At 38.3% G+C, this 72,089-nt stretch overlaps 4 pseudogenes; 2 read left to right on the top strand and 2 right to left on the bottom strand.

The window, feature by feature from the left end:
* Positions 1-1,939: 1,939 nt before the first annotated feature.
* On the bottom strand, positions 1,940-30,967 carry LOC132027591 (glutathione S-transferase P-like; annotated as a pseudogene).
* Positions 30,968-36,270: 5,303 nt separating this feature from the next.
* LOC132028886 (U2 spliceosomal RNA) lies at positions 36,271-36,428 on the top strand (annotated as a pseudogene).
* Positions 36,429-40,055: 3,627 nt separating this feature from the next.
* On the top strand, positions 40,056-41,263 carry LOC132027972 (large ribosomal subunit protein uL4-like; annotated as a pseudogene).
* Positions 41,264-51,547: 10,284 nt separating this feature from the next.
* LOC132028916 (U4 spliceosomal RNA) lies at positions 51,548-51,615 on the bottom strand (annotated as a pseudogene).
* Positions 51,616-72,089: the final 20,474 nt, after the last annotated feature.

Raw genomic sequence — 72,089 nt, forward strand, 5'->3', positions numbered from 1 at the left:
CCTATAAAGTATGTTTTCTCCCAGAAGTTAACTACGATGATAAAGAAAATGTTCATTAATATGTCTTGATGGTTACTTAGGCACTGGCATTTCGCTCTCGGTCATTTGAAGACTGAAATGACCTACAGATCCAAGGGAAGGAAGCGTAAGTCCCTCATTACTCATGCCCTCTTTGGAGCAGACATTATCTATTCCCTGTTCCTTGTTGCTCAACAATCACCATTATACAGCCTACAGTTTGTTTCTACAAATACCTTGTCTGAGGGTTTTCTCTGCATGATCAGAAGGAAGGTAATAGAGAATGGATGCCCTCAGCAGCAGCCCTCAACCAGTAAGAATGGGGGTTCTACATCATCTCTCAGATGCCAATAGAATATTGAGCCCCAGTGGTTCACAGTGGTCACTTGCTCACTAATATACACTTTTTGAGAACACTCCCCCTTCTTTTGTCTTCACTTTTCTACTGAGACTTCTTGAGACCTTCCAAATAAACTACTTGCACTTGAATCTGCTTCTGCTGGGGAACCCAACCTAAAATACTCATTCATTCTTTATATAAGAAAATGTATTTAGTATATTCTAGGGACTAAGAAGTGTGACCAGCAATAGGAATCAAATATAAATCCTAAGGAAAAATAAGTGAATATTTTCAAGCAGGGAGCTATGGTATGCACTTCTGCAAATTCCTATCATAACAGTTCGCCTTCTATAATCAGCTTTGCTTGTCATTGTTCATCCTTTTCTTCAGTCAAGACCAGGCAGTGATTACCTGGTATTCTGGCAATTTTTTTTCTTTATCAAGTCATGTTTGGTTTCGTCATCTCTCTCAGCACTTTTAACACTTCAACCTACTCATTCGATTTGAACATCTTCATTCTTATTTCCTCTCCTGACTTTACAACATTCTATTGGCTATTCTTTATGACACAGCAAAATATCACATCACTGTAGCCAATAAGACTATATCCCTGTTCTCATTTCCAAAATCTTAGATTGTAACTCACTTGGGTATGTTCCCCAATGGGATGAAAGCAATTTCCCAATATGCAGCCATCTTTAAATGTCTCATCCTAGTTCCAGTAAATCATTCCAATGACAAACCACTTACAAATATACTTTTACATTTAATCCACAAGTAGTTCCAAGACAGGAATCATTATATGTATTTCATAGATTAGAAAACTATGACTTTCTGTCTTGAAGGTTTTAATATTTCCACATATTCTACTGTACTCACCCCCACAATCATATACAAAGAATTTAAATACATTTTTCACTTGTTCTTTGTAATCATTCATGAGAACCTATAAAATGGTCAATGCTCAAATGAGCCTTCTGGCATTTCAAGAATCATAAGCTTATATTTTATTCTCACTGACCAGTTGTTAAGATAATCTTCAAATAATTTCATTAGTAATGAGCTATATTCCTTGTGTGTCATCATTTATTAATGATGTGTTGTCTCTGAATTCAGGAAATAGTTCTAAAACAAAATAACTAGGGGGCACCTGGGTGGCTCAGATGGTTAAGCATCTGCCTTCTGCTCAGGCCATGATCCTGGGATCGAGTCCAGTATGGGGCTCCATGCCCAGTGGGGAGCCTGCTTCTTCCTGTGCCTCTCTCTCTCTCTCTCATGAATAAATAAATAAATACTTTAAAAAAATACATCTAGGAAATTTTCCAATGGCACATATACCAGTTAACATCTCAATTTTCCGCCACTAGAATTTCCTTTAAAATGTTTGAGCTCTTGGTCCTGGCAAGGCCACCTCCTCCATCAGTCAGTTCATGTGTGTCACACCGGTATCTAGGGAAATGGTTAGGTAGTAATTTTTCCTTGAGAAAACTATGCTTTTATTTATTATTGCTATTTTATTTTCTCTCTTGGAAATTTTACCAGTTGGCAGGCAGTCCCCACTGCTGAGGGAGCCACAAGCTCTCACTGCTTCTGGTTGCCATTGATGGGGAGGTTCAGGGCCTCAGGAAGACCTTGAGCTTGGGCCAGGAGCTAAGGTATGCCAAGCAGGCAGAGAGCAGGGGAAAGGAATTGGGGGTGGGATGGGGGACAAAGTGTGGAATCCAGGGCCTGGTGAATCAGCAGCAAGTCCCACAGGTTGTAGTATCTGCAAGGAGATCTGGTTGCCCGTGATAAAGGCCTGCCTACCCTGGTTCTGGGACAGCAGCATCTCAGAAGGCTTCAGGTGCCCTGGTAGTGACTGCACGTACTCCTCCTTGCCTGCCTCATAATTGGTGTAGATGAGAATGATGTATTTGCAGCAGAAGTTCTCCACACCATCATTCCCCACACCCACCAGAGCTGCCTCCCCGGCAGTCCTTCCCATCCAGCCCCTGGGAGCGGCCCAGGTGCCTCAGAATGGCACTGGATTGATACAGGGCAAAGTCTCCATCCGGGAGCTTGGGAAGCTGCCCATATACCCAGGGGGTCTTGAGTGAGTCCTGCAGCCAGGTTTCCATGGTCACCACCTTCTCTTTCCAGCTCCGCCCCTGGTCTGCGGCAGCCTACGCAGGGCCTGGCCGCACTCTCCAGCAAAAAGTAGACAATGGCACGAGGCGTCATGGTTGCAGTACAGGTGACTGGGCGGGTGTCGGGGCGACGGTGGTGGTGGGAGAGGTTCCCGCAAAGGCTCTGCTCTTAGACTGCGTTTTTGCAGGCTGTTCACTTTTGGAGAACCCCCAAAATAGTACATACTTTCATCTTTCTGCTTGAATGGGTGTTCCTCACTGGAAAGGAAAAAGACGTGGGCACGTGCTGAGCCTGTCAGGTGTAGGACATCCAACACATTCCAAGGAGAGCATGTTATGTGACATCTTGTCTCGGTTCCAGATCTTCTCCCTTTTAAGTGGTGTATGCAGGTCAGAATGATCACTTGGAAATATTCCAGTTCCAACCACCTGTTTACACGGACCCGTGGATTTTGTTTCCGCAGTATGAAGACTTGGAGGCAGGTTTGGAAAAGCAAATGGCCGAAGTTAAAACTTAGGAGGGGAATGGAAGGAACATAAAAGCATTAAAGTCTTTCTCTTCATCATTTTGTTCCTACAAATCCGAAAGGTCCTCAGATAATAAAGAGCTGGATTTATTTGTTCTTTCATTTGGTGTTCAAAATGACTGGAAGGGGGAGCATCTGTCTGTGTCAGTGGTTCCATACTGAAAGAAGAGGCTTCCTTTAGAAATGATCACTCAGAACGATTCAGAAAAGAATGGGATATTTTTAGTAAGTCATTTTCTCAAAAAACCTCCGTGGGACTGCTGGAGGAGCAAATCTGAATTTATTCTCAGAGGATATAGTTAAATATTCTGACCGAAATAAGGACTATGCCATTTGAAACTACATATAAAAACAAGATCAAGGGATAAAATAAGAGCACATATTTGTGCTTTACAAATAAAAACCACCCAGAGGAAGATCAGGAATGAACAGTAAATATGAGACGTAGGGGAAAATGGACAGCTGGCTTCTGCATACTGTCACCAACCTTCCCAAGGAAGAGTCTCTGTTATTGCTATCTGAATAGAAACATGACCTTTATATTTTTATTACCAAACTTAGAGGAAAGACTAGTTAGGAAATAGACATTATAGCCCATCATCAATTTTTCCTTTCTTCATGTACCATTGTAGCAAGTTGCCAAGATATTTTGAAGGTGCATTTTAAAGGTTTTTCTTAGGGGCATAGGGTTATTTAAGATAATGGCCACTGTTGTTTTCATGAAGTAGAGTACCCTCCATAAAACCAAGAGGTATCCACACAAGTAAATGCTATTTTAATGTGAAATAAACTGAGGAAATGAGAAGATAGTGAGATATTCTAAAAATCATTTTTCAGAGGAGAGACATGTCTATAGGTAACAGTAACTACTTCTTATGCCCCTAGAACTCTGATAAAATGCTAAGACCAATGGGATAATTTTGGAAGTTAATAAATCTCCAATTACAAAAAATAGCATATATAACTTGGAAAAGGTAAACAAAAATCTTTTAAAGAATTTACAATTCAGTAATAGTCACCATTCCTATTTTGAAGAATTTTTAGGTTTGTTTCCAGCATATTTTTTAAAACTGAGATATAGTTAACATGTAACATCATATTAGTTTCAGGTGTATAATATAATGGTTTGATATTTGTATATATTGTGAAATGATTGCCACATTAAGTCTAGTTGAGTCACATGGTTGCAGAAATTTTGTTCCAGGTAAGGAGAAGCTTTAAGATCTATTCTCTCAGCAATTTTCAAATATGCAATACAGCATTATTAACTTTAGTCACCATTATGTATATTATGTCCCCAGAACTTATTTATTTTATACCTGGACATTGGTGCGTTTTGAACTCCTTCACCCTTTTTGCCTACCTTCCTACCCCTGCCTCTGAGAACCACCAGTTTTTCTTTCTATCTTTTGTTTTGTTTTTCTGTTTTTAGATTCTACATTAATGTGAGGTCATATTTGCCTTGCTCTGTTTAACTTCTTTCACTTAGCAGAATTCCCTCAAGGCCCGTTCATGTTGTCACAAATGGCAAGATTTCCGTTTTCTTTACGGCTGAATGATATTCCATTGTGTATATATGCCACCTTTTCTTTATTCATTTATCCACTGATGGACACTTAGGTTGCTTCCAAGTGCTGGCTGTTGGCAATAATGCTGCAAAGAGTATGGGGGGCATATACATTTTTACGTTAGTGTTCTCATTTTCTTTGAATAAATACCTAGAAGTGGAATTGCTGGATTGTAGAGTAGTTCTATTTTCAATTTTTTGAGAAACCCTCATATTATTTTCCATAGCCGCTGCACCAAAGTGTACTCCTACAAACAGTGTACAAGGCTTCCCTCTTCCTCCACATCCTCAACACTTGTTTTTACTTGTCTTTTGGATACTAGCCATTCTAACAGTATCTCAGTGTGGTTTTGATTCACATTTACCTGATCATGAGTAATGCTGAGCACTTTTTCCTGTGCGTGAGGTCCGCGTGTAGCTCTTCCTTGGGAAAATGTGTATTCACATCTTCTGTCCATTTTTTAAGGGATTGTTTGGTCTTTTTTGCACTTAACTTGTTGGAGTTCTTTATGTGTTTTGATTACGAACCCCGTATCAGGTAGATAATCTGCAAATGTTTTCTCCCATTTAGTAGGTTGCTTTTTCACTTCGTTGATGGTTTCCTTTGCCATGCAGAATCTTTTTCATTTGATGCAGTCCCACTTGTTTATTTTTGCTCCTGTTGCCTTTGTTTTTGGTATCAAAATCCAAAAAATCATCACCAAGACCAATGTAAAAAAGGCTAAAAAGCTGTGTTTTCTTCTAGGAATTATAGGTTTAGGTCTTATATTCAAGTCTTCAATCCATTTTAAGTTAATTTTTGTATATGGTATAAGAGAATGGTCCAGCTTTATTCTTTTGCATGTGGAAGTCTAGTTACCCCAACACCATTTATTAAATAGACTGCCCTTTCCCATTATGTATGTATTCTTGGCTCCTTTGTCACATATTAATTGCCTATATAATGCATGGGTTTATTTCTGGACTCCTACCTCATTCCACTGATCCATGTGTCTGTTTTCATGCCAATACCATGTTGTTGAAATTGCTTTTAGCTTTAAGATACAGTTTTAAGTCAAGAAACATGATGTCCCTGTCATTGTTCTTTCTCAAGAGTGCTTGGGCTATTTGGAACCTTTTGTGTTTCCGTACAAATTTTAGTATTGTTGGTTCTATTTCTATGAAAAGGGCCATTGGAATTTTAATAGCAACTGTACTGAATCTTAGATTGCTTTGAGTAATATGGATATTTTTAACAATATTAATTTCTCCAATCCATGAGAATGGAACGCCTTTCTATTTATTTGTGTCATCTTCAATTTATTTCATCAGTGTCTTACAGTTTTCAGTGTATAGGTCTTTTACCTCCTTGGTTAAAAGTACTTCAGTACTTTGTCTAATAAAAGTAGTGAGAGTGGCCATCCTTGTCTTTTTCCTGATCTTAGAGGAAAAGCTTTTACCTTTTCACCATTGAGTGCGATGTTAGCTATGGGTTTAATGTATATGACCTTTATTCTGTTGAGGAACATTTCTGGTATACCCACTTTGCTCAAAGTTTTTATCAAAAAGGGATGTTGAATTTTGTCAAATGCTTTTTCCTCTCTCTCTGCCTGCTTGTGATCTCTGTCTGTCAAATGAATAAATAAAATCTTAAAAAAAAAAAGGGGGGGGGTGTCACGGGGTGGCTCAGTGGGTTAGGCCTCTGCCTTCAGCTCGGGTTGTGATCCCAGGGTCTTGGGATCAAGCCCCGCATCGGGCTCTCTGCTCCGATGAGATGACCTGGACTCAGTTCCAGGGAGGTGACCATATGATTTTTATCCTTCATTTTGTTAATGTGGTGTATCACATTGACTGATTTATAGATGTTGAACCATTCTTGCATTCCTGGAATAAATCCCACTCGATCATGGTGGATGATCTTTTTAATGTATTATTGAATTCAGTTTGCTAATATTTTGTTGAGAATTTTTACAACTGTATTCATCAGAAATATTGGTCTGTAATTTTCTTTTCCTTCTTGTGGCATTCTTGCCTGATTCTGGTATCAGGTCAATGCCTGCTTCAAGACAAAAAAAAAAAAAAAAAAAAAGAAGGATTTAGAAGTGATTCTCCTCTTCTATTTTCTGTGAAGAGTTTGAAAAGAATTGGTATCCATTTTTCTTTAAATGTTTGGTAGAAATCACCAGTGAATCCATCTGGTTCTAGACTTTTATTTGTTAGGGGGCTTCTGATTATTGATTCAATCTCTTACTAGTAATCAGTGTACTCAGATTTTCTATTCATAATTCAGTTTTGGTAGGTTGTGTGTTTTTAGGAATTCATTTATTTGTCTAGGTAGTCCAAATTTTTGGAGTCTAATTTTTCATAGTACTCTCTTATGATTGTTTATATTTCTGTGTTATCAGTTACAATATCTCCTCTTTCAATTCTATTTTTATTTATTTGAGTCCTCTTTTGCTCTCAGTGAATCTGGCTAAATGTTTGTCAATTTGGGGGGCACCTGGGTGGCTCAGTGGGTTAAGCCACTGCCTTCGGCTCAGGTCATGATCTCAGGGTCCTGGGATCAAGTCCCGCATTGGGCTCTCTGCTCAGCAGGGAGTCTGCTTCCCTCTCTCTCTCTCTGCCTGCCTCTCTGCCTACTTGTGATTTCTCTCTTTGTCAAAAAAAAAAAAAAAAAGTTTGTCAATTTTGTTTATATTTTAAAAAACAGCTCAATTTCGTTGATCTTTTTTTTTTCCCTTTTAGTCTCCATGTGACTTATTTCAGCTCTGATCTTTGTTATTTCCTTCCCTTTGCCAACTTTCAGCTTCATTGTCCTTGAGCATTTTTTAGTATCATAATTGCAATCTTATTTAAGCATCGTTTGGTAACCTGCTTTTCACAATTTTGATACTAATGTTTTATCATACTTCTGTAAACTTTAATGACAGTGCAATATTCTATTGAACAGAGATACCATGTTTTTTTTAACCAATCTTTTATTGATTTTTTTCTAAGTTTTTGAATTTGAGATAGTATTGTGATAAGCCTATTTTTCCAGGAAGCCTTTGTAAATGTCTGATTTGTTTTAGATTAGCTTCCAGCATTGCAAATGCCAGTTAAAACACTATGAACAATTTGAAACATCTAAAAACGTAAAACTGAATTGCTTTCAGATATGTTTTCTAATTTACATCCCCACCAGCTGTGCATGTAAATTCACAAACTTTTCAAAGAGATCTAGGCCCACTCCACACTAATTCAAAATAAACTATTATAAGGGAAAAAGAATGACATTTGCCACTAAATGTTTTTTAATGCTTGATAATGCTTTCAAGTTTACTTCAAGTATATAATTATAGAATTTTATTTAAGTGATTCTGCTGTTATGTTTTCAAAGAAGATGAAATCCATTTTAGAAGATTTAGCAAAATTAATAAATATCAAATTTAATATTCAGTAGTTATGTTTACTTCACATTACATTAAATTACAAATATATCTAGAACATGTATATATGTCTTACAGAACTTAGAGAATACTATATTACTTATATCCATTTATAATTGTCATGTCTTTGCTTTCCCCATGTGTTCAAAACTACAATTTCCTTGGTATTGTTCTTTTTTTTTTTTTTTATTAAAGATTTTACTTATTTGAGAAAGAGAGAGAGAGAGTGCATGCAGAAGCAGGGAGAGGGTCAGAGAGAAGCAGACTCCCCCCCACTGACCAGGGAACCCTACATCAGCCTCAATACCAGTATTCTGGGATCATGACCTGAGCCAAAGGCAGACATTTAATTGACTGAGCTACCCAGGCACCCTTACCTGATACAATTCTTTTTTACTCTACAATCCCAAATTACATCATTCCTGTGGAGAAAATTCCCCCTGTTCGAATAATCTTCTATTATAGTCATTTCCACAAAGACTCTGTGGCAAATGTAAAGTCCTCTTGAATGCTTGAATGCTTGAATGAGAGAAATTTCATGATGCTATAACCCACCTCGTTGCTGTATTCACTTAATAGTTACTGGGTCCCTTCACGGTGGAGGTGCGGTAGACAAATACGGAACTACATTGATCTAGTGTGGAGGTGGACAAGTTGCTATAAAGTATGTCTTGGGAGCACAGGAGGCCCATTTGAGTTCACCTAGAGACAAGTTATTATTTGAGCTAAGACTCGGAGGTTGAGAAGTTGGTTAGAGAATATAGGGGAAACATTAGGGGCAGTAAAAATAACATATGCAAAGAAATACAGACATTTTTTTAAAAGCCCACCACATTGTAGGAGCTCTAGGTAATAAATCTTAGTGAGTAAAACAAGGGTTGAGCTTGGGAGGTTGAAAACAGACACAGAGGAGACCGAGTATGCAGGACCTACATCACAAACATTTGCTATTGTATTGTGAAGGGAGTTTGGATTTTATTCTGTAGATAATGGTAAACTATTGAAGCAATTTGCATGAAAAGTTTTTAATTATAATTATATAATAATTATAACTCTGGAGTCAATGTAATAAATATTTTGGAAGTAGAGAAAGTCTGTATGTGAGCACATGTGGGAAGTTACTATATGAGCACAGAAGAGACATTAGTGTTTGTGTTAAGGTAATGAAAATTGGAAGGGAAAATAAGGTAAAAAAAAAAATCTGTATTTTATGAGAAAGGTAGCAAAAGCAATAAGACTTAAGAATTGATTGAATTTGGAAGATGTTGTCCTAAAGCCAATTTTGTAAAAATTATCTCAGTGATGGATTATTCAGTAGGATCTCGTTAGCTCATTACAACTGAGGGAAAAGGTTAATTTGATTTGTTTCAAGTCTGAATTACAGAATGTTTGTAAGAGAAGATTTTTAATATACTTAAGCACAGAAAGTTTTTCAGTCACATTTTGGTGGTATTAAAAAAAAAAAAGAAGGGGAATTTTGGCAGAAGAAAAGATTCATATGAGAAATCCTTGCTCCCTCATACAATATTATTACCAAATTTAAGATGTTATATTAGTTTGCTAGGACTGCCATAACCATGGACTCAGTACCACAGACTGAGTAGTTTAAACAACAGAAATCTATTTCTCACAATTTTGGAGGCTAGAAGTTCAAGACCACGTTGTCAGCAGTGTTGATTTCCTCTGAAACCTCTTTGGCTTGTAGATGGCAGTTTTTTGCTGGTGTCTTCACATTGTCTTTCTTCTCTCTGTGTCTCCGACCTGATCTGTTCTTGTAAGGGTCCCAGCTATATTCTATTAGGGCTGACTTTAGTGGCCTAATTTCACCTTAATTATGTCTTGTAGATCCTGTCTCCAAATACAGTCACATTCTGATGAACTGAGTAGGATTTCAACATGGAAATTTCAGAGGGATTTCAGAAGCCATAATAGATATGGACTGGAGTAAAGATCTCAAAAGGTATTTTCATTTCCAGAGCGTTAAGTAAAAAGTTAAGAATGACTATCATAAGAAGAACATTACATAAATTAAGAAATTTTTAGCAAAACGGTTTTCTAAAATTGAATCAACTAAGTTCAATATCCATTCCCAGTTAATGAATGAGAGAATGTCTTCGTAATACTGACTAATGTGGTTTACTAGCGAGGCCTAGTAACAACAGTAAAGAAGTTGTGGAGATATGTCTTATATTCAACAACGTTTATCAAAATACTGGTCAAGTTCATCGTATAATTTATGTTTACTTGTGAGAAAATTGGAATATTATGTATGCAGCACTGGGAAACTAACCGGAGGGGTTTTCGTAGTTGTTCAGCTGACTTTACATCCAAAATTATAAGGAAGCACACTTTTTAAAAATCAAGATTTGTAACGACCAAAGCTGCTCACTAATCAGAGAATGTGTCTATATTGTGCTAAAGCAGCTGATACTGACATTAAATGAAACTTCACTTTGGAATTTAGGATCGAAGAGGGCTTGTGTCAGGTGTTAGGTTTTAATAGATCTGGGGGCCTGCTTAATTGCTGTTTTCTAAAAAAAATTTCTGTGTTGGAGCATAGCATACGATATACTAAGAAATTTTAGCAGCCTAAAATTTCATGAGATTTTTTTAATTCAAAAACCAAAATGTCAAACCATCTCTCTGGATACTTACATAAAATAGGTGATGAGACATTTTGAGCAGAGAACACGATCTAGTAATGTTTATCATAGCACCATGGGAAGCAAGAATTCCAGGTCCTACTCCCACCTGTTCATTTCCTGTCTGCAGCCTCAAATTTAACTACTTTGTAGTCCTCCCCCTCCCTTTGTAAGACAACTGTACAAAAAGGTAGCTATTTGTTTCACATTTTGCTAACATGGTGGGATGGGGTCAGAGGAGGGAATGGGTAGGGCATGTAGCATCTGATGAGAATTCTGAGACACTTAGAACTGTATCTCTTCATAAAATTTCATTACAGGCATGAAATCAGCAAGTATCCAGTTGCTAGACTGTGACAACAACAGCGAACAATAACAACAAAAAGACCTAGGGGAGGGTGTGGGACTGGAAAGTAGTATTTATTATATTCCTACTCTGAGTCAAATAGTGTATTAGATTATCTGTGTGCTCTGTATAATTTACTTTAGAGATATTAAGAAAAGAAGGCTCTGAGAGGTTAAATGATTTTCACAGTTTAATATGGACAGCCAACAATGGAATTGGTATTTTAAAATAAATCTGGACACCCAAGTCATGCTTACATCTCCCCAATGTGCCCAAGATGGCCAGGGTGGTCAGTTCTGCACAAAAGGGGTCAGAACAATCAAAGAGAGCCAAAGAAGTCATACTTGTTTGGATTAAACAACTCAATCTGCAAACTATTTCACTTTAACATAAGGTGGGAAATGGGATTTCCAAAGGAAAGAAGAAGAACAAGAACACAAAACTGAGTTTCAGCAAAGAGGGCAAGTGAGCGATTAAAAATAAATCTTTCATAATTTGCTCCTGCAGGCAAGAAGAATGTTTTTCAATCCTGCTTAACCCAAACTAATCTGAGTTATTTAAAGTATTATAACCAGTGGTGACAAAGCAGAAAGTTTATTATATCCTTCCACAGGCAATGACTTCTCCAAAGCAGGAAGCACGCGTAGAAGGGGACCACAGTATCCACGGTACAGTGAGCAGCTTTCTGTTACAGGGAGCCACATGTGCGCTGGGAGGGCTGCCCCCCCCCCCCAACCAGACCAGGCAGCTTGTTTTCCATTCCAGCTGGGAAGCAAGAATACTTTCAGTCCTGGTGCGCACTCAAGTCACAGGGCCAAAGAGAAATCTGCACCCCATCCAGGCCCGTGCTCACCAATGGGAGTTGATGTCTTTAGGCACACCAGTAGTTAACAGCAGAATCCCTGTTTAGAAAGCTCAAGATTTCTGAAATATATTCCTCCAAAATAAATGCATAGTTTCATTTGCAAAGTAGGACATCATTACCTAAAGATAACAGCATCTGCAGAAATACTTACTTAGCAACTAAATCACAAGGTCTTCCTTAGAGCTTCCTTTAGGCTAGAAATAGTCCCTGCTTAGCCAGCTGGCCTGGAAAACTAGTGACAAACATAAAAACCAAAAGAATTACGGAGCTCATCCTATGCCTTCATCTACGGCTCAGACAAGCATCTGTAGCACACTGTTTTTGAGATCGAGGGCTACAGAGTCAGTGGAAGGAGGAAATGTCTAGATTTTCTTCTGTTGTGCCATGTTTTCAGGCCCAGAAATGTCTATCTCTCCAGGTAATGAAATGTACAACTTTTTATGCAACTCTTGTGTAAATTTAAGGCTGGCGGGATTTGCAAAGACCGTGATAGCCATGACTTTTTCAGTGGACTCAGCCCTGTTGCCAGTGGGCCCAGGAAGACCACAGACGTTAGGATGTGTCAGGAGAACCGGTTATTAGAGACTCTGGATCCCTGGGAGCACTGATTAACACTGATTTACAGACAGCCTAAGAAGTCTTCAAGGACATCTTCATGTCCTGCTTTTAAAAACATGTTTCAGAAGCTTCTGTTGCTGCTGTCCTAATTTTGTTATGTTGTTTTCCGAATCTATTTGTGGAGAAAGAAAATACTTCCATATTAAGGCTATACTGATGATAAAGAAAAAAATAAGCTTAAGTCAGACTCATCCCTCTAATTTACATGCTGCATTTTAAATTCACACATGAGTCAGGGAAAGAGACAGCAATCCCTCGGTAAAGTATCTGTGAATGCATTATTTCTTCTTTCCTTTCCTAAACAAAGAGGCGGAAAGACTCTTCTAACAAAGCTTTCCTGAATCACCCATATCATCATATTTATTTTAGGATGGGCATGAAACTTTCTTTTTTTTTTTTTAAGATTTTATTTATTTATTTATTTATTTATTTATTCGACAGAGGAGAGAGGGAGAGCGAACGAGCACAAGCATGGGGAGAAGCAGAGGGACAGAGAGAAGGAGGCTCTCTGGAGCAGGGAGCTGGATGTGGGTTCCATCCCAGGACCCTGGGATCATGACCTGAGCCAAAGGCAGACGCTTAACGAACTGAGCCACCCAGGTGCCTCAGGCATGCAACTTTGTACATGTTCAAGAGAAAGTTGTAAAGACAAAAATCTGTCTCTGTGTGTGGCACGTTGCAGGATATCCTAAAGATAACTTTATTAACATAACAGTCATTGACCTCAGAGATTCCACCCCTAAGTCATTCCCGTCAACTACAGAGAGAGAGAAACGTCAGTGTACCATTCATTCTTTTATTTCCAAACAGTGCTTGGTTCCAGAAAATTATGAATCAGGCTAGATGAATGGTAGGCAATACCAGTTTCATTTTCCCTCACCCAAATATCTCTTAAATAGCGTCTCGGAAACTGGTTTTAAACAGTGTGCTTATAAATGTTCTGTATTTATTTGCAAAGTTGCCCTGGAACACTTCTCTGATCATGGCCATTTCTAGCAATTACCATTTTAAATTGTGTTTTAATGACTAAATGACTCCAGGAGCAAAGAAAAGGTCATATATAAAAATTTCACGGTGTGACACTTTGTGTGAACTGCACTGAAGGCAAAGGGTTGCAATAAATAAAATGGCTTTTGTTTCTAGCAAACTCACTCAAAGACACACATACATATCTACAAAAACTCAGAGACAGTTCCACATTTCCTGATGAACACTGGCCTTTCTTGAAACATACGCTTAGCCATGGAATCTAGAAAAAGATCTCTCTGTGTTTTATAAGCATCTTTATCAGAACAATGGCATGCAAGGAATGACAAATATCTCTACTGGGGATTTATGTTCCTTAAGAACTCAGAAAACACAGAATTTGCACCTGCTACAGGATAATATTGGGCTTGCAAAGCAAAACAAAGATTTCAGCACAAAGCTAGAGATATTTACACGGGTTGGGAGATTTGCTGAACTGAGTCATGAGAAAATGACAACGAAATAAGTGCTTATAAGGCACCCAAAGTCCCGAATATTAAGACACTATTTGAAACAAAGAATTTAGATTTGTGCCAGAAAACAATAGGAAAGATACTATGGATCAGATTTCAAAGGAAGGAGGGGTGGAACAGGCCCTGCCAGTTCTTACTATTCATTCTGCCCACATACACATCGTGAGCTCTTTTCTATTTTTAATTCCTGCAGAAAATGCCTCAGATTCTACACTCTAGTAGTTCTGCTATGAATAACATCGAGACCCTCAAGGATGACAAAGAGAACCTAAGAGGCTTTTTTCGGTCTTCATCTTTAGCATGCTATGTATGACATGGTCCATGCCGTCCCCAAATAATAACATAAGGCTTTCCACCTCCCCCGTGCACCTGAGGCCCACCTGTCAGCTTTATGACTTGAGAAAGAGGCATACAGGAATCCTCAGGGCTGCCAAGTGCAGCTCACAGAAGGTCAGTGTGTATATATATCCCTGCTTCCGTGCTCTTGCCATTTCCAAGAATAACACCTTGAATTTAAACAGTAGCTTTCCTCCAAGGAACACAGAAGGTTCTCACCTATCTGAGACCTACATAGGTAAATAGATCTACAAACAAAGGAAGCAAGGATTTGTTGATTCTATTTTAAATGAGAGAACCAAAACACAGTAAGTTAATAGGAAACCAAACAATGCCAGAGCACGCATGGTCTTCTAACCTAGATTTTTAATTCAAAATCCCATCTTCTGTGGCTAAATTATCATTATGCAAAACTTATCTCATGCAGGTGGTATTTGGTTATTTGGTTTTTTCCTTGGTTATTTGGAAAAACCTTCCCGATTTCAAGTTTGAAAGCAAATAATCTCCACTGAGATATAACTAGTCTAGTGTTTCCAACATTGTCACTCTAATATCACGTTTCTTAGTGTAAGACATAATATTTGGCAATTCAAAGATTATTTAAATGAGTTGCTATCCTCTACCTAGTAACTTTCAGTTTTTCATTTTCCAGTTTTCATGACTAAGGAGTCAACTTAAAGAAGATCTCAGATTTTCTTAAACCCTGAGCAAGTTATTACAGGCAGATAAAAAATACAGTCATATTCATGGTTAGTGTGTTATTCCACAGCTCAAAAAATACTACTTGACATGATTACTGAAGAACCAAAGCTGTCTTCAGACAGGCATGAAGGTGTCGAAATGGAAGCAAAAAGGGGAACAGGAGATGCTGTGCAGGAAAGAGAGTAGGGAGTGGGCCCAGCTGGCTCAGTCAGTAGAGCATGCGAGTCTTGATCTTGAAGCTGTGAGTTCAAGCCCCAGGTTGGGTGTAGTTTTTTACTTCGAAAAAAGGCGGGGGGCAGAAATATGGCCTTGTGGCTCCTAACAGCAAACATTAGAAGAGAGAGGAGAGACGGAGGTTTATGACGTAACATATGACATGGACAGAACGTATTACATTTGGGAATAGGCAAGAAAAGTTTATCTTAAAAGAAAAGGCCGTGACCTCTGTGTTTCAGATCCAAAGAGATCCTTTATAGGAAAACCCTATACAAAGACCAATTTAGTTTGTGATTACTGCAACAGGCATTGTGCTAAGTCTTTCCAGATTACCTCACTTGATTCTTACTAGTCTTGACGTAGGTCCTATTATGCCCAGTTTACAGCTGAGAAATTAGGTTAAGAGATGTCACCTGACTTGCCACAGGTCCCAAAGCTCTTAATTGATAGAGTCAGAATAAGAGCCTAGAGTGATCTACCTCCAAAGCTTTCTCTTAACCACTCTGCCCCCCTGACTCATTTTGAGGGGGGAAAAAATGATTAAGCCTTTGAGAAAAAAACCGACGAGGACTTTTTCTCAAGGATTTTCTCTCTCACACCAGTTCTTCTAATGCTTCTCTTTTTCTTTCGAACTAAAGTACTCCCCCATTTACTGAAGAAGGGTTGGGTCAGAGATGCGTTCACATATTATAGCTATTACTCATGTCTCGCAGGAACCTGAAGGGCAACTCTGTGTGTGTAATTGTCAGCAGAGGCGTAATTAAGAATTTCTAGTACCCGAGTGAGCTCCAAGATTTAGACTCCACCCCAGCCCACTTTTCTTTATACCAATTATAGAACCGAATATCACTGTATGCACACATACCAATCCCCGGTTAAGTCGAAACCACTCGCAGCAGACGCTAGCCGGCTCTGCACCCTACTTGATTTTGTCCCTGTTGGATTCAGCTGTTCCTGCCCTATCACTAGTGTCATTTGCCATCAGTGGAGAGAAATAGAACATTCCCCTCCGTCCGCAACTGGCCAACAGAGTAACTAGTTGCTAAAAATTAACTCTATTATTAACATCTCTAATAGTCTCTAAATCGCAAAGTCCAGCACACACAGCCAATCACAGCCTTGCTTTCTTCCCTACCTTAACTTCCCACTTCTCTTTTCTCACCCCATCCTGACAAGTGAAATTACATGGCCCACTTTCATGAGGCTGGGCCTCCGAAAGTGCTGTTCTTTCTTCCTGGGTGACTTCTCCTCTCGAGCCAGTGGGCAAATGCTCACCATCTTTCAAGATTCAGCTCAAAGTCTAGAAATCCTCCTGTTTTCCATACTGCCTTCCCCCTCTGGACTCTCCTGGATCTGGAGAATGCCTGTGTTTTAGTGCCTGTGGTACCACACACAGAAGTTTCATCTCCATCTCCCAGAGAATGTGTGAGTCCCAGCAAGCAGAGCCCAACACGTAGTAAACCTCTGGTCATGGCTGGACAGTCTGTGAGTGAATGAAGGAACAACCATTAAAAACCAAGGCTTTTCCTCAAGTGCCTTAGAATTTTAGTTCCGACTTGAAAGTGTATGCACGTACTCTGGGGTTGCTGACCTAATCCTTCTGCATGAATTTAAATAAAAGCTGTAAACATTGATACTTACTCAAGAGGAAAAAAGAACAACAAAACTCTCCTTGAGGTCAGTGGGACTGGAGAGCAGGTGAGCTCACAGCACCACAAAGAGGTGGAAGAGTAGGAAGGAAGTGAGTAAGAAGGGCAGCGACTAACTGGTTAGCTGGTATCACCACACATACCAGCGTTAGCTCTGATTGACATGAAGTCGCCTCAGTGGTAGGAACAGCCTTGATTCCTTGGCCGGCTTCCTCTTAGGTGGCAGCACTCAACTCTCTGGCCCTTGACAGGAGTAGTGAGACCTTCTGCTGAGTCATCTGTCATGCTTCTCTCTGGCATCATTCCTCCATGGAGAGTGCACTTCCTCTTCCTCTTTATCAACATTGTTTTCTTGATGAATTCCGCTGCTACTGTCCTGACAGTGTGTAAGTTCCCTTTGCCCTTAGAAAGTACATACTGTGGTGATGAACATTTTGTCTAAAGTATTTTCCCGTTACATTCTCTGATATAACCTCAAAATATTATCTTAAGAATAAAGAAAGGGGTGGGGCCCCTGGGTGGCTCAGTCAGCTGAGGGTCAGCCTTCGGCTCAGGTCATGATCCCAGGGTCCTGGGATCGAGCCCTGCATCAGGCTCTCTGCTCTGCCTGCCTGTCTGCCTACTTGTGATCTCTGTCAAATAAATAAAAATAAAAATATTTTTTAAAAAATAAATAAATAAAAATAAAAATCAAGATTTCAACATTTTATTATTCAACATTGAGCAGAACTTAGTGGGAGTAAAAATAGAGTAATAAAGAATTCTTTTTTTAAATTAACATATAATATATTATTTGTTTCAGGGGTACAGGTCTGTGATTCATCAGACTTACACAATTCACAGCATAGAGTAATAGAGAATTCTTACTAAGGATATTTCAATGATTTCTTGACCAACGGTAGCCTGGCACTCTACTGAATATCTGTAACAAAGTCAAAGAAATTTCCTAACTTCTAATTGTCCATCATCTACAGGAAATGCTCAGCTCATACTGCAAAGTAGTAAGAGAGAGAATAGAGATAATCTATGTAATGGGTATAAACCTCATCTTACAAAATAATATGTACAAGAAATGTATGTATTATTTTCTATAATTATGCTTAATTATTTTTTACACCAGGTACCCATCTTCCAAGATAGTGGAGAATTTGACCTTGGTAAATCTTAGTTCCTTCTATCCAGTCCTCTTACCTATGTCATTGGAATAGGGGAGGAAGGAGGGTAGAGCGCCTGCCTCTGGTTATTGTTCATTGTTTTCCCTGACAGTAGGACTCCCTGGGCCCTGGGGTGCTTGCCAACCTCTGTGTCCTGCAAGAGAAACAAGACATTTTTACAGGGCTTCAGATGGCTTCCTCTACCTAAGTTCCTCAGGCAACTGGTTTGGTGGTCTCCCAGCAGGGAGGCAGAATCACGAATTGTTTAAGAAGGCCAGCTTTGGCATCACATAGATTCAGATCCTGGGCTTGCCGTATCTCATGACCTCAGACCATTTTTTTCAATTTCCTAACCTTCAGATTCCCACGTGCAAAGTAAGGGTGTGCATGTTACATACCTCACAGAGCTGTGAGGGCAAACTGAGGTAATCAGAGTAAAGTGACCATGCCTGGCTCATGGTGAGTGTTCAGCGACAGTTAGCTGCTGTTGTGACCGGTGCTATGATTGTTGTTATTCTTCATACTGACACCATCATGCTCCGGGCACTGTCAGAACGAGGACGGACGTGGTCCTCTCTGCTCCAGACCCACAGATCTCTTTCTCCCCCTCCCTTCCCCAGGCTGGTGAAATCCTTCTCATCTGGGGAGAAGGCCTGTGTTCTCTCTGCTTTCTGCTGGATTCTCCTTCCGTGGTGGCATACCACTTTATCTTGTTATCTTTCCTAGGGTCATCTATTCAAATGTCCTCAATAGCTTGATGTGTGTGTTTTTTTGGTTGGGTTTGTTTTTGTTGTTGTTGTTATTGTTGTTGTCTTGGTGGGCAGAAGGGGGGTTTCCTGTCCAAAAACTATCCTGGGTAAAGAATAGGGAGGAGGAAAAGAGGCGGGACTACAGAAAGAAGAAAAGCATTAATTGGATCTCAAAATATTACTTAACTTCACTATTGCAAAGTAGTATGAAAGCACTAAAAAGGAAGAATTCAACTCCCCTGAGAAAAGCAGAGGAAAGCATAAGGGATCAAAACTCCCCCCGGGGCGCCCGGGTGGCTCAGGGTCCTGGGATCGAGTCCCGCATCGGGCTCTCTGCTCAGAGGGGAGCCTGCTTCTCTCTCTCTCTCTCTCTCTCTCTCTCTCTCTCTCTCCCCGCTTTTTATCTCTGTCAGACAAAAAAATAACTCCCCCCTAAAAATACTGCATGTTCCCTGTGGCAAAGAAGGGTAGAGAAGTTACATTCCTCCCCGTCCTGAAAGCTCTCTGAGGCATAGACAAATTTTATTTTGTTCTTCAGTGTGTCTCTTATCTTTCTGGGCACCTGACACAGCACAGGCATTTCATACATTTTTGTAGAACAAATTAAGTAAATTTCTGTAAAAAAAATAACATGCACAAAACCACAAGCCTGGAAGAAGTTGAGATGTTCAGAGGAGTAATGGGTATAGAGAACACTAGCTTTAGAAGGTCAGCAGTGGGCAGAGAGAGAGAAAGGGAGGGAGACAACACAAATAACAGAAATGAAACGTGTTATACATCTATCCAGGATGTAGTCATTGTTTTTACTAAAACTGTTAATTTTTTCCTGAAATGGAACTATTGACTTGATTGAGCAGAGGGATGACCAAATATCAGGTCTTAATACTGAGGCCATGGAGCAAGGCTAGGCACAAAAGAAAGAGTAGCTAGGTAGTCTGTGGTGGTCCAGGAAAGAAGATTGAGTTATTGGACAAAAGCACTGTTCCTCACTTGTAGAATTATACATCCACACCCGTACCACAACTTTGTGGAGAAGAGGGCTAAGTGAACGTCCCCATCCCTTAACACTGCGTTTGTCCGTCTATCTTCCTTTGACCGATGACCCAAGCATCAGGTTGAAGGTGTTCCTGCACTTAAGTGGCCCTCTGAACTCTGGGGATCCTCCCTGAGAAGAACACACCTTAGCAGCCTCTCTAGCCTAGGCTCCCAAACAAGAGAGCTATAGCAGGCCTGTATCCAACTTGTAGCCTGTAGCTCAGGGCCAAACTTGAGTCCAACCTTCCCCAACGGAGACTCCTGAAAATAAAAAATTGTTGTTCTGAGGCAGCTGTTGAATTTTAGAGTAGTAGGGTACTCTGGATTCTAAAACTTGAGATTTTTTTTTTAAAGTTGCTGGCCTTCTCCTCACACTGCTGTCTCTGCTGTTGACAATCCCTATAAGACCCCTAAGGTGCTACTTTCAAAGTTTACAAACAAGTCCTGCATTCTTGGGTGGAGTACTTGAGGAAGCCTGTTGCTTTGTTCCTAGGGAAACACAGAGGAGTACCCACTCCTTGTTTGGAAGAACACCCTGAACTCAATGAAAAAACTCCAAAGTTAGTGTTTCAGAATGGGAATTTAATGTTTAATGGTGTAAACTGGGGAATTTTTTTAAAAAAGAGCTTTGATGGGTGTTTTCTAGAAAATGTTTCTTTTGACAAAGTAGATTTGAGCCATACCCTATGTATGCATATATGCAGTCGTCTGTCCCATCTGAGGATCTAAAATGTGAAGCAAGGATAGAGAGGTGGTGAAGGGTTCTTAGTGGCCCGATTCCTGTTCTACTCCATTCTACTAAAAAGCTGGACTTGTGGGGCGCCTGGTGGCTCAGCGGGTTGGGCCGCTGCCTTCTGCTCGGATCATGATCTCAGGGTCCTGGGATTGAGTCCCGCATCGGGCTCTATGTTCAGCGGGGGGCCTGCTTCCCTTCCTCTCTCTCTGCCTGCTTCTCTGCCTACTGTGATCTCTGTCTGTCAAATAAATAAATAAAATCTTAAAAAAAAAAAAAAAGCTGGACTTGTTAAGGCCAACCCATGCCCACTCGGATGATTGCGTTCAACTAAGGCATCACTAAAGGCAGAAAACCGCCACTGAGCTATGATGTTACAAGTTTCTGAGGCAAGATCCTAGCTTTGTGGTAAGGTTTCCTTGAAGAGAGTGTATCTTCCCAGTGTCAGTCATCCTTGGTGAGTTCCAATATGATGCCAGAAATGAGGATTGGGGCCTTGGATTGGGGTGAATGACACCTTCACTTGAGGCCTCGGAATGTGGACAGGGCTGAGTCGTGCATAGGCTGGGACGTACCTGGTGAGCTGTCAGCCTGCCTGAAGCTGGACCAGTAAGAGATCTAAGGTCCTGTCTGCTCTCAGAGTAGCCACTTATGGAACAAAAGTGAGTAACCATTTTTTAAAAGATTTTATTTATTTATTTGAGAGAGAGAACATGAGAGGGGAGAAGTTCAGAGGGAGAAGCAGACTCCCCGTGGAGCTGGGAGCCCAATGTGGGACTCGATTCTGGGACTCCAGGATCATGACCTGAGCTGAAGGCAGCCACTCAACCAACTAAGCCACCCAGGTGCCCATGAGTTATCATTTTTGTTGCACTTTCCTTCCATGATGCTGCAACCTTTCATAAAGCCTAGTTATCATTTTAACCCAGTCTCCACTGTATCATGAGGAATTAGGGAGACATTTATCTCCTATTTCAGAGGGAGAACAGGCATCAGGCTTGTGTGGGACCAGAAAGGTTGGGGTGGTAGCTGTCAGTCTTGGAGGACAGGAGAGCTGAGCCATATGTTTAGTGGTCTCTCGAGCAGGGCAAACAGCAAAGACAGCAGCGTAATGAGGAGGCCACCTGCTTCTGAGCAGATGTGAGGCAGGACTTGGGAAAATCTCTCGCAAGTAAAGAAATCTTAATTCCAGTGATCAGGTTGGTAGGTGCTCAAGCTACAAGCACTAGGGAATTAAAAGAAAGCATGATCTTATCTTATAGTCACTAGCTAGTAAAATCTGGACCATTAGATTACAGCAGTCATTCATTTTATCACAAAATAATATCTTTCCAATTTCTAAAAAGCTTTTTCCTTAAAATGGAAAAGTAAGGCAATCCTGTAAGAAAAATGAAAAGTGCAATCCAAATTCTAAATTCTCAAAGATAAACATATTTCTTACATTAAAAAATTTCTGGCTTTGTAAATAAAAGCCGACTCGTATAGTAAATAAGCATTGAATTGACAGAGACATACGGAAAGAATGTAGATAAATGGGAGTTCTGTGGAGGCCATTAGTAAGAAGTTATTTAAATAAGATGTGTTTTTCAATGCCAAGAACATATTAATGAGAGAGAGGAAATCATATCTTTAGCTTTTTAAAGATGCATTTGGCTTCTCCCTTTAAAGATTACTCTCCTGAAATTAAAGCTAGTGCTTTGGGGAGAAAAAAAAAATGTGTACCTTCAAAAATATAGAACATTGTTTTTGGTTAATTATTTATAATGGTTTAAAACAGTTTGATTTCTGGAGCCAAGTTAATTTAAGAACCAGATTGAAAAAAAAAAAAAAAGAAAAGCTTTGTCTCCCTCTCCTTAAAAACAAGATTTGCCTGCTGCTTTTGAGTGACATTTAGGCTTTAATTGATAATATTTAATATTATTGAAAATACTTAAATTTAAGGATAGCTTTTTAACAAATGCTTGACATTTTACTTATTCCTAACATTTATAAAATAGAAAACCTAACAAAGCTGATTTTTTTTTTTTTGTATGTGCATAATCCTATTACACCGCTTGAATCCTTATGTGAGTTAAATAGCAGTTCCAGCATCACGCATGGCAAGGAGAGTGTATTCCCTTCTATGAAGTCTTTAAGATGAAAGGCATTGATCTGATACTCAGGCCAGTGTACTTTAACATATCTCCCTTGGGTGGATATTCTATATTCCGGACTATCTTCAATATTTTCAATAAGAGAATGATTCTGTAGTATATAAAATAAAATAAGAAAATTTGGGTGGCTCAGTGGGTTAAACCTCTGCCTTCGGCTCAGGCCGTGATCCTGGGGTCCTGGGATCGAACCCCGCATTAGGCTCACTGCTCTGCACCCCACCCCTGCCTGCCTCTCTGCCTACTTATAATCTCTGTCTGTCAAATAAATAAATAAATAATCTTTTTTAAAAATTCTGTAATTAATCTAATTTTCTGATACACATACCTGAGCTTCACAGGAAAGATAATACAGACTTTAAGAAAAAGTCAATTAATTTTTAAATGTGCTTTACATCATTCTGTAAGTACTCTGAGCTCTCAACATGCAAAATAGGACTGTTTTGGGTAAGAGGGCAAAAGGAGATACTTTTGCTTCTCATAAAATGGACAAACAACTGTTCATTTGAATTTTAAATCTTAAAGCTCTTACTATATTTTCTCCTGAGAGTCAGTATTACTTTCTTGCTTTCATTCACAATTATAGCCCGAGGCTCCTTCTTATTCATATTTACTCACTCTTTATTTGCAGAGCATAGGAATCTGTGCTGGGTTAGCACTGCACAGTTGTAGGGCCTGGTCCAAGCTCTAAGTGACAGAACACAGAGGACATAACTCCTTGAGAGAGCCAGTGCTCTTCTATTGAGAGCAACCTACATGTACTACAAAATGAAATTTACTGAAAATCTATTATTTGGTTTTCAGAAGCTGCATAAAGACTAAAGATACCTCCTAATACAGAATTTATTAAAACCTTCCTTTCTCGTTTCTTAAAAAATATATTGTTTCAAAGCACAGTGGTATCATTATAAATAGAAGCAGCTCGGGAAGAATATCAGCAAATGCCAGCAGAAAGGACTTTAGTGCATAAAAATGAAGTGTGTTAAAACTAGAGACTTTTCTATTATTAATGAAACGGAGTGCCATGAGGAAATGCAAGGAGACAAGAGTAATAGCAAAGTCATGAATTAAATAATAACTTAAAAGTGAGAGTTACTAGTTTCCGAGCACATGACATCTTCCTACTAAAGTTTATTAAGTGGGGAATCATGAAATAGTAAGTACTAAGGCTTCAAATAAATACATCTACTGTATGGAAAAATCACTTCAATATCAAGATGTCGGGGTGAGTGACAACAAGGACCTATTGCAGTTACTTGAACAGCTTCGACACCAAAAAAGTCTCATGCCTTCCTCTGCTCTGCCCGTTTATGGGCTTTCTGTGATATAGATCTTCCTTCAACCAAAACAAAAATCAAACCTGCAGTTTATCTTGTCTGAACTTGCAACACTAGAGATGAGTTTTGCAACTGTTATACGTTATAAAAATATTCTTGCAGAAAGGAAAGTCTCAGAATGTAGAGGAGGTTAATTCATACAAATCCATCACCACCAAAAACACCAGGAACCACACACAGATTTGGATAAAATCTCCACCAGGTCCTTGAACTACTCCCATGACAGTCACTCAGAAAAGCTCACAAGGAAGGTAAAGTAGTTCTTCCTATATCTTTGTAACAGAAAGGGAAAGTGCCTTTACCTTTAATGAAATTCATTTTCAGAGCCCATCAATCTTTGCTTAAGGACCTTGAGAAAAATGAAATGTGTCTTATTCATTAGAATTCCTCAGTGCCTAACTATCATGACATCTATTATTTAATTAGTTCTCATAAAAGCTTGTTGATTAGAAGAATAAATGAAATAAGTATAAATGTCTACGATATTTTTATCTCCATATCCCCTTATCTATAATGTATGATAAACACAGTAGCAAGCCTTCACTGAATGATCCACCAGAATTGTGAGTCAAGTGACCAAAAGCAACAGGGTATAATTTATCCCCTTTGAGTCTGTGCTTTTGAAGAAAATGAACACTACTCAATGCACCATAAGAATCAGAGAAAATAAAAGATCAGTACATTATATCCTCTTGGAGACCTTTAGTAATTCTTCCTGATAGTTTTGGACTGTGATCCTATGAAGCTTGACAGGGTTTTTGTAACTCAACTAATATATGTAGAATAGAATTCTTTGTTCGGGATGGGCAGTATCACCTTTAGATAAGTAATGGCTTGTAGGTTTTCTTGGTAACTTATCAGGAAACAAAAACAAAAAAAACAAAAACAAAAAACAAAAAAACACTGAGTGGCCTGGGATAGGCATAGTTAATGTTGGGATAAGATAATAAAAAATAATTAAGGGGCACCTGGGTGGCTCAGTGGGTTAAAGCCTCTGCCTTCAGCCCAGGTCATGATCCCAGGGTCCTGGGATGGAGCCCCACATCTGGCTCTCTGATCAGCGGGGAGTCTGCTTCCCTTCCTCTCTTTCTGCCTGCCTCTCTGCCTACTTGTGACCTCTGTCTGTCAAATAAATAAAGAAAATCTTTAAAAATAATAAATAATAAATAAATAAATAAATAACATGGCTCAGTGTCACTCACCAACTGATCCCTGCACATTCTGAGCCCATTTATTTTTAGAGGTATTCAAGTTTTACCTCTCTTCTTTTCACTGATTCCTTCAGTCCAAGTGTACTTCAACCTCTGGAACTACTTTTCAAGCTATCAGCTATCTTCAAACAGAAAACTGCTTTCTTGTGTGTGCACAACCTACCTGTCTTTCCCCACCTACCCCAACATGCACATACTCCCCAGGAAAAGCAGTAGTAATGATAATAAAAAATAATAAAATATTGAAAAGAAATAGATGAGACACTTAAAAGAATGTAATGTGGAGAAGTTTTATTTACAAAAAGATTATCCCAGAAGGAGTGGGTGGGGCATATATTGAAACCACAAAAGATTATCAGGAATCCCAGGGCTATTAGCGGCCAGTCAGCCACCACCATAGACTTAAAAGGATGAAGGAAGGAAGTCACTGGAAGACAAAAGAAGAGAAGAGTGTACCACAGAGCAGGCCACTGTGAGAAGACTACAGACTTTCCATGGAGGAACACGCCCAGCCTGAGAAAGCCTCAGAGGAAAAAGGCTGGGGAGTTGGAAACCATTGATGTAATGGAAACAAGGCAGCCCTGGTGTAAGAGAGAGAAGGGATGGGTGAAGGACAGAGAGTTGGATTTGTAGGAGACAAAGTTGTGTGGGATGGCCTAAGCATGGAAGAAAAAGTCACTCATTTGCAACAATAAATGCTTATCTCCCCCTGGCAGATGAGTATGGGTGTAAATGACCCTGGAGATAATGGGATTCTGCGCCCAGGGAATTCAACAAATATTCATTGATCAGCAGCTACTGTGTGTCAGGAATTATTCTAAACACCGGGGATTAGGATATGAATAAACCATGAAAGCTGTTCTGCAGAAGCTCATAGTCTGGGAAGAGATGTAGGCCCCTTAACAGGTAATTACAACAAAATATAAAAAAGTGCAGTCAATGAAACTATGATTTCCTTAAGGGCAGGAACTCAATCATATTCTTTTTTGTATAACCAGCTCCTAGCAAAATGGCTGGCACATAGTGGGACTAAAAAAATGTTAAATAAGTAAAAGGTAGAGTATAAGGATTACCCAGAGGTAACCTTGGGAAAAGCTAGTTTTATTCTCTCGTAAGTCCTCAGCAAACCTAAAATGGGAAAACTTTGCAATTCACGGGTATCATTTTATTTCATTTGCACAATTTTTTATTATTTATTCTCCAAAAAATATTTAGAGTTTCCTCTTATTTCCTGGATGCCAGTGAAGAACTACCCCTATATAGACTGCCTTTTTTCTACTTTCATTTAAAACTTACCTGATTTTTTTAGGTCCCTGCTTTTATCTCTCTCTCTCTCTCTCTTTCACACACACACACACACACACACACACACACACACACCTCACACACATATATTTTTAAACGTATAATGTATATTTTCAAATTATTCAATGTGTAACCTAGATGACAAAGAAGGCATATAGAATCATTGGGCAAAAAATGGTCTATTCAAATGCAGTGGAGCAATTAGCAATTTGGGATGAAGGTAAATTTGTAATAAATTCATGCCTCATATTACAATAATTTGAGGTTAAGATTTTAAAATAGAAAATGAAATAATAAAAATATAGGAAGAAAATTAGTACTATTTATGTTTATCTTGAGGTAAGGAAATTTTACTACAGAAAAGAATTGCTGTAAACAAAGGAGAAAAATAAATGACAATGAGAAGATATTTGCAACATTTGCAATATATGACAAAATGTGAAACAGGGAAGGGGGCATTGTAACTAGGCTTGAAAGGTACCTGGAAAAATAAATGTTTACCTGTACTACAAATAATCCACATGTCCATATTGTTTCTCTCCAGTGTTCCAGTTTAGTAAATAAATAAAAAACAAGGTAAAATTATGGCAGTATGAACAATCTGAGGACATCTACAGGCTTGTGAAGAATTCTTTTTTTTTTTTTAAAGATTTTATTTATTTATTTGACAGACAGAGATCACAAGTAGGCAGAGAGGCAGGCAGAGAGAGAGAGAGAGAGAGAGAAAAGGAAGCAGGCTCCCCGCTGAGTAGAGAGCCCAATGGGAGGCTCAATCCCAGGACCCTGGGATCATGACCTGAGCCCAAGGCAGAGGCTTTAACCCACTGAGCCACCCAGGCGCCCCCTTGTGAAGAATTCTTACAAACCAGTGAGAAAAAACAAAACTTCAATAGGAATGAAGCAAAAGCATGAATAAGCAATTCATAAAAGCATAAGTGGATAATAAACATATGGACAAAATGCTTACATTTTTAATCTAACAAATTGACAATGATTACAAGAATGGTAAGATCCGGGGCACCTGAGTGGCATAGTCAGTTAAGCATCTGACTCTTGGTTTCCACTCGGGTCATGATCTCAGGGTGGTGAGATCCAACCCTGCCTTAGGCTCTGCACCCAGGGTGGAGTCTGCTTGAGATTCGTTCTCCCTTTCCCTCCTGCTTTGCTCCTCCCCTCTGTTTCTCCCCCTTTACCCCTCTCCCAGCTGGCACACACACACACACACACACACACACACACACACACTCTCTCTCTCTCTCTCTCTCTTTCTAAAATCAATTAATCAATTAATTTAAAAATCTTAAAAAAGAAAAGAATGATAAGCTCCCATTTCAGGTGAAATATTGGGAAATGAGTACTCACATACTTAGTTTTGTCAATACAAATTAGGTCACCATTTCTATGCAATAGACTCTTTTATTGTGAATAAAGGATAACCATGATATTGTCAAAAGTAGCCAGATTAAAAAACAATTATAATGTGGCTCCTTGAAGATCATGAAGAAACTGTGGTTACTTTGTTAGTGATTGATATTGTTTTGTTTTGTGCAAGAGTTCTTATCTTCTAAAGTTAAATATTGAAGTGTTTATGGATGAAATGATAGATCATCTGGATTTGCTTTAAAATAATTCAAGACTACAAATAACAGAAGGTAGAGATAAAGCAAGATGGCCATATCTTGATAACTGTCAATGGCACATGGCTATTCATTATACAGTCTTTCTCCTTTTTGCATATATAAAAAAAACCATACCAGAAGTGTTTTAAGCTGTTTGCATACTAACATCCATATTTTGTAAGAAATAAGATTATATATGGATTATACATTAAAAAAAGAACAGATGAAAGGATACCAGAAGTTAACAGTGGTTATCTCAGGGGAAAACTTTAGTTTTCTCCCCTTTGTTTCTCCACATAGCCTGAAATTTTTACAATGAACATAAATTACTACAACTGCTAGTAAAATCATTTTTTAAGAAATGCATTCATTTTTTAAAAAATGAATGCATTTTAAAAAATGCATTCAGTGCAGTCACTTTAATCTTAGAAAATGGGAGCCGTGAAAGACATATTAATATTTTTTTTCCTAGGGAACCACATCTTTTACAATTTTTATAGTCTTTTCCTTCTCTTCACCTGCTTTCAATTCAGGGATATCAAGCATACTCTGCTGTTTGGCTTAGAAATAAATTTTCTTTCATATTTTACTTTCTCCCTAATTTCTTTTCTGTTCTCTACTTGGTGTATCTTGATATTAGGCTTTCATTTTAACTAACCACAATAACACGTTATTAACTAAAGCCAACATTTTGTCCCATTATGCTTTCATCTGAAACCAATGAGAACTCATTGATCATATAAGGTGTAAGCAACATAGAGATAAGAAATATGCCTTAAGATATTTAGCTAGGCAGGCAGACACCATTGTAACTGAGACTGTAAGCACTAATGTTAGAGTCAACCAAAGTAAAACTGTGCTTGAAGTGAATTTTTAAAATAGCAATGAACTATTTTTGTCCCTTGCATTTCGCAGAGCTGAGTATTATGAGAACAAAGAGAAAAGTGAGTTTTACAATAAAATGTTTGAAGGGACATAGCTGGGTGTTTGGCCGCCTCCTCCTTCCCCCACCCTTTAAATCCGCAGAATACTTGTTTATAAAAATAAGAAGAATCTGGTTATTTTCAGTATCAGATCACAACACTGTGCTAACCAAATTCCACTTAAGATCACTGATCCTCATAACCACATCCACAGACTTATATTTGTGTAATCTAATTATATTATACAGTGGAAGACACTGAGACTCAGAAAATGATTGAGTGTGTAGTTCAAGGTCACATAGCCTGGATTCAAATATTATTTCTATCATATGCCAAAGCTCATTCTCTTTTGATTCCACCACACTGCATTTATAGACAGAGCACAGTAAGTGGACTGATGCAGAATGAAATGGGAAAATAGTGGGGCAGGAGAGTATGAGATATAACAACATTAAAGGGAGAATAAATACTCATTTCAGCTGTGATGGTTATTCTTATTCCATGTTTTCAGCCGTAAATGTGCACTATCACAACATTTTGAATTTACAAAGGCATGCCTCTTGCCATTTGCTGCATACCTATGCATTCTAGGATGATTTATGAATTCCAAGGCTATTAAAACTAGAAGGAACAATAGAGATCATCTAATAAAATCTTTCCCTTCTTAAAAAAAATAGTTGTAAGAAAATACTGTGAAGTGTTCCTTTATCTATAAGCTCAATTGCTATTGATGTTCATGACAAAAAAAAAACACAAAAAACAAAAAAACAATTGGACGTGAATTTGATTTTGTTTGAAAACTTCTCCAGTAGCATCCATATCTATACTTTAAGTGCAGTGAATGTCACATATATTTGAACAAACAGGTAACAGTGGACAAGGGGAACTAGAAGCCTGGCGCTTTGGTTTACTAGTGTTGCTAACAAGTTGTATGATTTTGATCACTTAAACTGGTCAGATTACTCATAAATAAATAGACCTGGACTGCATTCTTATCTCTTGGAGTCTTTTAAGGCAAAGAACTGTAGAGTTCTAGTATTGTGGATGCGGTTCCTTTGCTGACACACAAAGGGATGTTGTGGTTAGACTTGGAAATCACCTGACCAAATAACGTTTTCTCAAAACACAAGTAAATCTACAGATACCTCTTCTACCTTTCTGACGTTCTGAACTGGTAAATGAATAGAACACACAAAGGAAAACTACAGCAACGGTAGAGCAGAAAATGAACAGTGGGAGGTTATCCACAGTCTTTTTATATAAATAGACATTTGTTAACTCAGTTGAGGCCGTGTAAACTTGACCAAGGAGAAGAGAGAACAGGGTGAGCAAGAAACTGACGTCTTGGGATGTGAGGCAATCAATACTCGGAGCTGTGGGCAGAGTCATAAACATCGATTTGTTTAATTGGTTAAAGTAAAAGAAAAGATGTCTACGTAATATTTTCTGTATGTCCTCACTCAGAGATTGAAAAAAATTAACCTCATTTATTGTTTTACCTCCATATTTGGTTCCATCTATAAATAAGTGATATAACTTTCATTATTAACATTCTGTACCTACTTTTTAAACAATCTAATTCAAATCAGTCCAAAAGTTCCTAAGTAAATAACTCTCCAAACACCTGATCCATGTCCTACCTGGGGGATGATGGCATTAGCTATGCTTCCAAAGTCTTTTAGGTAAACGGCCTCAATATAAACATGAAAGGCTGTTTTTACAGGGGCGTCACAAGTGGCCAGCACCTTTGGAATCTGGAAACCTACCTCTGCCAGATCTGTGACAGTTGTGTTATTTGACCGTTCTCACCCATCGGTGGTGTTCGAACATGCCCTGGGCTAAGCCTCCAATCACCAGAGACTGTAACACAGCAGACAGGGAAAAATCAGCCATGGCTACACCTGCTAGATTGTGACAGAGCTGGTTTTGTGGACAGGAAAAGGCACTATATTAAGGCCTGTTTCCTCTAGAACGTTTCCTTTTTCTTTTATTTTGAATCCTTTCTACTTTAAACACTATTCCCCATGCTTTCTTTGTGTATTTACCAAATCGAACTCTCAGATGTGTCGTAGCTGGATCCTGACTAGAAGTCATGAGAACCACTTTATCCACCTTATCTACTGATTAGTAATTATTAGTAATTATTCATTAGTAATTATTCATCAGATGAATAATTGGAAGGGCTTATTTTTCAGAGAAATATTGAAAGGGCTTATTTTTCAGAGTTTGAAATCAGTGTTCAGAGTGATCCTCTGAAAATAAAGTCAAACTCTGAGAAATGTTCTTTAGAGCAAATAAAGACAAGTAAATTAAAATGTGGCTATAGCTGCTTGTGTCATAGATAAATAAGCCTTTTGATGTGCCCAGTGAATTGGAGAGCCTAGCAGTTCCGTAGTCCATTTTGCTATAATGTAATATACTTAAATATGCTAATTTACTAATATCTAAATACAATAATATATGCTAACAGAGAACCAAGCGGTGTTGGAAATGTCACTGTGTGACATTTATAGATAGAACATCTGCAGTTTCCAAACTGGAAGAAAACATGTCTATCTACCTTCCCCCTTCCAAAGACATACACCGCAGACACTGGGCACCACTGTAGACAGCAAGGAATGAGAGTGGAGGAAACAAGGGGGAGGGTAGACAGGTATGGCGGAAACAGGAAAAAGTAGGCATACGGGTAGCAAAAAGTACAGAAAAGGAATTTAAAATAATAAAGCATGTTAGTGAGACGTTTCATGTCTGTTTTATAATACTTGGCCATACTTATTTTCTTATACTTAAAATTGACCTGCAGTCTTTCATCATAAAATCAACTCATATTAATGATTTATGTGACATATTTGGAAAAATGGTACTTTTGACAGTCGATGTTGTTGTTTTGGTATCATCACTCCCACTGAAAGAAATAGACACATGAGGATTAAACTAAGCATCACTCAAGAATTTTTTATAAATTGTCTCCTGGTTCAACACAAAAATGTCTCATGGTGAGCAGCTACTAGCATCCTTTAAATGTAGTAATATATAAAATAATTATAAAATGAGTTATATATTAATACTTACAGAAATAATTCCTATAAAAATACTTTCTTAACATAAAAGCCTTTTTTTTGTAAAGTGACTAATAATCCCTGGATTATATATTTTTTATATCTCTATGCTCATTTACTACATTTGCCAAAATTGCGGTAAAAAGGGAGACTACATTTTGCTTTTGTTTTCTTTATGACATTCCAAAGCTTGTTGGTTTTTAAATTAGTTCATGCCATAAATAGGCTCAACTGATATGTTCAATTTTCCTACATATCAATTAGTATCTATTGATTAGATATTAATTATATTAATATGTTTAGTCCCTTTCTTCTGTCTGTACCCCCAATGAATAGTGCTCAGGGTAATATGAAAACAAACCTTTAATTAAACATAAAAACATTCTAAAGGACTATTCAACATAGTCCTGACAGATGTTCATTGGATTATTTTGTTTTCTAATAGTTAAAATGCAATTGCCCAAAAAGAGAAAAGCAGATTTCTTATCCCTTCTGTGCTGTAACTGGTAACATTTTAATTGCCCAAACCTTTGTTCATATCCTTTCATGGTTGATCTTTGCATAGATGTTCAGTCTGCAATTGAAAACTAGGGATAGATATTCTTTCCTCCTAGAGGATCCCTTCATGTCACTAGCCTCTTCAGATTATTTTTTGTTAAAATCTTGGATGAATAAAATACAAAACTTTGAAATGTGTTATTTATCAAAACATATTTGATACAGCAATATCTCTACTGAGATTTCTGTATGTTCCTAATATTCTAAAGAAAATATTCTGTTGATTTTTATGGCATGTACCTCTTAAGTCAAATGCAAGTCAAATGCAGAAACTGCTTAGACATACAAGAAATTTTATGAATTGAAGTTTGGATAAAATCATCTGCCCCCAAATCCCAGGATTAGTTATTTAAAGGAAGAAAAATAGAATATCTGCAGTTTCCAAACTGGAAGAAAACGCGTCTGTCTACTTTCCTCCTTCCAAAGACGCACAGCTTTTTTATGCTGTCCCCAGAGCTGTCACTGCTCCTGGATTGGCCCTGTTGATCAGTTCTGCACCGCCAAGAATTTAATTATGTTACATGGATCTTAAGAGTTTGTTTGGAGTTTTCAGCCAGGAAATCCAGGTCCTCCCATTTCGAGAGAACCCTCTGTTATCTAGGAAGTCGGTCTTTTCTGCCGGGGTATGCAGCTGACAAGAAAACATAGACAGCAGGGAGGTAGCAAGAGCATAGAGGCCAAGTTATTATCAGTTTGGAAACAGATCACTTTTTGTTTTATTCCATATTCAATCAAGTTCTTTCTTAGTATTAAAAATCTAGGATTTGCAAGCATAAGAAACAGAAAAGAGTGAACATAATTTGGGGCAGAGAATCTTTAAGATTATCTTGTATACCACCCATGTGAACAGCTAGCTGCTTCTCACCTCCCACCTCCACCCAGTCAATAACTCAGATTAGCAAAAGAAACAGAATAGGGTTATCATTGTTATTGCTGAGAGAATGTTTCAGGAGATTGATTTTTTCTGTAACTATGTAATTCCACAAACGCTATTCACATTGGGACTTGGCGGCTGTCTTCATATCTATAAGCTTGCAAATTGGCATTAATTCCACTTTTATAATAAATAGGCAGGTGACCTGGCTTCTTTTAGGCCTGTAATATGTGAGTCCAAGTGACTTTTTCTTGTCTTTGCTCTGAAAAATTCTTTGCTTCAGGAAATAGTGATTGACAAGCCTGAATAAGACATGTTCCCTCACCTTGTATGCTTAAAAAATTTCATGGGGAGGGGCATCTGGGTGGCTCAGTGGGTTAAGCCTCTGCCTTTGGCTCAGGTCATGATCTCAGGGTCCTGGGATCAAGCCCCACATGGGGAATCTCTGCTCAGTGGGGAGCCTGTTTCCCCCCGCACCACCGCCTGCCTCTCTGCCTACTTCCAATCTCTCTCTCTCTCTCTGTTAAATAAATAAATAAAATCTTTTTTTTTTTTTTTTTAAATTTCATAGGGAAAACAAAGGTGTAAACCAAATCAGGCAAATAATCTCTCTTGAGCCTGGATCAAATAAATGGAGGAAAAACAAATGCACTGGGCTAGGACCCATGTGGTACTTGGGCTCTCTCAGATCATTCCAGGGAAAACAGAGTTACCTTTTTGGTGATCATGTCTACACCAAGGCTGAATCCACAGGCCTTACCACATTTTCTGAACTAGCTCATGACCAAGAAGGCAAGAATATCATTAATTTTCCTTCTGTCTGTGTAATACCTCAGACCATATCTCTAGGTGCCAGTTCATTTTTACTCATAATTGCCAAGTGTGCTATTATGTTGACCCAAATCACAGACCTCTTAACATTTTTTTAATTTATTAAGACTTTATTTCTTAAGGGCACTTTTAGGTTCACAGCACAATGTATAGATATATATGTATACCCCTGCCTACACACACGCATATCCTATCTCCCATTATCAGCAACCCCCACAGAGTGATACATTTGTTACCATTGGTAAACCTACCTTTTGAAACATGATAATCACCCAGAGTCCATAGTTTACATTAGGAGTCACTCCTGGTGTTTTATATTGTATGGGCTTGAACAAATATATAATAATGTGTATCAAAAACAACAAAAAATCCCAAACATGTATTCATCGTTATAGTATCACATAGAGTAGTTTCACTGTCCTAAAAATCCTCTTCATTCTACCTGTTCATCCCTACTACCACCCCTACCCCTGGACACCAGTGAAATTTTTACTGGATTCATGGTTTTGGCTTTTCCAGAAGGTCGTATAGTTAGAGTCGTACAGAATCCAGCTTTTTCGGATTGGCTTTTTTCACTTAGTAATAAACATTTACCTCTCCTCCACATCTTTTCATGGCTTGAAGGTTTATTTCTTTTTAGTGCTGAATAGTTTCCACTGTCTGGATGCTCCAGAGTCTTTTTTCCAAACTTTGGAAATTATGAGTAAAGCTGCTATAACCTTCTATGTGCGGGTTTTTGAATGGACATAAGGTTTCAGTTCATTTGGGAAAATATCAAGAAGCATGATTGCTGGGTCATATGACAAAAGTATGTTTAGTTTTATAAGAAGCCACCAACCTGTCTTTCAAGTGGCCATATCATTGTATATTCTACCAACAGTGAATGAGATTTCTTGTTGCTCCCCATCCTCACCAGCATTTGGTGGTATCAGTGTTCCGGATTTTGGCCATTCTCATAGATGGTTAGTGGTATCTAGTTGTTTTAATTTGCATTTCCCTGATGACATAATGTGGAGCCTCTTCTCATATGCTTATTTGCCATCTGATCTCTTCTTTGGTGAGGTGTCTCTTAGGGTCTTTGGCCTATTGCTCAGTTGGGTGATTTTTTTCTCGCATTCATTTATAAAATATTTATAAAATATCAAATCACTGTGATTTACACCTGAAACTAAAAAGGATATTTATGTCAGTTGGAATTTAATGGGGAAAAAAAAAGATCATTCTATGGTCAACTATTATTCAGGCAGAATAAATATTTGATTTTTTATTAGTTGTCAGAGTAATGAGTTGATTTCTTAGAAAACTCCATTGAGAATCAGTATGTTGGGGCTAGTGTGTTTTGTTTGGTATTGTTGTTCTATTTTAATTTTTTGTCTCACCATGGACTCATAATTTTCTTATATACCCTGTTTAAATCTTTTTTTAAGAGGTTATTTATTTTTTTTTATTATGTTCAGTTAGTCAACATATAGTACCTCATTAGTTTTTTTTTTCCTTTCTTGTTTCCTTTTTTCTCTTTTCCTTTCTTTTGCATATTATTATTATTTTTGTATGTTCAGTTAGCCAACATATTAAATCTTTTTGATGTTTGAGTTGCCTTATCTGCCCTATCTGGTCAGTGGGACCTCCTGCAAGCTGTGCCATATATCCTTTTAATATGAGCACATTAAAATTTGATAGCTTTCCTGCTTTCTGGGGCAAGACGTCCCAGGCTAATCTTAAAATTTTTCTGTTTCAGATTTAGAATCAGCCATATCTCCAAGGAGCTTTTGTTCCTTTTAGTGAAAAATAGTATTGTGGGGTACTCATTTCTGCTAGATTGTCATTGTTTCTTTTATAAGATTAGGGAAATTAATAGAATCTTTTATTTGGTTATTGCTTCTCGGCCTTTTGGCTAAGATCAAGTGTAGAATCTTTTATTTGGTTAGATGAATGGGTAGACTCACAAGTGCTCACTGATATTTCTAGCTCATTTAAAATCACAAAGTGTTTTAATATCTTATATTTGTTTTCCTCTCTATGGAAACTTTTATTCCTAAACCATTAACTTATTTACTTAATATTTTATCCTATAACGTACCCTAAATAACTTCAAAATAACAATACATCTAACAGTAAAAACTGGATCACAATTTTAAATGCCCATTCTCTTGAACATTCCTCTTTGAGGAATAAAATTTTGAAGTAATGCCCAAGATTCACATATACACAGTAATTAGGCATGCCTTTAACTTCTCTTTACTAAATTATGGCAGCTGAAATATCCTTCTTCTATAGATCCTCCTAGAAAAACCTAAAACCCATATCTATGATAAAATAAAATTAGCCAATTATTAAAAATTATTAGTAGCTTACTATTTGTCAGATATTATCTAGGGTTCTGTGAATACACTGCTGTCATGAACCATCAGTACAGACTAGATTCAATAGAATTTAAATGTGGGTATGTACCTGGCAGCCAGCTTCTACAGTGGCACCTAATGATTCCCACCTCACAGTATTAACACCCTTGTGTGATCCCCTCCCAAATTATACTAGAGTTGGTCTCTTGGTGTGACCAGTAGAATATGTCAGAAGAATTAGTATGTTCCGTTATAAAAAACACTGCAGCTAGGGGCGCCTGGATGGCCGAGTGTGTTAAAACCTCTGTCTTCAGTTCAGGTCATGATCCCAGGGTCCTGGGACACCAAGCCCCGCATTGGGCTCTCTGCTTAGCAGAGAACCTACTTCCCCCTCTCTCTCTGCCTGCCTCTCTGCCTACTTGTGATCTCTGTCTGTCAAATAAATAAATAAAATCTTTAAAAAAATAAAAATAAAAATAAAAAACACTGCAGCTACCATCTTGGTGGTGCCTCTCAGATCACTTGGTCTGGGGGATGCCAGATCCATGTTGTTTATAACAAACATGTTTACACACTGAACTTAGTTAAGTAACCATGAACCTTGGATCTTAAAAAATATATGAGGATACAAGACAAGTTCTTGGCCTGCGTAATGTAGGAAATTAAATGATACTGGTACAGAAAACTGATACTTGAAGGTGCTTGTAAAAGAAGGGACACAAACAATTTATTCACCAAATGTGCCTTTATTCTGGTTTAGAGTTTGCATTCAAATGAACTGCAAAGTCCAGGAAAACCCAAAGAAAAAACTAAGTAGAGGAAGAAAAAAAGAAAGAGAGAGAGAAAGAAAGAAAGAAAGGCAGGAAGGAAGGAGAGAGGGAGAGAGGAAGGAAGGAAGGAAGTTAGTCGTTGACCTGGATTATTGGCTCTGATCAATATTACTTCTAAATATCTGTGCATAGGAGCACCTAGGTGACTTGGTCGTTAAGTCTGCCTTCAGCTCTTGTCATGATTCCAGGGTCCTGGGATCGAGACCTGCATCAGGCTCCCTGCTCAGTGGGAAGCCTGATTCTCTCACCCCCACTCCCCCTGCTTGTGTTTTCTGTGTGTGTGTGTGTGTGTGTGTGTGTGTGTCTCTCTCGCTATCCTCTCTGTCAAATAAATAAGTAAACTATAAATAAATAAATAAATATTAGTGTATAAGTCTTAAAGTTAGTTTAGATTTAACAGAAAAAATAGAAAAGGAGGAAACTCTACCAAACTCATTTACAAATCCAGCATTATGCTGTTACCAAAACCAACAAAGTTGTCATGAGAAAAGAAAATTAAAAGCCAATAACCCTGGTGACATAGATTCAAAAACCCCAAATGTTAGCAAATCATATTCAATAATACATTAAAAGGATTATATGCCATGATCAAGTGGGATTTATTCCAGGGACACAAGAATGGTTCAACATTTGCAAATGAGTCAATGTGATATACCACATTAACAAAATGGACAATAAAAATTATATGACCATCTCAATAAATGCAGAAAAAGCATTCAACAAAATTCAACATCTGTTTATGATAAAAACTCTCAACAAAGCTAGTATAGAGAAAATATATCTCAACATATTAAAGGCCATTTATGACAGGCCTACAGTTTACATCACATTCAACATTGGATCAGGCATAAGACAAGGATGCCCACTCTTACCATTTTATTCAACATCGTAGTGAGAGTCCTAGCCACAGCAATTAGGAAAAAAAGAAAAAGGAAGAAAGAAAGAAAGAAAAGACATCAAAATTGGAAAAGAAAAAGTAAAATTGTCACTATTTGCAGACAACATGATACTATATATAGAAAACCTAAACATTCCATCAAAACCTTGTTAAAACTAAAAAATTTAGTAAAATTTCAGGATACAAAACCAACACATGAAAAGTTGGTTTTTTTCTACAAGCTAACAACAACTTATCAGAAAAAGACATTAAGAAAACCCATTTACAATCTCATCAGAAAGAATAAAATACCTAGGAATAAATTTAACCAAGGAGATGAAAGGCCTATACACTGAAAACTATAAAACATTGATGAAAGAAATTGCAAATGACAAAAACGAATAGAAAGGTATTCCATTCTCATGGATTGGAAGAATTAATATTGTTAAAAACATTCATACTACCCAAAGAGGTCTATAATTCAGTGCAATTGCTACCAAAATTCCAAAGACCTTTTTCACAGAAAAAGAAAAAACAATCCTAAAAGTTTGTATGGAACCACAAAAAACTCCAAACAGCCAAAGCAATCTTAAGAAGGGCACAGCTGAAGGCATCATGCTTCCTGGTTTCAAACTATATTAAAAAGATGTAGTAATCAAAACAGTACGGTATTGGCATAAAAATAGACACATTGAAAACAGAATACAGAGTCCAGAAATAAATCCACACAGAAATAGTTCATTAACCTACAATGGAGAAGCCAAGAATATGCAATGGGGAAGGACAGTCTCTTCAATAAATGGTGTTGGGGATATTGGACATCCACATGCAAAAGAATGAAATTGGGCCACTATCAACAACATACACAAAAGTGAACTCAAAATGGATTGAAAACTTGAATGTAAGACCTAAGACCATAAAACTCCTTGAAGAAAACACAGGTGGTAAGAAACTGACATAGATCTTGGGGATGATTTTTTTAATCTGACACCAAAAACAAAGCAACAGAAGCAAAAATAAACAAGAGAGACTACATCAAACTATAAAGATTTTGCACAACAAAAGAAACCATCAACAAAATGAAGAGGACCTACTGAATGGGAGAAAATATTTGCAAATCATATATCTGTGAAGAGGCTTATATCCAAAATATAGAGAGAACACATACAACTCAATAGCAAAAAAAAGTCCAGTTAAAAACGAGAAGAACTGAACAGACATTTTTCTAAAGAAGCCATACCGATGGACAACAGGTACATGAAAAGATGCTCTATGTCCTTAAACAGAGAAATGCAGATCGAAACCACAGTGAAGTATCACCAGACACCTGTTTGAATGGCCTTTATCCAAAAGACTAGACGTAATAATTGTTGGTGATGATATGGAGAAAAGGGAAGCCTTAATGCACTGTTGGTGGGAATGCAAAGTGGTTCAGCCACTGTGGAAAACAATATGGAGGTTCCTCAAAACTTGTGATCAGCATAGAACTACCATGTGATCAACAATTCCACTTCTGGATATTCATCTAAAGAAAACAAGAACATTAGTCTGAAAAAAAAAAAATGAAGAGATCAAAATAGTTTTTCCTCTGGAAGCCAGTGAGCTTGAGAGGAGCATGGCTTTCTCTCCCTGCCATGGCATGTGCCTGCCCACTGGTATCAGTGTACTTCAAAAAGAGGGAATCTTCTGGCAAAAATGTCACTTTGCCTGCTGTGTTCAAGACTCCCAATTGACCAGGTATTGTAAACTTTGTTCACACCAACTTGTGCAAAAACAATAGACTATCAATGAATTAGCATGACAATAGACTAACAGTGAATTCACTGTGCTATCAGTGAATTAGCATGTCAGCAAACGAATCCTGAGTCTTGGGGCTCAGATTTCTAGAGTTCGAGTCAGTGAGACTCACAGTTCTTGCCAGGGTGGTTTTGAAAATATGTGTCAAGGGGCTGCATGTTTGCACCAACCAAGACCCGACACCATAGGCAACGCATAGTGAACACAACAACAGAAGCGATAGGCCACGTGCTCCGCCCAGGCCACCTTTGGCCTTACCAGCGTTGGGCATGTCTAAAGGTCAGCAAATTGAGAAAATGCCTGAACTTGTTTTGGTGGTCAGAGATAAAACTCAAAGCTACAAAGCTACAAGAAGGCCAAGGAGCCTGATTTGCTTCTTAGGAAACTGAACGCTTGGAGTGGTATCAAGAAGGTCTATGCCTCTCAGCAAATCTGAGAGCTGGCAAGGGCCAAATGTGTCCTATACAGCACAGGAGAGACCCTGCCTCCTTTGTAATGAGGACAACAGTACCGTGAAGGCCTTCAGAAACATCCTTGGAATGACTCTCCTTAATGGAAGCAAACTGAACACTTGAAAACTTGGCCCCTGGAGAGCATGTGGGACGTTTTTGCCTTCGGACCAAAAAGTGCTTCCCGCAGGTGAGATGATCTGTGGAAAAGCTCAGAGATCCAAAGAGCCCTCTGAGCACCACACATGGTAGAGTCCTAAAGTGGAATCCATACAAAACCCCGTGAATCGTATTGAAGCTAAACCCATATGCCAAGACCAGGAGCCGGAATAACCATTCTTTCCTGGAGCAAGAATTATAAACTCCAGATGGATAAGGCAGCAGCAGCACTGGAAGCCAACTCAGATGAGAAGGGTTCCAGGCAAGAAGCCTGTGATAGGGAAGACAGGAAAGGAGGCTGTTGGCGTGAAGGAGCAGAAGAAGCCTCTGGTGGGAAAAAAAAATGCAGCTACTGAGAAGAGAAGCCTGCAGAAAAGAAACCCACCACAGAAGAAAAGAAGACTGCTGCCTAAACTTAAATGTTTGTTCCATAAATGTCTAATCATCTTGGACACCTAATTCTGACCAAAGGCAGTGAGGGGGAAGAATAGATCAAAACAGTATGGTTTTTGTGTATTACACCTCTGTGTCCATTGCAGCATTACTTATCACGGCCAAAATGCGGAAATAACCTAAGCGTTCATCCATGGATAGATAAAGAAATTGTAGTATATATATACAATATTATTCAGCCATCAAAAAGTGAAATAAATCAGAAAAAGACAAATACCATATGGTCTCTCTTATACATGGAAGTTTAAACAAACAAACAAACACCAAGCTCATAGATCTAGAGAACAGATTGATGGTTGCCAGAGATGGAGGGTGGGAAATGGGAGAAATGGGTGAATATGGGTGAATATTTTCTTAGTCTAAATAAATTGAATTAAAAACAAATCACTCAAATTTAGCAATTAAAATCCAAAAGCAGATTTAAAAATAATATATCAGCACCATAATAGGGAGATTTCACAAAATCAAAGATGGTTGAATATTAGAAAAGCAGTGAATAAAACCCATAACATTATAAAATTTAAGAAGTATCATATGATCATCTTCACTGATATCAAAAAGGCTTTTGATAAAGTCACAGCAATCCTTGCTCAGATCATTCAGATGAATTTTTCTGAACATCATCAGGCATAAATAGAGTATATGCATATACATGTATCTCATCATATATATACAGATATACATATATTTATACACATAGATCGGTATATAAATATGCACATATGTATTTAAATATATACATATGTGTAGGTGTATATATGCATATATACCTATACATATGTGTCTATAAAGATGAGTAAAAAATTAGCAATAACACTAAATATTGCTTAGAGACATATATATGTAGTAAACATGTAAAGATACAAATGGGAATGAAAAATACAAATTCAGGAGGAAAAGAGGCAAAAGAGACTGGCAAATATAATTAGGGGTCCAACTTATTTATAATTTTCTCTTCCTTAAATTGACAGATGGGTACCTAGATTCTCATTTTCCTCTGTACAGTTTTTGTATGTCTGAAATAGATCAGGAAAAACGGCGATAAAAAGAGAAGAGAGCACAAGCTTTTTGAAATCAAGACAAAACTCAGTTCCAACCTCATCTATGCAATTTCCTGGCTTTAGGCTCTTGATTAGGTCCTTTAACTTCCCTGAGCTTCGGTTTCCTCAACTGTAAAATGAGGGTAGTAACAACTTATCTACTTCCTGAAAGTATGTTTTAGCATTTAGCAAAGTAATAAACACCTAGTGTGCACTTAACGTATTTGATACTTCTCCTGACTTGTTTCAATAAGGTGGACATTAAGTGTGTGTTTTTGCATTCCAAATGTGTGCATGTGGGGGTGTTTACAGGGCATATGCATTTCAATTTCTTGGTGCTCAGCCCTTGGGTTCTTAGGATTTTACCATCCTTTTTCACATATGACCTTTTTATTTTGCACTTCCTGTTTTAATTTTAAACATAGAAGGGACAATTTTCTAGACAATCAACAGAACAGCTGCTAGGGGAAAAAAATAGAAATGAAAGAGCTGAATGATTGAAGGTTGACACTTAAAAGAATAGTTTTGCAGTTAACAGCTGTGTATTCCAGAAATATCTGACAAATACATGATAACAAAAAGCAAAAATTGCTACTAATATTGAGAACTCATAGCTGGAGAGCTGAGAACTACGGAAAAACAATGACAAAATTTCAGTGTTGACCTTAAGTTTCTAAATGAGTTATAGTTACATGACAAGAAACGAAGAAAATAATGATAAATCTCCTCACAAAATCTAAATTTTATGGCAGTTAAGGCATAAACAAGCACTGTGAAATACACTTTAGATATCATTTTGGCCTTTTAAAACATGTTTTGAATACTGAACAACAAATGTAGGTCATTGTCAATGACGACGTTCTCCTGTAATTCTAACGATTTGTCTCTGTTCTTCTCCTCCTCGTCTGCCGACAGACATCACACTTTGAGTCCCACCACCACACACACACCCCGGTTGCTTGTCTTTCTGCTTCTCTGTGGGGGTAATCCTTGGTCTTCTCTCTCTGTGAAGATAGTTAATGAAATTAGAAAGCCTAGATACCCCAATGTGAAGTCACGTTTGCTGAATGTAACACATTGGACAAGATTTTGCCTCTCTGAGCTTTAGTTTTATTACAAAATAGGGACTAAAGCAAGCCAACATACAGCACAGGCCTTTAAGAAAAAATCTAGAAGCATCATTCAAATGCAAGATATGATTAATCTCAGGAAATACTGTAAACTGGGTAGTAAAAGGGACCAGTTTCTAGGTGGTTCTTCTCCCAGGAAACAAAACAAACCCTTAATCTATTTGGTTTCCTGTTTCGGTATCTCCCAACAACAGCAAAAGCAGATATATATGAAAATTTCTCTGTTTTCCTTAGCCCAACGTGCTTTGCAGTTCATGTGGATTACATAACTTTTGTTTATTTATTTAACAAATCCTAATTGGGAACCTTTTTACCGTTTACCTGTGGATGCTATACTAGGTGGTTTGGACACATCCCATGAAGAAAAAAAAAGAAAAAGACACCAAAGATATGGGCGCCTAGATGGCTCAGTCAGTTAAGTGTCTGTCTTTGGGTCAGGTCATGATCCTGGAGCTCGGAAATCAAGTCCCACATGGGGCTCCCTGCTCGGCAGCAGGGAGTCTGCTTCTCCCTCTGCCTCTCCCCCTGTTCATGTTCTCTCTTTCTCTCTTCCCCCGCCTCAAATAATTAAAATCTTTTTTTTTTTTTAAGATTTTATTTATTTATCAGAGAGAGAGAGCGGGAGAGAGCGAGCACAGGCAGACAGAATGGCAGGCAGAGGCAGAGGGAGAAGCAGGCTCCCTGCTGAGCAAGGAGCCCGATGTGGGACTCGATCCCAGGACGCCGGGATCATGACCTGAGTCGAAGGCAGCTGCTTAACCAACTGAGCCACCCAGGCATCTCTCAAATAAAGAGAATCTTTAAAAAATTATATGTATATGTATATCTATAGATATATATCTCCCCCCAAAATCCTTACCCTCTTGGAGTTCCGCATTCTCTCTGAGTGAGTCTGGGTGGAAGAAGGAAGAGATAATAAATAATAAATATTGAAAAAAAAACCTAGTATTCACAGCATGTTAGAAGATGATCAATTCTATGGGAAAAAAGGGGTGGAGCAGGGAAAAGGAATGGGAAGAGTTTTCAGGAAGGGCTTGTCAGCTGGGTGGAAGGAGAGGCTGCTAGATACAGTGTCTAATTGGGTAGGTCTCCATGAGGAAGCTGCTTTTTTTTTTTTTTAAAGATTTTATTTATTTATTTGATAGACAGAGATCACAAGTAGGCAGAGAGGCAGGCAGAAAGAGAGGAGGAAGCAGGGTCCCCACTGAGCAGAGAGCCCGACATGGGGCTCAATCCCAGGACCCTGGAATCATGACCTGAGCCGAAGGCAGAGGCTTTAATCCACTGAGCCACCCAGGCACCCCAAGGAAGCTACTTTTGAGAAAAGGCTTGAAGGGTGAGGAAATTACTCAAGAGAACATCTAGAAAAGAACATTCCATTAAAGGGAATATCCACTGCCAAAGCCCTATGGTGTCACTTTCTTGTCATGTGTGAGAGAACAACCAGGTCCTTGTGTCTGGCGAGGAATGAGTCTGGGGAGAGTACCAGGAAAGGAAGCTAAACGATAACATTTTATGTAAAAATACCTTACTTAAGGGTGCCTGGGTGGCTCAGTGGGTTAATGCCTCTGCCTTCGGCTCAGGTCATGATCCCAGGGTCCTGGGATCAAGCCCCTCATCGGGCTCTTTGCTCAGCCAGGAGCCTGCTTCCTCCTCTCTCCGCCTGCCTCTCCGCTTACTTATGATCTCTCTCTGTCAAATAAATAAATAAAATCTTTAAAAAGAAAACTTAAAAAAATTAAATATAAATAAATAAATAAATAAATAAATAAATAAATAAAAATACCTTACTTAAAACTTGGGAGCCTTACTAAAACTTTCAAAAAAAAAAAAAAAAAGCAAAAACAAAAAAAGCTTCTTTCTATAAATTTTAAAAGCAAGAAGACCTCAGTTTTTGTTCTGATGCCTGATTGTTTCAATGAATATTTGATTATTTCTTATATGTTACATTTTATTGGTAGAAAGATACACTTAGTATTCATTTTTTCCTATTCTCTTTCAACATTTCCCATCATTTATGACTATAATCAGCTTTGAAAAGCATGAGGCCCCCTCACACTTACCCTACATTTGTTTTAAGAGCTGCTCCCAGTAGGTTGGAGCTTGCTGTCCAGGTTTTAACCCTGCTCCCCAACAAAGTTCCTCTACATTGTTATCCCACAGGGAAAACTGTCTCATTGTCTTTATGCCATCCACCCAGCTGCCCAAAGAAAACAACTGCCTACAAGAGTGAAAAGCGAATGCATCCCCATTTCTATTTCATTACAAGGAAGAGGAAACCAGGGTAAACCCAAGTCATGGATGACATAATTTAGAAATCAACTTCATGTTTCCCATTTTGAAGTAAAAAAAATGGAGGTGCACTCTGGAAAAACAGCATGGGGTTTCATCAAAAAGTTGAAAATAGAGCTACCCTACAAAACAGCAATTGCACTACTGGATATTTACCCTAAAGATACAAATGTAGTGATCCGAAGGGGCACGTGCACCTGAATGTTTATAGTAGCAATGTCCACAATAGCTAAACTATGGAAAGAACCTAGATGTCCATCAACAGATGAATGGATAAAGAAGAAGTGCTATATATACACAATGGAATACTATGCAGCCATCAAAAGAAATGAAATCTTGCCATTTGCGACTACGTGGATGGAACTAGAGTGTATCATGCTTAGCGAAATAAGTCAATCGGAGAAAGACAACTATAATATGATCTCCCTGATATGAGGAAGTGGAGATGCAATGTGGGGGGCTTGGGGGGTAGGAGAAGAATAAATGAAACAAGACGGGCTCGGGAGGGACACAAACCATAAGAGACTCTTAATGTCACAAAACAAACTGAGGGTTGAGGGGGGGGGGGCGTTGGGAGAAGGGGTGGTAGGGTTACGGACATTGGGGAGGGTATGTGCTGTGGTGAGTGCTGTGAAGTGTGTAAACCTGGCGATTCACAGACCTGTACCCCTGGGGCTAATAATACATTATATGTTTATAAAAAATTTTTTTAAAATTATTTTTAAAAAATGGAGGTGCAAGGATGTTCACTGCTTTTCCTTCCTCACTAATTATGATGAGGTGTGGTATTATGTTACTGTTTATCCCAGGCAGGAAGGGAAATCTTACAATATCACCCTCTACGACAGAAGAGAAATTATGCTTTCCTCCATCAAATTTTCTTCCTCAGCTCAGACTTTGCTTCACTGAATTAAATTTATATTTATCAGATAAAGCTATTTAGTATTTTGCCAGGTTTGCACTAGGAAGGATTTAAGTTTTTTTTTTTTCTGAGAAATTTTAATAAAACATAAACTCATTCCACCAAGATTTTTTTTTGAAATTCAGACTATCTGATCTTTAGGGCAGGATTTTTTTCAACAGTATGTAATTATTTTCTAACACCTTCTGTAATACATCATTCTGCTGTTTTACAGCACATTTGGGTAATAAATTTTTTATTCATTTTATCTAAATTCTGACATCCTATAGATCTGGCGTTAAATTATTTTGTTTAGGTTTCTACTAGTAAGTAGCTGAACGTCAAAACAACTTAAAAGGTTGTTTTAAGGAGAATGAACAAAGAGAAAACAACCCTCCTTTAGTTCGGCAGGTTTCGATGGATGCACTTCTGTGTATAATAGAAGATCATGTCACTGTGGAATCTAGGACAAAGAGGGCTTTTTAGAGAGCATGCATTCTTCGCTAAGTAGGGGCCATTAATTCATACAGTTCAAAGAAAGAACCCTGAAACATATTGTATTTTTCTATGTTCTTACTTCTCCTCTACCACCAATTTCCTTCATTTATATTTATGCACTCCTGCTCTTACTGGCCTATGTACGTACACTCACTTTACTGGAAATGCTATATTCTCTGATGGCAGTTGATAGAACCATCATCACTTCCCACACTTCTGCGCAGCAGAACGACATTTTTTTTTTTCTGATGCCTTTTCCTCAGAGGAGATCACTCTTATTGTTTGGAAAACTCAAGGCTTACCCTGTGTATGGGCCATCCCTCAGGCTCCCTTGAGAAGAGTAAATGAAACGGACAAACACAAACTCTGGAAAGTTTTCTTCTGCCAGTTTTCAAGATTGTTATAGTTGTTACAGTTCTTTGATCAAAATGATCATATTAACCCATCAACCAGTAACAAAGAAGAGAGGAAAGTAAAAAGTGGGGTATCTTGAAAATCATCGAAAGAAAATCATGAGATATTATTAACAAGTATTAACATACTTGACTGTATAATGAATTTGTCTTGATGAAATTAAGTACATTTCCATATATCACAAAACTATTATAAATACAGGTAGTATGACCCTGGAAAGAAATACAAGAAGTGCCTCATTGGCTGTCTCCACTGATGGGAATGGAGAGATTAATTTTAAAGAGAACAGTCTGTACCCTGACAGTAGCAGAGTGAGATGGGCACTCTCATAGATTGCTGGTGATGTCTACATGAAGCATTCTGTCAAGAAAGCAATTTGCAATATTGATCAAGGACCAGTAAAATTTTTCATGCCTTTAACCTTAGTAATTCCATTTTGAGGAATTTATTCTAAGGATATCAGCTAAAGTGTAGAAGACAGTTTGGGGGTTTTGGGGGGGTGGTTTTGTTTTGCATTTGCAAAATATATTACTGAAGTATTTTTTACAGAAGTGAAAATGAAGGAAAACTTAAAAGCCCCAAATTGGGTAGGATTAGGTAATCCTTTTTCTGTTTCCCAATTATTTTGTACATACATTTTATTCATTTGACAGAGAGCACAAGTCGGCACAGAGGCAGGCAGAGAGAGAGGGAGAAGCAGACTCCCTGCCGAGCAGAGAGCCCGATGCGGGGCTCGATCCCAGGACCCTGGGATAATGACCTGAGCCAAAGGCAGAGGCTTTAGCCTACTGAGCCACCCAGGTGCCCCCCATACATTTTATTCAAACAGCCAGCATTGTGGGTTCTTTGCATTTGCATGGATACCTTCTTGAGTAACTGAGTTCTCAGAGTGAGACAAAGAATTTTCATCTCTGTGATCCCAGAGCCTACTATAAAAACTGGGGCCCCATAGACTCTCAGTTAATAACTTGTAAATTAGTAAAATTTCACTTTATTTGTCATGCAATCCATAATGACCACTAAGATTATTATTTCCCCCCAACTCTCACTGCCTACACACCCATAAACATGAGACTAATTCATTCCATTTTTGCAGTTTAGCAAATTAGACTGTTTAAAACAAACTGAATTTAGCTTTATCTGTTTGTACATATAGATAGAGCTATTGGCACGGTCATAAACAAACTCAATTCCAAATCAGTATATTAACCATAACAGGTATTAATATAAAGATAAGCAGTAAGATAAGAGATAATATTTCAAGTCACTTTTAAGACTTTACATGAAATTTTTGATGTTTGAGAAAACCAAACGATTCAATGTCAGATGGATCCCAGAGGATACGTGAGACTGATACAATGTGGAATAAAAATTACAGAGTTTGGAAAATCAATGTCATATATGTATATATGAAGATTGAGGCCATTTTCTGTATCTTAAAAGTAATTTTAAGCTGCTTTAAGAGGCAGTCTTTTGAGTGTAAGCCTCCTCACTCAGCTCAATTACATCCCAGCACAATGAGAAAAATTGCGAGTGAGTTCACAAAACACTGTGGGAAAACTATTTTAGACTGTTATTGGGAAGTTGTCTGTACATAGACGTGTAATAGCTGCACTTCAGTCCAATTCTGGTCTTTGCAATTTACTTTAAGATGTGCCAATCCTCAGTAAATTATGTGAGAAGGGGACAATGAAATCATTATATACCTGAATTGTAATACATTCCTATCTTACTCCAGGAGTAGAATTAAATAAATCAATAAATGGAAGGGTTCATGTGTAGAAGATTGAAGCGCCCACACATGCAACTTTTATTCCGGGTTTGAGGGTGAGAGGAGGTAGAAAATGATTTCAGCAATAACAAATCAGAAAACTAGTGGAACTTTTTAAAAGCATGAAGAATGAAATCCACTTAATGTCTGAGTATCTGCTAATGTCATGTAACTCTGGATAACATTTAAAAAATCATATATGAAAAAATAAACAGCTAAATGTTGGACAACAGAGAGAGAAAACTCACCTTAAACAACTCAAGCAATTCCTCTAGAAAGGAGAGGAAAGGGAGAGAGGGAGGTAGGAAGGAAGTAATTTAGAGCTTGTATAGTACCTAAAGAACCCTCTTATAGGGTGTTGACTACCTCCTGGCCAGGTGGGCAGCAGACAAGGTCTTGGCCACCCTGAGGAAGAGACAATATGGCACACCAAAAGTGCCCCAGAGTTTTAAAACTTAGTTTTACCAATACCAGCTAAGACAATCTGATTCAAATAATTTCTTTAAATCATACATCTACATGTGAAAAAAAAAACTTCGTCTGTACCATAATATAAGGTAAAATCATATATTTTCTCCTCAATACATGTTTTCCTAAGTGCTGCTCAGTAAATAGCACCTTTTCTTTTTCTCAGATCTACGGTAGTGGCGGCGTGGGGGGGAGGGTAACATACCAATCAATACTACATCTAGTTGCAAACATTATTTTCTGAACTCTTCAAAGGTTGGTGTTGGTGCTTCGGTAAGGATGTTGGTGGCTCCGAGAATTCTGTGAGTTTTAATTAAGGTCTCTGGGCCCAAGACTCATTGTAGAGAGAGTATAATTGCGCTTTATACCCTAAAAAGCGGTTTGGATATATTTCCTTGAATTCAGGTATTCAAATAAAGTTTGTTAGATAACTGTAGGTTTGAATATTTCAATGAAGATGATAATTTAATATGACAGGAAAAATGAGAACACTTATAATCCGTGTTCCCAGGCCATAGTGGCCTAAAAGAACAAAGCTTTGTGTCAGAGTAAGAGTAGAGATAACGTCGAACAGCAGAATAGATGGAATCCCACCCCACTGGTCATTCCTTCATTTCACTCAACAAGTATTTATTGAGTATCACATAAGAACCAAGCACTCTGCCAGGCACTGGGGGTATGATGGCGAACAAAAGTAGACACGGTCTTTTGTGTACCTTAAAATCTGGGAAAGGCATTGAGTAAATAACAAGGAAGTCTTACCTAGACTTGGGAAAGGGGGCGACTGTAGTTAAGATGGGTGTTCCTTAGGAAGGAATGCTTGGGTTGAGTTATGATATATCGCCTGGAGTTAACCAGGTAAGGGGAGGAGGCACAAAAGGTGAGGAGGAACGTTAAGGACAGACGGTAGACTATTTTCAATGACCCCATTGTCAGAGGGAACCTATCACATCTGGGAATGAAAGAAAATCTAAATCGTTGGGGTGCAGAGAATAGTTGAAGGGGAAGAGGGAGGTTGGTAAAGGTCGGGCTTGACTGTCATCTTGAATGCAGAGAAACCATCGAAGAATTTTAAGCTGGAGAAGTGGTGTGGAGAGAAAAGAGTAATTAGGGTCAGATTTGCCTTTTGAAAACTCCACTGTGCCTAAGGTGTGGAGGACCCATTGTTGGGAGGGAAGGACAAAAGCAGATGAATTAAGAGGCCACTGCCGTAAATGGTGCAAATCTAAGTCTGTGGTAAAAACTTTTGGCCACTTTCCTCCCTGGGAGCCTAGAAAAAATACTTTATTTCCCAGAGAAAACCTTCCCTCTATAGTGGAGGTGGAAGGAAGTCAATTAATGGAACATTTAGAAGGTAAAATTGGCAAGACATAGTAATGGATTGCATATGGTTGCAAGATACAAGGGCTAGTTGAGGGTTTGTACGCCTGGACAGATGAGAATCCCATTCATTTGGGCAACAGAGGAAACTTATCATAAGTGAAATGGATAATGTTTATTGAGCAATGCTATGCCACGGTCATTGTTCTAACTGCCTTGCACACTTCATTTAATTCTTTTTTTAAACAACTCTGTGATCTAGGTGGTACTCCTGTTTTCTCCATCTTATAGATGAAGAACTGAGGCAGAGAAAGATTAAGCAACATGTTCATTTACATATCCATACAAGTCGTGGGTCTAGGTATTGAGTCCAGAGCTATGCTTTTCACCACTTTACCATGCTTCCTCCCTGTTCAATTAGCAATAATCGCGCCTCAGATAAACCTCATTGGCTACGATACTGCCACTGCGCAAAGTTGCTTCCTCCCTGTTCAAGATGTGTTTCCCGTAGTTCAAACAAAAGGGCCTCTTTTTCCTTCCCAGCTCATCTTGTGGTTTTCATTCTCCTTCAGTGCTCACTTCCAATGCTCAAAACAATAGTTTCCTCATAGCTAAGTTGCTATCAATTTTCCACACCGAAAAATATCTTTGTCTTTAGGTTGATATCACCTCATGGAGTCATAATTTATTGTTGTAATTTGAGGTTGAGGGACACAGAGAAGAAGATTCCAATTTGTATTCCTAATGGTCCAATGCAGGTTTATGGACAAATGGATTTTCTTAGAGTGCTCAGACTGCCATAACAAGGTACCATCGACTGGATAGCTTCACTAACAGAAATGAATTGTTTTTACCATTTTGGAGGCTGGAAGTTTAAGATGCCAGTATGGTTGAGTGCTGGGGAGAGTTCGCTTTCTGACCTAGAGATGGCTATCTTTTTTTTTTTTTTTTTAAGATTTTATTTATTTATTTGACAAAGAGAGATCACAAGTAGGCAGAGAGGCAGGCAGAGAGGAGGAAACAGGCTCCCCGCTGAGCAGAAAGCCCGATGCGATGCAGGGCTCGATCCCAGGACCCTGAGATCATGACCCCAACCGAAGGCAGTGGCTTTAACCCACTGAGCCACCCATTCACCCCATGTCTTCTAACCATATCCTCCTGTGGCCTTGCCTTGATGTTTGCACACTGAAGGAGAGGGAGAGAAGAACAAGGGTAGGGGGAGAGAGAGAGAAAGAGTTAGTTCTCTCTCTTGCTCTTCTTATAAGGCCACCAATTCTATTGAACTAGGACCCCACCCTTACGGATTTGTTTAATTGCCTCCTTGAGACCCTATCTCCAAATACAGTCACACTGGGGGCTAAGGCTTCAACATATGAATTTGGGGGGAAAACAATTCAGTCCATAGCATGGACCCGGTTGTCTTCTTTAAGAAAGATAACACAGGGGTGCCTGGGTGGCTCAGTGGGTTAAGCCGCTGCCTTCGGCTCAGGTCATGATCTCAGGGTCCTGGGATCGAGTCCCGCATGGGGCTCTCTGCTCAGCAGGGAGCCTGCTTCCTCCCCTCTCTCTCTGCCTGCCTCTCTGCCTACTTGTGATCTCTGTCAAATAAATAAATAAATCTTTAAAAAAAAAAAAAAGAAAGAAAGAAAGAAAGATAACACAGAATTAGTCCAGAGCTTCTCAAAGGCCCTTGAAATAATACTTCCCCAGCTTCTCAGTAACTTCACCTCGATTAGGAAGTCCTTAGACTTCTATTCAGCTCTAACTTGGGAGTGTTCAGGGAATGGCTCAGGAAATACAGGGAAATGATGAGAGAGTTAGGAAGCAAATCTTAGGTCAGTGAGCATGACAATAAAGCTGGAGGCCATCCCTACAAGCAGTGTTGACCCTGGCTGCTTCAGAAATCCCAGACCCTCAATCACAACGATCACTGATGTCCATGCCCAAAAATAGAGCCCAGGAGCACTTGCCCAATATCACAGATGCAATACCTCCTAGGGACTTTAGAAATAAGTAGAACCAGTTCTGAAGTGAGCAGGGAGGGTTGGGGGAGGGAGGACATCATGTAGCATGTGGGGATATCTACGAGAGAAACCACTAAAACTGTGATTCCCTATATGTGGTGTAGGCTGGTGTAGCCTGAGACACACAAACTACATCATCTTGTGAGCCCACCCAGTTTATCATGGCTCTAATTTTAAGGGTCAAATTTAGGCTACAATACTCTTCTTCCTCTTACATTAAACTCTAAGAGTCATCCCAAAGCACAGTATCCATGCATTTTCATTTTTCAATGGTACAACTCCATCCCCTCTACTCGAATGACCAACCTTCATGGTTCACCCAAGACTGAGGGGTTTTCAGGAATGCAGTCTTTTCACTGCTGAAGCCTAGTCAGTTTGAGTAAACCAGGATGTTTGGTTACCCTAAGTGTAACTCCTCCCCTAAGAACATAGGAGACTCCTGCTGGGTAAGACCAGAGAAAGTATTCTCCCCTTGCCCCCAAAACAGAGTGCCTGGCCCCAGCTGGTAATTTTTAATTCTGATTTCAGTCAGAGTCAGAACTTTATTCTTCCTCAGACTCCTGGGAGATAAAGAAAGGCCACTGTTTGGAGCCATTTGGAACTCAGAGACTTTGTGTTCATTACAAAACTGGGTGACTGGCCTATGGCTATAATTTGCTAATTTTATTTCTTACAAAATCACATTAAAATATTATTTATCTTAATTACTGCTTTTGGGGTGCCCTTTACATTTAACTCCCAAGGCTTTATCGGCTTTACCGTAGTCCAGTCTTGTCAGTAGGCATGGAACGCGGGTTCCTGGTGGGCAGTTCCAGCCCCTAGGGCAGTACTCAGTCTCTCCTCAAGTGCATCAAACCCTCCAGCAGACTGGACTGAGGAGCCTCCAGCCTGCCAAGTGTGCCCTGTGATACTCATGTATTCTGTAGGTGAACAGTATTTGACTTAGGTACTGGGACCTTTACCATACCTGGGTTAAAATCATATAATGATGATTTGACTCTTGGAAAATAAATATTTTTGTGTACACCTGTACTCCAGCAAAGGTGTATAATCTGATGCCAAAAATAGCATGGTGTAGGGCACCTGGGTGACTCAGTGGGTTAAGCCTCTGACTTCAGCTCAGGTCATGATCCCAGGGTCCTCGGATGGAGCCCCGCACAGGGCTCTCTGCTCAGCAGGGGGCCTGCTTCCCCCCACCACCACCACCCGCCTTCCCCCGTCTGCCTTTCTGCCTATTTGTGATCTCAATCTCTCTCTGTGTCAAATAAATAAAATCTTTTAAGAAAAAAAATAGCATGGTGTTCCAAAGAGCACAACTCTTAAAATCAGATGGGATCTCTGACATTTGTCAGCTACAGTATCTTGGGCAAGTTGATTAACTTTCATGAATCCCAGTTCTAGTAACTATCAAATAAAGATAATAGCTACCTCACAGACTTGTCTGTGAGGATTACATAAATCAACACATATCAAGCATGAATCAGCTACCTGACACAGGGAGCAGGCTGTGATACAGTTCTCTTTCTTCCTTCTTGTTTTCTGCCTGGTCTCCTCACCACTTCTCACCAAATCGCTTTTTTTGAACTTTAATGTCTGTGGATCTAGAATTTTCTTTAGGACACCCTGGACCTATTTTCAAATGGTTTAGAAAGAAAATCGTTATTTTGTCATTGTACTCATAGGTTCAAAGTATAGTTTGTTTTGTATTCCCCTGAGCTGTTTGATGTCTGAAAAGTAAACAATCAGGCTAAAGCTTTCTAAAATCCAATATGATTAAAAAAGTATTTATTGAGATAGCAGTTTTTCTCTCCAGATTCCCTTGATAATATTGGTACTCTACTTCATATTTCTAGATAAAAAAATGTGAAGATTAGAATGCTGCTGTGTTCTGTGCTCTCACACAAGAGCTACCCTTGGGCAGAAGGACTTCCTCTCTCACACTCTCTCCGACCCTGAGCTCACTGCTTCCACAGTTATTTTTCTGCTTTTCTGGAAAAACATAAACTTTTTCCATCATTGTCACCTGGGAGAAAAACACTCACAGAACAATCTCAACTATTTTCCAATTAAAAAAAAAAAAAAAAAAAAACTTGATTTAGAAAGTGCCTGGTAAAAGAAGGTAATAATAAAATGCTGATGACTACTTCCCTAACTACTATTTCATTTGGTATATGTGGGTATAGGAACAACTGATTTTTTTTTTAACCTCTTGTTTCAAGCTTCAGCAATATCTTAAGAATACTAGATCTCAAAGCAGACTACCATCCATTAATAATGTCTACATTTCCCTGGGAAATAGGATACATCCAGAATCTAGTTCTTTGCTTGTGATTCATTTCTTAATGAAATTCTGTTATCTTACAGCAGCTAATGGAATATACCTCAGGGCCCGGTGCCATCCGATGCATTTTAGAAAATAACTATTTTCTATGAGCACTGTTAATGCTTATTTTAATTGATGGTACTCACATTAAATCATCAGAAAACAGATCTTTTAAAGGAACTAGTGGCAATACTCTTTGTACTTTTTTTTTTTTCCCAAAAAGTTATAACATCATCAACTTTCCAATAACTTTGTGTATGTGTGGGACATGCATAAGAGACTTGGTTTTGTCCTCTGACCTCTGCTTCATTGTAAGAGTTTTAGGGATAGAAGAGATCTTAGAGATCTTCTAATCCAACACTTCATTTTAAAGACAGTAAACATTTTAATGACTTGCCCAAGGCCAAAAAGTTGGGGTGAGGCAAATCCACAGCTAGAGCCCAAGTCCTCTGATTCCAGACCAGTGCTTGTCCCACCCAATTATACTCCACGATCCTTACATTGGCCTCCCTGCCTCTTCCTGTCCACAAATGTATTCACACGATAAGCAGAACTACTCACATCATAGTCCCCTTCAGGAAAAAGTGGAGCTGCACGATAGCTTCAAAGTGGAAGGCTTAAAGAAATGAATTATAATCAAATAGCACAAGGTATAAACATATGTTTATGTAGTAGACAGCACAAGGTATAAACAATTTCAGGCAAGAAAAAGAGCTCCTGTCTCTTTTTGTTGTTCTTTTTAAGAAAGAAAAGAAAAAATTCTAAATGTCTTGAGTTTCAGGAAAAATGCTCTATTAGTGAGTCAGACTCTCAAAATAATGTTAGCAAAGGAAGTGACTGTCAATGCGTGGGTGAGATTTTTTTTTTTTAGAAGTCACATGAAAAAAAAAAATAGTTCTATGTGCGCAGTTCTGAAACATTCTTCCTCCACTCTTCAGGGCTTCCTTGAATGTCCAGGCTGCCATAAACTAATTTATGTTTATTTTGCTTTCTCAACTTCTATTTTATGGACCCCAACATACGGGCCAAGAACATTATTATTTTCTTCCAGTATTTCATGTACTCAAACACATCTGTGACTTGGCTATTTTTCTTTTACTTTTCCCTCCTTTTTCTCCACCTGTTAAAATCTTAGGCATCCTTCAACACCTGATTTAATACCACCTCCTCCGTGAAGCCTTGGCCTATCTGCAAATGCATTATTAGTGACTACTTCCCGTAGCACTTTTGCTGTACTTCTTAGAGAAATGAATCTAGTCTACCTTGTTCTAAAGACCATGTAACTGTCTTCCCTGATGGATTTAGATCTACTTGAGACCTAGGGAAAAACTTATCTTTATATGTGCTGGGGACATGGTAAGTACCAGGGATTCCAGAGTAAACATGAAAAAGCCCTTAGCTTCAAGAAACTATCTAAAATCTAGCATGCAAATATAATTGAGGTTATATTCCCCTGTCGGAAAGCAGATCTTGACATAAGGATTTGAGTGCAAGTAGTATGTCTAAGTAGTGAGAGTGAGGAAATGAGATCGTAGAGGGAAGAATGGAAAAAAAAAAAAAAAGAAGCATATTAATAATGAGAAGGTTTCCACAGAAATTTAAAAAAAAAAAAAATAGAGTGGTGGTTGCCAGGGCCTGAGGTGTGGGGGAAACTGGAGATGGAAGTCAAAAGGTACAAACTTTCCAGTGATCAGATGCATAATTATGGGGCAGCAAATGGACAATAGGGTAGCTACAGTAATGTTTGTACACTTGAAATTTGCTAAGAGTTGATCTTAAGCATTCTCATCACAACAACAATAAAAATGTAACTATATGAGGTTCTGAATGTGTTAATTAACTTGACTGTGGTAATCATTTCACAATGTATACATATATAAAATCACCACATTGTACACTTCAGATATATACAGTTTTATATGTCAATTAGCCTCAATAAAACTGGAAGGGGAAAACATGAAAGGTTTCTACTGTGGGGCCCACCCTTGCTGAAGGCCCTCTGAGAAATATGTAGAAGGTGCCTCTGATCATGCTGAGCTAAGGGCACTGGGGTATAAATCCCTCAATTCCACTCTCCTTGTTTCAGGGTGGCTAATGAGAGGTTCATTCAAAGTCACTGCCAGCCAGTTCTCTTCTCTAAGTAGCCAGAAAAGGCCCTAATGCAGAGATAGAAGTACTTGGGGAAGGAAGCTGTTGGCAGGTCCAACAAGTGTCCACCATGGTTGGAGGTGACCTTCAGGAGGGCCAGGAGGATGTAGGCAGAGCAGGAACCCTTTCAGCTACAGGGTTATAAACGGTTACTGCTGGGTTTACTTAAACTCTTGAGTTTAAATAAGTCTAGTTGCTATCCTTAACAACATGTAAATGCTGAGAAAGGACTGACTTTATTCTTTTCTAAGGAAGCTGAGGGTGTTTTTTAAGTATGATTTCCTTACCAAACCAAAATGTATATTAGATTTGAATTCCTGTGAATTACTGAGTTACAAAAAAGAAAAAAAAAAAAACTTAACTTTATTAGAATAAATTAGAATTAGATTGTGCCTGATAGAGGCTACTCTCTGAGAGTAGGTTAGGAAGCTGCTTCTTGTCAGAAGTATACTCTTTATTTTCCTTGACATCTTTCTCATTTTTAAGAGTAATACAGCTAATTATAGAAACATTATAAAATATACAAGAGTAAAAGAAAAAGAAAATCGTACATTGTTTCCACCAAATACTTGCACAGAAAAACAACATGGAACCATCCTGACTACAGTGCCCGAGCTTTTCCGTTAATGAGATTACCTATCAATGTTCCCTCACCTATGTTAGATTACTGATAAACTGGTTATATTATGAAAGGATACACTTATTACCTACCATTATTAAAAGACTTAAATTCCTTAAGCAGAATCAGTAACCTGGAGAGAATCCTGCTGCTTATAATATGGACTTGCACAATTTTCAAAGGTATTTATTTGTTATTGATTTTTAATTATCCCACACTTTGGTAAGAGAATGTAGTCTACCGGATATTAATATTTGGAAACTGTGGAAGCTTCATCCCTGGCCTAGTACGTGACAATTTTTTGTGAATATGCTGTAGATTCTCAAAAAGGTTATGTAGTCTCAGCTTTTTGAAGGATGTGCCTGGTTTTCCCTTCTTCACACTGAAATCATGAGGATTTCTTAGGTGACCATGTTTCATGCCATTGTATATATATAGGTATTAATTAAACACATCAGTTGTGTCCTACAAGTACATTAGTTTGGCCAGCTGTAATGCCCAGAAGTCATAGGTAGACTCTGTTCTCCTGTTCATTATAAACTTGAAGGAATCAACTTCTCCAAATGTCACCTAAAGCATGTTCAGAGAGATTTTGCCAGGAGGACAATGGAAAAGAGGAAACGTCTGTACAGAGGGTATGTGTAGAAAACCTTTCCTCTGATCCTAGTGCAAACTATAAAGGACACAGAGAACACACCCAATCCATTAAAAAGTTGCATTACTGATAGTTTTCAGTAGGTTTTCTGTTGCATTCTCTGAAGAACCAAGAACTTACAAATCAAGAAATGTCCCTGTTACTGTAAGAAAAGAATAGTAAAGAAGAATTTTTAAATGAAATAAACTTGGATCCTAGTGAAACACATCTTCTATGATACTAGTAGTGAGGTGAAACAGAGAGACCATGAATAGAATATGAACATGACCCTTTAAGGAGCAATGAAATTTAGCTCCCACAGTCAACTACTTTCTGTTCTTTCTAGGAGGAAAGTCTTTGTAAAACTTCACCTTGGTGGGGCTCTGTGAATTCAGCACTGAAGTCTTTGCTCAGGGCTTATAACCACACAATTGTCTTTTTTTTTTTTTAAGATTTTATTTACTTATTTAAAAGACAGAGATCACAAGTAGGCAGAAAGGCAGGCAGAGAGAGGAAGGGAATCAGGCTCCCTGCTGAGCAGAGAGCCCAATGCAGGACTCGATCCCAGGACTCTGGGATCATGACCTGAGCCGAAGGCAGAGGCGTTAACCCACTGAGCCACCCAGGCATCCCTGCATAATTGTCTTTGTGACAGAAAGTCCTGTAGGTAATGTTATTCTCTTGAATGCTTTAGCTTTCTGTCATTAAAGATCTCCAGTTTCACAGCACATACTCTACTGGTCTTAACATTAGAAAATTGTTTCTCTGAGAATATATGTTTGCTCCATGCTCAGACAGGAAACACAAACAAATTTTTGGATAGTAACCTATGGCTAAATTGAGAACTAACTACATTAATTTCGCCAGACAAATTTTTTCATTCAAGATAATGAGGAGTCATCAGATGACATTGCTTCATGGTTTAGGAAACTGGTACCCTGTCCTGAAAGAGTTTATTATTACACTCTACAAAAAAAATCCAAATTCCAAGGAAGTAGTTTATAGATTAGAATTGTCCTACCATTTTCTAATGTAAACTCTAAGATATACTGTCCAAGAGCTATGGAAGTTAGTGTCTATGGGTTTCAGTGGTATGAGGAATCATACTCACTAATTTCCTACATATATATGGAAATGCACAGTACACACACACACATACACACACACGTGCACACACATTGTCACAATGGAAAAATAATTTTTTTCTACTCAAGAAGAGCAGCTAAACTTTTTTTAATATCATGAGAGGCAGACAGAGAGACAGAGAGAACTGGTTATAACAACTTCCCCTCTTTTCCATAACATTTTACTATTAGCATGAATTTACAGAGACTATGCAGTTCTCTTACTTCAACAGCTGGTATTCCAAGCAATGTCACATTTAGGGAATAATTTCCTACACCTAGTTACCCAGAATATCCAAAGTTAATAGTTTGATTTAGATCTAAGGTATTTAAGGTTTAGAGTTGCAGAGGGAAAAAAAGCAAACAATCAAAAAAAAAAGTGATTAATGCTGTCATTTACTTCAATCCAACTAGATAAATTAAGAACATCCTGAATGCCTTCACTTGTTCTAGCTAAGCTTTCAAGGGTTCTAGAATGCTATTCTTATAACAAAACAAACATACAAACAAATAAGAAATTTTATGTGAAAAGTATCTAAGTTTGTTCCCAAAAGCCAAGGTGAAAGAATGGTTAGGAGTATTTTCACTCATGAGGGGAAAATATGACTAAAAATAAGATGTATCAACAATTAAATCTTGCTATTAGTTATATTTCATAGTTTAGAATGACTAAATTGCTAATGGCTTTTAAAAATGATACCACTGAGTTGCTAGAGTAACATTTTTTAATTACTTATTTCATTCTTAAAAATAAACTTATGAACCTACATTTCAGATCCTAGAAGCTAAAAATCAAGTGATTAGTAAATTATCCTAATATATCTATGTTCCGGAATATTCTGCTGCAATTTGTCCTGTAATAATATCTGAGCTATGGTGTATTACCAGAATACATAAAATAATTCATATGCATTATAAACAAGCATATTAGAAATAATGTGTACACACGTGTAAGACATTTGATTAAATCAGGTTTTTAAGTCCAGAAATATTCATCAAGCATCTACCATATACCAGGCATAGTGACAGATTATCTTCAAAAAGAACACTTTGAAATTACTTATATTTTATTATTTTTCTGGAGAAAATCTATGTTGTTTTAATTTATTTCAGGTAGATAACGTTTTATTTTAAGAAATACTCACTTTTCAATGATTTTTAAGTAATATCAAATTCACATATGTTGGTGGTGGTTTTTTTTTTATTTTTTTAAAGATTTTTATTCATTTATTTGACAGACAGAGATCACAAGTAGACAGAGAGGCAGGCAGAGAGAGAGGAGGAAGCAGGCTCCCTGCTGAGCAGAGAGCCCAATGCCAGGCTCGGTCCCAGGACCCTGGGATCATGACCTGAGCCAAAGGCGGAGGCTTTAACCCACTGAGCCACCCAGGCACCCCGCTGGTGTTGTTTTAAGACACAAAAATTTAAAAGCAAAACATAAAAGAACTGCTTATTAATAGCATAGTAAATTAAAGCTCAGTTATTCAACAAGTATTTATTTGGTGCTTATTCTGTTCCAGGAATTGTTTTAAGGCCTGAGAATACAATTTTAACAGAACAGAGATCCTGCCTTCATGGGGCTTAGATGACACTGTTAGGCAATGCATATGAATCCATTTGCAGCTTTCCTTACTGTTTTTGTCATAAGCTCTTAAAATTTGATTATCACATTCTGCAGTCAGACCACATCCCATACTTCATGAGCTTTTAATAAATATCAGTCAAGGGACTAACATTTCCTAAATAGAGAAAGCCTGCTATTCTGCTTTTGCTTAACCATAGATGGTAATGCAGATGGACAACTGTGAGTCAGATGCATTATTAGAAGTTGTTAGTTGATCTTTATAGAAATAAAATTACATTATGGACCTTAAGAGTAAAAGAATGTGACCAGTGTAAGAAAATAGTTTTTGAAGGTGTTCCTATGTGGCTGATTTATTTTAGAAATAGATTTGTAATCTTTATAAATAACCATTACTAATTGTTCTACTTGCATAACATATAATTAAGAGAAAGGTTTATGCCTCCAACACTATTATGGTTGCAGAAAAAAATGTCCAGCCATAGGGCTAGGAACTGGGAATTGGCTTTGGTATATTTACACAATGGCAATTATGCTACTAACATCTCGAAATAATACAGACCATACTCGTAACTTTCTCTTACTTAAGAGGAATCATTATAATGAATAACATTTTTTTAAAGACTTCATTTATTTATTTGACAGAGAGAGATCACAAGTAGGTAGAGAGGCAGGCAGAGGGAGAAGAGGAAGCAGGCTCCCTGCAGAGCAGAGAGCCTGATGTTGGCCTCAATCCCAGGACCCTGGGATCATGACCTGAGCTGAAGGCAGGGGCTTTAACCCACTGAGCCACCCAGGCCCCCCACGAATAACATTTTTAAACACCAACATTGCCATACACTATTTCAAAGACATCATCTTTAATCTTCACAGCAAGGCCATTATTCTTCCATTTTACTTGTGGCAACTGAGGCCAAGGGAGGTGAAAGTGACCTGTCCAAAACCGAGAGCAAAAACAGCATTCAGGATGAGCATCTTGAATCACTGCATTATTTGTCCCCAGGAGTACCCAACTCACTGGTCACTATTTAGCCTACCAGCCTCAGGCCTAGAGAGCAAAGTGTAATGTTTGTAGTACAGTATGTAATTCAGCTGATTAAAGAATCATAAGTAATTTGGTGGGAAAATTCAAGTATATTAGGGTCTGAGATATTTAGAGATTAGTTATTTCCTTGGCTTTCTACTTAATTTAACTTTTCTTCACATTCGTCCAAAGAAGGAATGAGATCGAAAGCACAGATAATAACAACTCTTAGTCATTGTTATTTTATTTTATATATATATACTGGAAGAAAACCTTCTCTTGAATTCTCTGAGTTAGGATTCTCAGACAATCCTTTGCTGTGACCAATGGGCTGAAATAAAGAATAATAATAAGAAGAATAACCATAAGCCAGACTTAAGAGTATCTTTTTTTTTTTTAAGATTTTATTTATTTATTTGACAGAGAGAAATTACAAGTACACTGAGAGGCAGGCAGAGAGAGAGAGAGAAGGAAGCAGGCTCCATGCTGAGCAGAGAGCCCGATGCGGGACTCAATCCCAGGACCCTGAGATCATGACCTGAGCCGAAGGCAGTGGCTTAACCCACTGAGCCACCCAGGCGCCCCAGACTTAACAGTATCTTAAACAACAACTGAGTAAGAGTAACTAGTTCCATAAATTCGACTCTCGTCCCCCTGTAGTATCACACTTGCTCCCCTAGTCCAGCTGTATATGAAGAATAATTTACCCCGGAAGTGAAAATTTGCTCTTCAGAATGCATAAAAGGGAAAGAGACCACTTTTTCCATTGCCAGTGCTTTTTGGGGTGATCCTAATACAAAATGTTTGTTTTGGGTGGTTTATACTTATACTTTTTTTCTTAATTGTGAATGAAAATGCTCACACAAATAATGGAGAGTGCAGAAGTAGTTCTCAGTGAAGTCTTACAGTCTAGATTTTAGTAAATGGTGAACAGGCAGAATTTAGACTTACAAATAGACACTTAAGGTAATAAAACATTTGGCAGTAGACTTTGCCATGGTATATATTCAAGACAGCAATTTCAAAATCCATTTGCCTTATTTTGTAAGCAGCCTTTGATGGAGCTGTTTCAAAATCAGTGAGATTCATTTAAATTATTTCCTCCACCCAAGGAACCTGACCTTGACAGACATGGACTAAACGAATCTAACCTGTTTTTCAGTCTCAGGATCTAGTGGGAAGCCAGCCAACCAAGAAGAAATAGCAAGTGTCTAGTGTAAGAGAAGCAAAATCACACATAGCAGAGCCAAGAGAAAGTATAGGTAAGGAGTCATGGGGATCTTAGTTGTAAGGAGGCTGAGTTTGTAGGAATACTACGTCTAAAAGCAACCTTTGACTAAGGCTACAGAGAAGAGGACAGTGAAATATGTATCTGGAAAGAAAAAAAATGATCTTTCTTTAAGTTTTTTAGTAAGTCTTTTAGAGGTGTGGCCTGGCTGAATGCCAAAAGCAACAGGGAGAATTTCTGACAAATATTTTGCCATCCTGTACCTGAAGGCTGGTATGTCTGTGTGATGGGATTGCGTTGGGGTGACCTTGAGGAAGAAAGAATTCCTTCAAAAAGAAAAAAAAAAAAAAAAAAGGCTGAGACAGAGATAATGCCAGTCCTAGAAATTTGAGGCAAGAAGTAAGGCAAGAAGAAAAATTGTACTCTCATTTCCACTTTCTAATAAATACTCACTTATGGATCTTGATAATACACTTAAATGGAATCTTGCCATAAGCGTCCATGAGCCTCTGGAAAAAATAACTTTATATAAACTCTAAAACCATGAGAATAGAGCAGTTAACAAAAGAAAGATTCTCTGCCTTCACCTTGAAAAAGAAAAGCATTGTCTGAAGGAAAAGAGGATATATGTTCTACTATTCAGAACCCAAAATCTTTCTTCTCTTTAGAACCCGAGATCTTTTAGACTCTATTATTGATTTTCTCCTTGTCTTGCAATAAAATTAATTTGGATTTGTTATATGTAAACGACAGACTGTTGTCTAAATTTTTATTTAAGACGCATTAGAAAAGCCCCCCAGGGAGCCTGGGTAGATGAGTCGGTTAAGCGTCCAACTCTTGATTTCCGCTCAGGTTATGATCTCAGGGAGTGAGATCTGCTCCAGCATTGTCTGGCTCTCAGCTGGGCGTTGAACCTGTTTAAGATTCTCTCTTTCCCTCTACTCCTCCCCCAACGCTTATGCACAGGAGTTCTCCTACTCTTAGGAAAGGAAAGGAATGGAAAAGGGAAAGGGAAAGGAAAAGAAAAAACAAAAGCCTCTCAAAATTTCTCACATGGGCCTGGAATTCCATGGTTTATTGGACTGTTATTCCTAAGGGTGCACAAATTAAGACAACTAATATTCCAGAGGGGATAATTCATTACACTATTATGTAGCATAGCCTTTCATTGATAATGTATACTCAAGATTGCTTTCCAGAGTCGCAGCTTTCTGAGAGGAAATCCAATTGGTCATAAGGTACAGATGAATTTTTAGAAAGAAACGTAAGGAAGACAGAAGATGGACTTCAGTGATTTTATTGACAGGAGAGACTCCAAAATCAGAGATAAAAATACATATGCACAAAATCAAATAGGCCTGAAAATATATTACCAGCCAAAATACTTTTCTGAACTTTACCCTTAGCTTTACTAAAATTATAATTATGTTGCAAATTTTTATTGCTAAAAAAGGCCTCAGAGATTATCTAGCTCACACTGTTCAAAGACAGGATTTGGAAACTAAGACCCAGTCATGTTAAGTGATGTGCCCAATGTTACTAACAAGTTAGTAGCAGAATCCCCTCCAAACAGCCAGGTCGGCTTTCTTTTGTTCTCTACCAGTGTTTGCCAGTCTTCAGTCCTTTCCATTTCCTCTTCACCTTTTGCTTCATTGTAGTATCACCAGCATTATTGTACTTTTTTCCTGAAATGTATTTGCTGTTTTTATTTAATACATTTACATGAAAATGAAACTTTATATCATGTCTACAAATAGAAAACCAGAATCATTTGCCATAAATAGAAAGGAACAGTGAATAATATAATATAGTAAAAATAACAATATGTGGTAGATCATGTAGGCAGTTTCTTACTTGATGAAAACTCTCAGAAATGTGCTGTGCCTTGTCAAGTTGGAGGATTGGAGAAGTCTAGACATAGATTAACACTGAACTACAACTTCTTCCTTGATAAAATCACAAGGATTGAAAGGTACTTGCAAAAATAATAAAACAATCCCTTTTTGTGATTCAGTGTTAATTTGTGCCCTATTCATGAACCTCGTGTCATGTCTAGTGCCTCTTAGTATCACCTTGCATATTATCATTGTTAGATGTTGCATACTTCCAGAAAACACCCCTTAGTATTATTTTGGATTGATAAACTGAGTTATATAATACTTACATTCCATTGGATAATGCTGACTAAATTTCAGTTTCAAAAAACAGATTAATTACCTGATGTGGTGCTGACTTTTAACAAGTGATGACTTAAATACCACCAGAGAAAGACTTAGGAAATCAGAGCAGTCTGGCTTGGATGGACGATCAGCATCTTTTGGAATTGATTTGTGGCCCTCAAAATACCTAGCACGGGGGGTCCTGTTCCAGGGACCTCATCCTAGCATGGGGTCTTGGCTACCAACCAGGCTGTAGACTAATACAGAAACATGTTCACACCCACACTTTCAGGCCTCCATTTTCTATAGCTAGGAGAAGAGCAAGTTGGTAAGTGGATGAAATGGAGTAAAAACATATTTTGACAACTGAAACACCTAAATACCCAGAAAGATTTCATATGGAAAGTAGTTACTAAATCTAAAGGACGTTTGACTCCAGTGACTTATGGGATACTGAACTACTTGACATTATGGAGTACATACCCTAATACCAACTCTTGACTAATTACTAAGTTCTGGAAATCAGTTATTTGGTTCAGCAGTAAGAGCCAGCCCTAGAAGACATCACCCCCAACTTCAGGGCCAAACACTGGCCAGCCTTTCTTCCCTGAGAGTCAGCCTTCTACCCTTGTAGAGTGAGTACACACTTGGTTACAAATAAAGTGAAACTTTGTCTCCCCACCAAATAATGATGATGAGGATGATGATGATGATAATAACTGGCATAGTGAATGAAGGATATAGCAGCCTGATTATATTAATAAGGGCATTTACCCTCGAAATCAGAGATCCAAGTTTGAATAGTTACTTAGTTCTACTACTTAATAGCTATGAGAGCTGGGAGAAATCACTCAACATAGAATGTTTCCTCATTAAAAAATGACAGATAATTATACTTGACTCATAGATTGTTGAGAATTAACACTTTAGGTGAGTAGAAATTGACTAAATATTAGTTTAATTAATTCACATGCTCATTTACTAAAACTTCATAGTTCACTAAAGTTCTCTATTCTCCCACATAGTAGTGTGGATAGTTTTCCATACTTGAGCTCTAAAAAGTACTTTGCATTAGAAAAATTAAGCACGTAACAGATTTAAATATTTTGTATTTTAAATAGGGGAACTAAACTGATGAAACTACTCTTCAAAAATCTTACACTTAGGGGCGCCTGGGTGGCTCAGTGGGTTAAGGCCTCTGGCTCAGGTCATGATCCCAGGATCCTGGGATCGAGTCCCGCATCGGGCTCTCTGCTCAACAGGGAGCCTGCTTCCTCCTCTCTCTCTGCCTGCCTCTCTGCCTACTTGTGATCTCTGTCTGTCAAACAAATAAATAAAATCTTTTTTTAAAAATCTTATGCTTATTGTCAACATTCATCTCTTACTAAGTCTCATGGCCACTTCAAAAATTTTTAAAGTAATTTTTCTTGAGCTTTGATAAAATATGACCTGTGAGTAGCAGACCAATAAACAGTCTATGCAAAAAGTAGACAATGTTTCAAAATACTACTAAAATAGAATAAATTACACAACAAAAAAGCTGAATTCATAATATACATTAAGGGATTAGAGACTCTTCCTAGCATAGTTACAGGTTTTAGGAGATAGGAAGAAATACTTCAGGAGGTCTCATATATGTCATATATATGGGGGATGTGGGAGTGTAAATAATGTGTATGTGGAAATAAGTTTGACCAATCAAAGCATAAATAACATTTAGTCAAATATAGTATTACACCTCAGTAAAGATTTCTTTTCACATCTTACATTATATTCTAGTTGTTTTCCTGGTATTTGATACCCAGGCTGTAAAATAATTTTTAAAGTTAATTCTACCCTGTAGCACCTTGGAATATAACCCCTACAAAAACCAAGTAATCTACCAACACCTCTGCCCCTTTTGTGAACAGTTCTTGCTGGATAACTATATGCTTATTCAGTCTGATTTAAATTTTCTCTTTGCATCTAATCTCTTGTTTAAACCAACTCTACTGCGTTTGTTTGAGTTTCAGAACTGGACAAATATACATGTTGTGCTTAAATATCTAGAGGAGTATTTCTCAGAGTGTGTTTTGACTGTTTTTATTAGAATCGGCTGGACTGATTGTTCAAAAGCCAGCCTCACCCCCAATCTGGGGCTTTCCCACCCCAACCTGTTGTGTTAGGCAGAATAATGGTCTCCTGAAGATGTTCACATGCTAATCCCCAGAACCTTGGACTATATTATGTTAACGTGGCAAGAGAGAATGAAAATTTTGGGTGGAACTAAGTTTGCTTGTCAACTGACCTTAAAATAGGAAGATTATCCTGGATTATCCAGGAGGCCCAAAATTACAAGGGCCCTTCAAAGTAGAGTAGGAGGCAGAAGAGAAGAATCAGCAGAGGAATACGTAACTATGGGAGAAAAGCAGAGAGATGCAGTGTTACTGGCTTTGAAAATGGATGAGGGAGCCATGAGCCAAAGAATGTGGACAGCCTCTAGATCCTAGAGAGGGTACGGAATAGATTTTCCTTTAGAGCAGCCAGAAAGAAATATAGCCTTGCTGACACCTCGATTTTAATCCAGTGAGACCAGTGTTAGACTTCTAACCTACAGAACTGTAAGATAAGTTTACATTGTTCAAGCCACTAAGTTTGTGGTAATTTGTTATAAAAGCAATAGGGAAATAATATATGTGCCCAATCAAAATTTCTGGAAGCGAGGTCCAGAGGAATTTGCTGCTGCTTCTTTTTTTTTTTAATCAGTCTCCCTTTGTACTCCAACATTCAAAAACCTAACACTAGCTTTGAGTTCTTTTTTTTTTTTTTAATTAAAGATTTTTTTAAAGGGTTCATTTGCTTCCTTAATCTTTTTTTTAAAAAGATTTTATTTATTTATTTATTTGTCAGAGAGAGAGAGAGAGAGCGCGCGCAAGGGCACAAGCAGGCAGAGTGACAGGCAGAGAGAGAAGCAGGCTCCCTGCCAAGCAAGGAGCCCTAAGCAGGACTTGATCCCCCGAACCTGGGATCATGACGTGAGCTGAAGGCAGTGGCTTAACCAGCTGTGCCACCCAGGCGTCTCCCTTCCTTTATCTTACAGGCAAAAAAGAAAAAAAAAAAGATTGATCAGATTTTTTTGGTCTACAAACTTGGAGAAGTTAAGAAATAATAAGCTAATCAGTGTGCTTCGTGTAAGATACTGAGCACTTCTTAGCAGGATTATTAAATATTTTTTTAAAAGATGAGACATTATGGATTCTCTCATCAAGTGCTCTAGGATTTAAAGAAGAGAGTTATTGATATTAGTTGGAATACATGTGAAGGATTAAAAGGATTTTCAGTAAGTGGGAATATGGACTGAACATATATGAAGTGTTAGGGATGAGAGTATTTAGAAATGCAAAGATGTAATGGTAAAGACTGAGGTGGTGCATATTGAGGGACCATGAAACTAGCTTGGTTAACATGTGTCGGGGGTTCTGGTGGAGCTGTGAGGAGACAGTGGCTCTACAGGGAATTCTGGAAAATAAACTCGGGTGGTTAGTGTGGATGCTGACTAAACAAAGCTTTTAGAGAGGCACCTGGGTGGCTCAGTCAGTTAAGCGTCTGTCTTTAGCTCTGGTCATGATCTCAGTGTCCTAGGGTTGAGCCTCACGTCTGGCTCCCTGCTCAGCAGGGAAGTCTGCTTCTCCCTCTGCCCACTGTTCTCCCTGCTTGTGCACGCGGAATCTCTCTGTGTCAAATAAATAAATAAAACCTTAAAAAAAAAAAAAAAAGCTTTGTAGATTTTTGCCTAAATTGTGGACAAATTGTTCTTAGATGGAGTACTATTGGGTGTTTCTAAGCATGGTTCCTTGATAAAAGTGGTCCTTAAGGAAAATTGATCTGCTAGTGCTTTGTACAATAAATTAGACAAAGAGCCAAGGCAACCACCCAGTCAGGATGCTCTAGAGTAACTTATGTTTACAGTGTCTAAAGCTAGATTAAAAAAAAATGGCAGATGCTAGATTAGAATTGGATACATTGCTATGAACTCATGTTTCATTTAATATAGATGCAGAGGGACACACATAAAAATATTTATAGATACAAATATACATGAAAAAGCATGTATATACATATTTCCTTACTCTGTCAGCTGAGAGGGCCTAAAAGCAAAATACTCCAGCAGCAATGGGCGCATCCAGTGTCCAAATCCTGGTTTGGACCTAGGGATCCTTGGAGAAGTAGGGGTCCTTGGAGAAATGGTTGATTCTATAGGAAGAATAATAACTCCACCACCCAAAGATGTCCACATCCTAGAATTTCCAGAATCTGTGAATATGTTATTTTATTTATTTTTTAAAGATTTATTTATTTATTTTAGAAAGACAGAACACAAGCAGGGAGAAGGACAGAACTAGAGAGAGAGAGAGCATGTGACAAGAGAATTTTTAGCAGGCTCCCTGCTCCAGGGGAGCCTGACACAGGGTTTAGTTTCACAACTGAGATCATGACCTGAACCAAAATAAAGAGCAGATGTTTAACGGACTGAGCCACCCAGATGCCCCTGAATATGTTATTTTATTTTATTTATTTATTTTTTAAGATTTTATTTATTCATTTGACAGACAGATCACAAGTGGGCAGAGAGGCAGGCAGAGAGAAAGGGGGAAGCAGGTTCCCTGCTGAGCAGAGCGCAGGGCTAGATCCCAGGACTCCAGAGTCATGACCTGAGCCAAAGGCAGAGGCTTTAACCCACTGAGCCACCCAGGCGCCCCTGAATATGTTATTTTAAATGACAAAAAGGGAATTAATGTAGGAGATGGGTTTAAGGCTGCTAATCAATTGACTCTAGTATAGGAAGATTATCACAGATTCTCCATGCAGGCCAAATCAATGTAATTAGAAGGATTCTTAAATGTGAAGGCGGGGGCAGAAGAGGAGAAGCAGAGAAATACAGCATGAAAAGGAACCAAGTTGCCATTGCTGGCTTTCAGGATGAAGGAATGGAGCTGTGAGTCAAGGATGCCCAGCAGACTCCAGAAGATGGAAAGAGGAAAATAAAAAAAATCTCCCCTAGATTCTCTAGAAGGAATGCAGGGCTGCCCATATCCCAATATTAGCTCTTGGAATTTTGACCTCCAAACTTATAAGGTGTTATAAGGTAATACATTTGTGTTGTTTAAAGCTACCAAGGTTGTGTTAAACTCTTGGAATTCTGATCTCCAGAATCATAAGGAACTATAAGCTAACAAATTTGTGTTGTTTAAAGCCACTCAGTTTGTATTAAGTTTTTAAGTAGTAATAGAAAACTATACAGACAGGAAATATACAAGATGACCCTAGGGCATCCTACAGTGCCAGAAATTAAGAAAGTGTTTATAAGACATACACAGGGGTGCCTGGGTGGCTCAGTGGGTTGGGTCTCCACCTTTGGCTCGGGTTGTGATTGGGGTCCTGGGATCAAGCCCTGCATCAAGCTCTCTGCTCAATAGGGAGACTGCCTACCACTCTCTCTCTCCCTGCCTGCCTCTCTGCCTGCTTTTGATCTCTGTCAAATAAATAATAAAAAATTAAAAAATAAAAATAAAAGACACACACACACGAAAGACGTATGCCAAAGGGACATGGGACCTAAGTGAAAGATTTCTCAGTGGTTAAAGCTGGAACATTTGAGCAACCAAATAACTAGCACAGTATTGGTATAGCCCTAAGTATAAAATAAATATCCATGGGTCTGTGTTGACTTAAATAAATATATACATATATACAAATCTCCATGCAAAATTCCAAATAATTCTATAGGTACTCTACCCAAGGAGAAGGAATATGACTACCCATGGGCTGCATATAGTGACTTTCTTCCAAAGAATATAGCATGGAAAGGGGGAAAAGAGAGTAACTTCACAGCAGAGAAATTTGACAAACACAACCTCGGCCAGATGATCAAGGTTAACAATAACAGTGATAAGTCATTCTGACAGCATCCACTCTTGGTATGATGTGATGAGAATGGTACCTTCCCTCTGAATTCTTCCTCTTCAAAATTCAGTATCTTAATCTAATTATGAGAAAAACTTCAGACAAACCCCAGCTGAGGGGAATTCTACAGGATACCTGAATAAT

This window comes from Mustela nigripes, chromosome 12, assembly GCF_022355385.1.
Source record: "Mustela nigripes isolate SB6536 chromosome 12, MUSNIG.SB6536, whole genome shotgun sequence".
NCBI lineage: Eukaryota > Metazoa > Chordata > Mammalia > Carnivora > Mustelidae > Mustela > Mustela nigripes.